General features: G+C 32.9%; 1 protein-coding gene across 1 annotated transcript; it reads left to right on the top strand.

The window, feature by feature from the left end:
• The first annotated feature begins 7,568 nt into the window (after positions 1–7,568).
• LOC110037466 (nucleolar complex protein 4 homolog) lies at positions 7,569–43,296 on the top strand. The gene is made up of 15 exons (XM_020742123.1): positions 7,569–8,480; positions 8,573–8,669; positions 16,778–16,850; positions 18,924–18,991; positions 19,120–19,177; positions 19,425–19,525; positions 20,683–20,756; positions 26,497–26,598; positions 27,127–27,185; positions 27,277–27,451; positions 40,186–40,359; positions 41,602–41,761; positions 42,482–42,539; positions 42,608–42,713; positions 42,794–43,296. Exons 1-15 carry the CDS (start codon positions 8,091–8,093, stop codon positions 42,998–43,000), a joined length of 1,902 nt encoding a protein of 633 aa, XP_020597782.1. The 5' UTR covers positions 7,569–8,090; the 3' UTR covers positions 43,001–43,296.
• The last annotated feature ends 22,152 nt before the right edge of the window (positions 43,297–65,448 follow it).

Genomic DNA, 65,448 nt, shown 5'->3' with positions numbered 1-65,448 from the left:
AACCCCACACCAAAAATAGTGCCGACAGAAATATTAAACGTAAATGTTTGATCATTGACACACATAATTAATTCTTTTTTCTACACATCTATCATTTCTCTTCCTGTAGCTAGGAAATGTCTCCCCAAAATGATAGGTACTTCTTATCTTTCTTCATATCTAGCACGATGAAATCAACAGGAAAGATAAATCAATCCACTTTCACTAAAACATCTTCTATAACTGCCTTAGAATATTTTATTGAACGATCTGCTAACTGCAGAGTTATAGTAGTAGAGTTATAGTAGTAGGGGAAGTAGTAGGGGATATTTCTCCTAATCCTAATTTTTTAAATATTGATAATGAGATAAGGTTAATGCTTGCACCTAAATCACATAAAGCTTTCCCATAAAATTTGTCTCCTATTGTTCATGGAATTGAGATGCTACGAGGATCTTTGAGTTTTTCAGGAAGCTTTTTCTGAATTATAGCACTGCACTCTATGTTAAATACAACAGTCTCGTTATCTTCAAACTTCCTTTTTTTGTTAAGAATATCCTTCATAAACTTCATATAGCTTGGCATTTGTTCGAAGGTTTCAGCAAATAAAATATTAATTGTAAGGTTTTTAAAGATTTCCAGAAATTTTGAAAATTGTTTATCCAACTTTTGTTGACAAAGTCACTAAGGAAATGGAGGTGGTGGTTTTTTCAAGTCAATTTTAAGTGGATAAATAAGTCTCTTTAAACCTTTTAGAGCGTCCTCTTTAGGCTCTTCAATTTCTTCTCTCTCTACTTCAATCTCTTTTTAAACTCTACTTTGTAACTCTCTTCTGCTTCTTAGTTAAACAACTTTTACTTACTTTTTTCTGGTCTTTTGGATTTACTTTTGTATTATGAGGAATTGTTCCTTGGAAACTATTACTAAATGAACTTGTTATTTGTCTCAATTGATTCTCAATATTTCTAATTATAGCTCCTTGACTTTGTAATTGATTTCCCATTTGTAATAACTCTTCTTCTATAAATAACTTTTCTCTTTGAATTGTGGATTACTGTTAGAATTTGGAGAATAAGTAGGTCTATAATTATTGATACCTTGGTTGTTCCAGTTTCCCAATGGATTTACTTGGTTATTCCCCCATTGCTGATTATTACCACCTGAAGTATTATTCCAGTTAAATTAGAGATGGTTTTTCCAACTTGGGCTATAATCATTTGAGTATGGGTTATTTAGCTTATTATTTAAGACATTCAAAGTTTTTAATGATGCCTGAGAATCTACCATTTAGCCTAATGAATTATCTTCAATCATTGGAATTGGTTCAGAAAAATTCATTCCAAATTGGTCTAACTTCCTTAAAATTGTAGCAACTTGATTTATTAATATTGCAAAAGCATCAAATTCATGAATAGTTGCCACTTTCTTAGGATTTACCCTCTCAGAAGGGCATTGAAAGTTATTAGTAGCCATCTCTTCAATTAAAGCATAAGTATCATGAAATAGTTTTGACATCAATGAATCATCAATAGCGGCATCGATAATAGTTCTAAGAGATCCGGCTAATCCATTGTAAAAGGTTTGAATTATTAACTAATCTAGTATATCATGATGTGGATACTTTCTCATGAGTTCTTTGAATCGTTCCCATGCTTCATAAATAGATTCTCCTTCAAACTGACAAAAAGATGTAACATCATTTTTAGATTTCACAGTTTTTTATGGTGAAAATTATTTAGCAAGGAATTTATGCGCTAAATCACCCCAAGTTCGGATAGATCCAGATACTAATGAATTTAACCATATCTTAACCTTATCCCTCAGTGAGAAAGAAAGAAGTCTAAGTCTAATAACATCATCTAAAACACCATCATATTTAAATGTAGACATAATTCTAGAAAATTGGCAAGATATAAATTTGGATCTTCAGTTGGTGCTCCCTCACTCATTATTTGATATCATTTGAATAATAGTAGGTTTAAGTTCAAATAAATTAGCCATTATAATAAGTTTTTGAATACTATAATAAAGTTCATCTACTGTAGGGTTTGCATAATCTCTTAAAGGTCTAAATTCTTGATTGATTTCAGCAATTTGATTATTTTGATTTGGCATTTCTTGAAATTTTTTATCTTTTTCTGTATTTTTTATTTTTTTGAATTTTATAATAGTTTTTTCTAATTCAAAATCATAGTACACTAGTCCTTTAGAAACTGAACTACACATACATTACTACAAAACAACATAAAATAAAATCACACATACTAAAATCACACAAATAAGAACCTTATATAAAAACAAAACTACAATATTCCTATAATAAATCTAAGAGTTTAAATAAGACTTTCTAAAAATAAAAATTTGCTTTCTTAAAATTCCTTCAAAAAATTTTTATTATCCCCGGCAACGGCGCCAAAACTTGATCCCGATCATATATGACAGTACTACGAAGTAAGCGATTATATTCTTAATTTTTTTTACTTATAATTCTTACTTTACAATAACGCCAAAAACTTGACTTTGAAGTAAATAAGGATACAATTATCATATTTAAATATTGAGATACTACCCAAGTATATGAATCGTTATCAAGTAATATAGGTTTTTTTATTAAGCCACGAATATTGAACCCACAGGGAGAATTACAATTTGTTAATAAGGAATTAGATAACAAACACGGTTCTGAAAAAATATTCTTACTCAAACTATAGATGCTATAATAAGAATGAAAGTTTCATTCTTTTTGGTAATTTTAGATAATTGAAAATAAAGTAAACAACTAACTAAATTTAACTAGATATTTGTAAGATGAAGACAATATAAATACAATATCTTTTTCCTTATCATGAATCAATAGTAAATATAGAAATTTTTTTATGAAATTATTCAAATTGTGTTGTGCCAAATAGGAGCAATTATTAGAGATGCTACAAAGAACATTGGCTAATTTAAAGTTTGAATAGTCTTGAAGACGGGCTAGTTAGGAAAGATGCTAGCTCACACTCTAGAGTTCTCTCTTCTCCCTCCACCTAAAGGCTAACATCTCGTATCAAAACCTAAAACAATAAGCCAAATTTGAGACTTTAGCCTGTCACTCTAAAGTCATCTAACTCTACACCTTTTAAAGTTTATTTCCCAATTTATTTGCACACAATAATATGAATTACATTCTCATCCATACAATCTTATGTGATTCTTACCATTAGTTGACTGAGACAATACCATCTTAGATCTTACATATTCTCACGGTAGATATTAACATCTTACTTGGCCAAACGAAGAAGTAAATGAGGTATAAAGTTTAAAATCATCACAACTTATCACAACTTATTAACAACTTATTACAACATTAAAGATTAATACTTCACACAACTTCCATCCAACACTTAATTACTTATCATTTTAAGGAAAAAAAAAAGTTACTCTAAATTCATGGAGAAAACACAAACACACTTAATTTTAAAAGTAAAAATCATGCAAACACACAAGAAGTCTCAATTAAAATAAAATGTAGTCACAAAGATAAAAACTTATCTCAATACTTATCTCAATTCTTATCTCAATTTCCTCTCCACCAAACTCTTGAAATTCATTTGAATCTCTTCTCTTCCTTTCTCTCACAATGCTATCTACTCACACACTACAACTCCTGTCCTTCTTCTCTTCAAAAGTATCCTAATTAATTTAAGAAGTCTTAAAGAGAAGGGGCGACGGTGGCGTCTAGAGGGGGGAGGGGAGCTTTTCATTCAGTCTAAGTCCTTCTTTTATAATTTTCCAAAAGGTGCTTTGGTGTTTCTTCAAAATATGTCCACATTCAATGAATCTTCCAAGAGTTGCTATCTTTCAAAAGTCATTTGAATGTATTTTTGTGTCCATTAACCATAACCCTCATTTTCACCAAGAGTTACTTCAAACACCTCTTCAAAAATTCATCCAAATTAATTGAATCATCAAGTAACTACCTCTGACATTTAAGCGCGAGGTATGTGGCGCTTAGGCATGACTCTCTAGATTTTTCTAGACTTAAACACCAGTTCTAAGCTCTTAGGCACCACATTTCATTTGCACACCTTTTTTTTTGCTCTAAATTTAATCCTTTTTCACTCCTTTCACCATTTTTCATTCATTTGATTGTACCTGAAAGAAAAACACACAAATACCTTCTATTAAAGTGCAATTTCCTAAAAAATAGGTATAAAAATGTGTACATGAATACTATATATTTTATGTGTATCACAAGCGATAGGATTTTGAGGTTATTTGCCTAAGTGAAGAATAATATATATAACAAACATAAAATTATGGTAAAATATAAATGTGAGCATAACTTTAAGGTCATAATTATAATAAATGATAGCTAAGTATTGTTCCTGTTCAGTTTGAATTTTGGCACGTTGAATATTCTCTTGCCTTTTATAGGGAAATGTTAAGCAATAGGCAAAAATAAGCATTATATCATTTATGTTTTTACACCACATTGCAATAATAAACATTATATCATTCATGTTCTACAAAAAAACACTATATTAAATCCAAGTAGTTACAATATTAATATAATAAAATAGAAGTTTAGTATAACTTTTTATTACATTCTAATATTGCTAATTCCAACCCACTTTGAAGTTCCTCTACAAAAATTTCTTTATAATGCCTCAACCATTAAGTAGTTTCATTTGTATAGAGCATGTGCATATATGTTTGCGATTAATTTTTGGTGATGATATGATCATTTCTAACATCTACTGCATATTCCTTAAATTTTCTACCAATCTCAACTTTATTCTACTTACAATTATAAGGCTTTGCATTATCATGTCACGTCCCATTTGATTTTTTTTTTTTAATTTGTTCACTCCTAGAAAGAAATTTACCATTTTGCAAGTCCATCTCATTTGATGCGCTTAAACAATGATCCACCAATGTGACAACATTTATTTGAAACCTTACGTAATATGTTGTAAGATAGGTAAATGATAAATAGTCTCAACAAACCTTTTTGCAAAAATATCCACCTAAACTATTATTTACGAGTAAAATCATCATGTGTGATTATAATTGTAATCAATCATGCTCTATGTCCAACAATGTCTCTAACATTGTTTGATCTTATTCACTAATTCATCTATATCAAATAAGCTATGAGTGATACCAAACACATTAGAAATGCTTAAAATTCAATTAATATGTTTATAATTTAGTTTTAATTGCGAATTATCCACCACTGACCATTTTCCTCTGCTTAATTGTATTTAATATTATTATATAATTTTAATAATAACCTCTATATTAACTACCATTAAAAATGACGTCCCTTATAGCAACATAGCTAATGCTTATTTATTTTTGGCAGAATTCTCTCATTCAATAATAAAATAAAACCTTTTTTATCCTCATTCCTCTAAATAACACCTTGCATTCGATAATTCTATTGCTAAAATGGATGTCATGGTTATGAGTTTGGGAGGTATCACCCTTTCAAGAAATTTTAAATTGGCTTTCCTCTGCATTACTATTGTTAGTGATAGACAACTACTAAAAAATCAAATCAATAAAACTAGAGTAAAAGTTTTGGTACTACAACTAAAGAAGTTATGAGAACAGAAAATAAAACTATACCCTAAACTGCCTGCGCGCGCGCGCACACATACACACACACACACAAATTGTTAGATGGTGATGCAAATTATTGGTTAAGGCAATCAAACATGACTATTAATAAACTAATTTGATGATAAAACATTGCTTTCAAAATAATAATTTAAAAATGCAAATACAATGTGTAATTGAAGAGATATAACAAATAATTATAATATAATATAACATAATTCAATTGAAAACAAACAAAATTATATTACAATAGATATAAATTAAGAAGCTGATTAAAACGATTTTTGCAAGTTTACATTTGTTCAGACATCTTTTATGCATTTGTGCTTGTTAAATATGGATTTTATGGCTGAAAAATGGAAGAAAATGGATTTCAGCCATAAATTCTATATTTATTAAATCAATGTAAATCGCTAGATTTAATAAATCTGAAACAAGTCAAAAGGAAGTGAGAAGAACATGCTCATATTCCTCAATGATTTTTGGAAGGAGCATAAAGATGAGAAAGACGAGTTTTGGCTGTCTTTGTATGCATATGCCGCGATGTGTTGTTGCCTTCCCTTCTAGCTCTTAATGTGACTGTATTGCAACGATTTGTTCACAAAGGCGATGGTTTTGGGCAAAAAAAGGAAGGGGAGGACATAAGTGAAGGTTTTTTTTGGCAAAAATAAGAAGTTTGGACAATGCTGGGTGAGGATTTAGGCGTGGTTTGGGCACATGGGATTAGAGGAAGATTGGTTTATCATTTTAATTTATTTTTATTTATTTAGTTTTATTTGTTTTGTTGATTAATAATTAATTAATATATTTTTAAATTAATTACAATAAAAATTTTTTATATGTAATTATTTAATAATTAACTAACGAATAAAAGTATGATTTAAAATTTAAATTATTTAATAAAAATTCTAAGTAAATTTATATTAATATCATTAATAATTGATTAATATTATATTATTTTTTAATGAGTAATTAATTTAATAAAAATGTATTAACAAATAAATAGTCTTGTGAATAATTAATTATTCATATGTATAATTAGAAATAAAATTTAGATTTAATTTAATTATAATTAAAGATTAGTTTTTATCATAATAATAAAATACTTAAAGTTTAATTATTACGTTTTTCTAACAAACATAACCACCTTTTAAATCTTAGGAGTAGTTGCCAAACATTAAAATGATTTAATGGATTTTACTAAATCTGTAATCGAACAATTTTAGGATTTAACCTTTTCAGAATTTACCAAATACGAATTTATTGGATTTACTAGAATCTTTCTTAGTTAGATCAAATATGTTGATTGGAAGAGAGACGTGTGAAGAAGATGAGTTTGTGTGAATTGCAATATTTTAAGTTAAATCTGTCCAATGCCTCGATCTACTAAATCCAAGATTTAAGGAAAAATGGAGGAAAATAAAAGATTTAATTGGATGAAAACATATTGAATTTAAATTAGTGGTATTTGAAATTTAGTATATGAAATAAGGGTTTAAGCCTCAAAAATTGTTGACAGCCTATTTAATAAATTCAATTAAATTCTGTCAAACTATTTAACAACTTAATCATGATTTTGAAAATTTGTTGTATTTGTTAGAAAAAAATTGAATCTATCAATTTATTACTACAATAAAAATTAATTATTAAATTTAATTAAATTCAATTTTTTTAGTTTTAATTATGCTAGTTAATAACTAATGATTCACTAAACAAATTAATTATTAATAAAAATATTAAATTAATAAATCATTAAATATAAATTTAACATTATTCATGCTTTAATTAGTCATTAATTATATTAATGAAGAATTACTTAATATTGAATTAACAATATAAATTTTATATATTTTTATTTATAAATTAACTATTAAATGATTATATCGAAATTTATTTAATTTTTTTAAGTAATAATTTAATAATTATTGCTCAATTAAAATAATAAAATTAGCTTAAAAAAAATCACAAACCTTTCTCTTCTTCCCCTCTCCTCTGTGCACGAAACCCCTCTGCCCGAATTCCTCGCCACTTCACCACCCCTCTCCCGCTTCCCGGTTTCGCTCAAAACCATCGCCTTCGTGACCGAACCCTCGCGATACTGTCGCGAACAGAGATACCCGGGAAGGCAACGGCGTAGATCCCATCTTTCTCCTCCTTCCGCCTCCTACCGGAAGTCCTTTTTGCGCGAAAGCCCTTCCAGATTTTGCCAAATCAACTGATTTAGTAATTCCGGGATTTAAGGCAGAAACAGTGAAATCCGGATTTCTCAAACCACGGCGTTATTTTGTCTAAAATGACCGTCTGGCAAGATTTAGGCAAAATCTAGGTTAAATCCTGCTCTAAATGTTGAAGATTGGCCGCACTAGGTTAAATCCGAGTCATCTTCGCCGTCTGGCAGGACTAGGTTAAACCCTACTCAATTCCTCCTACCAAACAGCTCCCAAATGTTGAAGCCATGACAACCTGATAATTCTTCTTCTCTGTAGCGTTAACTGCTGTAGCGTATGGCTTCTCCTCCAGAGAAGATGCAGAAGAAGCAACATACTAAGAAAAAGGATAACAAAAGAGGGGAAAACCTAACAGTAGAGGATCTTAAAATCCTAGGCCTCCAGCTCCTCTCATCCAGGGCTCACGTAAATAATCTTCCAATCCTCCTTTCTGTTCTCTCTCCACGATCTCCAGCTGACCTTCTGCTAGAATCCCTTATCTCCCTTCAATCTTTCTTCCTTCCTCTTCTCCCAGAACTTCCCTCGACTTCATTCATTTCCAAGCAAACTGGATCAGAGGAGGATCTGGATGCCATTTACAGTTCTTGGCTTCGGGTCAGTTTCGACACTTTGGTGAACACTCTGATAGAGATTGCGGTTTCATACACGTCTGTTGAGGCTATTAAAGTATGTATCTTGGCTTTTGTATTATTTTTCGTAGTGCTGTATTTTTTGAGTGGTTCCTAATGGCGGATTTTTGGATGATTAATTTTTTTCAGGATGTGGCACTTGATGCGATTATGGATTTTGTGAAGCAGGGAAAGGATGGAAGGTTTAATTCTGCAATTTACCACAAACTTCTTAAGAGCATAGTAAGTGGTCATAGTTCTGAATGACTAATACATATAACTATAGATTGGTGTAATTATTGAAGTTTTTCCTCCTGCCAATTAATGGAACTGTTCTTGTTGCCTTTCTTGCGTATTTTTGTAGGGATTTTAGATGAAGAAATACGAGGATTTTGGTTATTTGTGAACATGTTACTAAAGTAAAGATGCTCCATTCACCTTGAGATTTTGAGCATCAAATTTTTAATTTTAAAATTTAATAAATTTCCAAAGAAATAATATTAGTTGATATTAATAAATAAGTTATTTTAAATAAAATTAACTTAATATTAATTAACTAAAAACATTTATTAAAATTAGGAATTTTATATTGAGATTTAATTGAGCTTATTAGTGAGTTTGTCCATGAGCCTCAAAATTGTATTATTCTTGATCATAAATGAATCAAGCACCTAGTTGTTTAGGCTTGTTCATTAATCAAATAAGTATTTATAGATATTTTAAAGCTGATTTGACTTGAGTTAGTTTTAATTGAGCTATGCCACTAGTAATTTGGTAAGCGGATTGGTTTTTTTGCAACCCTAGCCAGTGGTCTTGTTCGACAAGGTGGACAAAGGGATTACATTTTGAAGTCTACTAGTGGGAGGGCTTTGTGAGGAGTGTTGAGTGGCATCATTTCTTATAATTGTCGACGAGATTCCCTATAAAGATGATAACGTGCGGTAAGCATGCCCAACAATTAAGTTGATTTGCCCCAATCCTTAGCAAGTGATTGAGATCATCATTGGAGTGATGCTTGCTTAAAGAGATTTTCAACTAAAGTGGTCATTGGTTGTTCGAGGGGTTTGCATTAGAGTGACAGAGTGATGATTTTCTTAAGCCTTTATTGTAATGTGGCTTTTGATTTATATAAGGATTTCTGAATAGAGGAATATTAAACAAGAAAGGAAATTATATTTTAAGGGTTAAATTAGTTCAGTTGGTTGGGGTCATGAACTTGTTGTAAAGTCTTGGGTTTAATTATTGTCTACATCATAATAATTTAAACCATGTGAACATTGAGGTGTAAAAGGAAATAAGGATACATATAAATTGTGTGGAAGGGCCCAAGCATGACACCCTTCCCCCACGATAACAATAACATACGAATGGTTCCAAAAAAGAAAAAATACGGAAAATTATAAGAGACCTAAAGAAAAAAATAAAAAATGCCAAAAAACGTAGTATCAGGTAGCTAGAAAGAGACCTAATTTTTCTTTACCTCTACCTCTAGTTCTAGGAAAGGAGCCAACTAATAAATTGGTAAGATGAGTGTCATTGTCAGTAGTGACCAAAGTATCATCCAATAAGTTTCCAAGCTCGAGTCGACCTCCAGTCTTCTTCCTCTTGGAATAGACCTGTCATTCCTCATCCTAAGATGGGCTCGCCTGATCAGTGGATTTGTCTAAAGTGTGTCGGACATGTGTATGATGTTGAACATTAGAAGTAATTGCTTGTTGTACCAGTTGATCTTTGATTGAATCAAAGAAGCACTCACGTGTGTCTTGGCATGTAAGTAAATCTTCTTCAATAACAGTGAGTGATATAAACACTTTTGGATCTGTACCTGTAGTATGATGTTCTTCATCAGGAACTACGATGTTGGGTAAAGGATCGGTTTGCACCTTCTCGGCAGGGATGGTAGGTGACTGATCTTTAGCGATATCCAAAATCTGTCCTGTGATAGCTTTCTCTCCAGATGGAACAGATATGTCCAGAGTAGTGAGATTAAATTTGATCTTTAGATTTAGATTTCAAATTAGGATGAAACTTATAATATTTATCAAGTGTATGCCCAAACATCTTACAATGAGAACAGTAAGGCAGTCTATGCTCCATGACAATTTGTTACCAATATCCATTATGAGTTGTGCTCGACCAGACTTCAGTAACATCATGTAAAGTAATATCTCTTTCCACAAGTATTCGGGGTATAGAAGGTCTGGTTAGGTTGAAAGTCAGTAGATCTAGCTTCATATGGTCCCTAAGTATGACCCCAATAGAGTAAAGAACCCGATGATAAAAAAGTGCAGCTTGAGACCTGGTAGACTGAATCATACCGGTACAGTAGGAGGTTTATGATTGAGGTCAAAATAAGGAGACCATTTGAGTAGCTTCATTGATTTACCAACAATGCTGAGATATTTTTTAAAGAAAATCTGAGTGTAGTCTTCAGCTACGATTAATTGAATCAAATCATGTCTTCCATCAATGAGCCCCACTTTTCACTTTGCTACTAATTTGAGATCATCAAAACTTTTCCTGATAACTTTCATAGATGGGTGCCCCCACTGAAATTTTCCAATAAGAGCAAACTTGAATTTGTCAGTCAGGGTTGAAATTTCTAACTCTGAGAAAAAGAGTGCTGCTTTCCCACTTTTTCTGCTTACATTCTTAATAAATGGGTGGTCACCTGTACCATCACGATATTCCTTATATATATTGGGATACTATTTTGTGCTGATTAAATAATAAGGGAGTTAGGAGAGGAGAGTGGTGTTATATAGAGAGAGAGAGTAGAAATGATATAGTGACTATCATTTTGTACACACATTTGAAACCAAAATAAATTTTATTTTTTTGTCTGTAGATGTGTGCAAGATGAACTCCAAGAGCCACTTAACTTTTGTAACCTTTTTTTTCTCCTTGTAGTTTTTTATCCCTACTCTTGGCATGCACAAAAACTTTTCTAAATCATCAACATTTGAGCTAAATGTTCGGTCCTAATGGAAAAGTGGTAGCAATGGTTGTTCAGGTTTTAAAATTGAGGATCATCCATCTCTCTTATAGATGAAGCTTATAACCATGAGTTAAGAAGATTGGGATCTTTTGGAGAGGAAGTTGTTGATAGTTGTTTGCCTAACACTTATGAAGAAGGTCATCCCTCATCTGATCACATTACTAGATTACAATTGGAGCGATGAGAGTAATGCTAGAAGTCATGCATGTTTGAGCAGCTTTGATAACATAGGAGGTATTTTAATGACAAGATCATAAGATTTCTTTACCTTTAGGATAGTAGTATATGCTTTTGCAAATAGAACATATTAACAATTTGAATTTGATCATAAGCTAATTAAGTTTGTGCGTTGAGCTTGTTGTCGTGACTTTCGAAGGGCTAGGGCGGAACTGCGATAGCCGTAAGCTAGCATTTTACACTTATGGAGATGTAGCTTATTTACATATATGCCATAATTTTAAGGGGAATTTACACACACAGTTCACAATTCTTATGTATTTACATATCTCACACCTAAACTTTCATATTAAAACACATTGCTCAAATCTTTAATATCACAGACATAGCACTATTGTCGTTTTTTAAAAGTGAAATACATTTTTTCATGCATATAGGCTTAAAGCACCAAAGTGCCATGAATGTAAATATGAGAATTTAGATGTAGGATGTAAATACATAAGAATTGTGTGCTACATTTGTAAATTTCTCTAATCTTAATTTCCGAGTGAGGGAATCCAAAGACTAAAATATGATGAAGCTATATTTACTTGCTTTGAACCATGAAAGTATAGGAGATATACAGGAAGGGGAAATGGTTAAAATCCATCTTATAGAAGAAGCTAGTCTATAGTTTGCAGCGACGCATGTTGGCAGTGTGGGAAATCCACAGGAAAAGAGATCATGCACGATAAAAAAAACTGAAAAAATTCAAATATGATGGAAGAATTTGTGAATTCTTTAATAAAAGAGATTTATAATGCAATAATTCTCATTTTTGATGGTTCCATAGAATTATAGTTATGGTTTTAGTCATTGATTTTGAACTCCACTTCACATAAAGAGCTCATGTCTAACTATTATGCATGAAATTATGTAAGTTTATCTTATGATGATTTTCAAATTAAACTGTGAATGAAAATATGTAGAGGTTTCCAATTGTGAATCTAATTGGAACTTTGAAATGGAGCTTAATCTTCATTGGGCTTTTGTATGAAGAAGATAATATCATTATCTTCTATGCTAATATTTAAAAGGTAACCGAGGGGTGTATAGTGATACCCATGGCAGTGAAGATGCTATAATACATATGACTTAAAATATTGAAATAATGTAAGAAATTATGAATCACGCACACAAGGTGTGAAGGTTGGGGCATACGATGAAAGCATCAGTATACTGCATTCAAATGATATGTTTCAAATTAAAGCCTTTGGATTCCAATTACTGCAAGGATTGTTTTTGGAAACATAAATGTTTTTTTCTCAAAGATTTGAATGGGATTGAACACTGTTTAGTGACTACGAATCATCACTAGTAGTATCCCTTGTTGGCTCACTGTGCATGTCATACTCATTTTATTTTTTGAGAAACAAATTTGATTTTTTTGCTTGTTTCAAAATTTGTAGTGGCCTTTTGGAGAATGAGCAGATTAAAAAAATCATGTGCTTGCGATTAGATGGTGGAGGATGGTGCGAGGATAAGTTTTTTAGTCAATTTTGTGACTAGCGAACGCCTATGGAGAAGATAGTTTTTGGAATACTTACGTCAAATGATTTAAGACTATTTTTAAGTTAGTTTGTCTGCCAATATGTTTAGTTGCCAATATCAATTCATAACAATGTAATCTAGTTTTCAGAGCTATATTCCTTGGATTGTTCATGTACAAATTAAAATCTACTCAAGTGTTGATTTCCTCTGTGTCAGAACGGGGAGAAGGTTTTAGTTACTAGGGTTGTTGAGACATTTTTTTATTTTAATTTTCATATTTATATAGTGGTTAGTTTCACTAATTAATAATATATTAACTTAATTAATAACTTTTTATAATTTAATTTGATTAAATAATAACATCTAATTAAATTTTTGAATTTTTAATCAACGATCACTTAGAATATTATATATACTAATTATGGTTAAATTCATGTAAATGTAATTGACAAAAATTAAATCACTTTATTGATTAATATTAATTGATTAAGATTGAAGTAAGTGCTTCCTTCTCCATTTCTGAAGCTTTTACTAAATATTAGGGCAGCAAGTCAGATGACCTGAATTTAATAAGATTGACCTGAATTTAATAAGATTTCCATAACTATCATGCAAAATAGTTTTTTGATTTAACCTATACATGATCTACCAAATTCGGATTTACAAGATTTTCTAAATCTTACTTGAGTTAAATTCTATATTTAGCCAAACAACCCCTTAAGGTATAGTGGTTTAGCTAGAATTTAACTAAGGTTTGAATTGAACGTTTTAATAAATATTTGGAATATTTAAATGTTTTAGAATAACTTAATTATGATGCAAATATGTAATGAAAAATAAAGAAAGTCACTGTATGAAATATATATTGTATACAAGAAATATATTTTATCATTTTATATTTAAGCAGTTTCTAATGTAAATAATTGACTCCATTTTTAGCCATATGCAAAATTATATATTTTTAATTTATTTAATAAATTTTGCTCTAAATTAGTTATAGCAAGATTTAGTTTTGGCCATAAACAAATTTTTATAATTTTATAATTTATCTAATAAATATAGGTTCTAAATTTTTTATATCTAGATTTAGTCTTAATTCATCTTAATTAATATAACTATTGGTAATTTGATCATAGCATGATTCGTGCGACTCCTATGAAATTGTGTGTAACTCACTGGTTTGTAGGTCCAACTGTTGATTATTTTTTATTCTAGTTTGTCTTTTTTTAACAAAAATTATATAATTATGGAGTGAACCAGTTAGGGCTACTATTCATAGTTTAGTTAGTTGGTTTAGTATGATATTCTTAACTATGGTAGTTACGTTAATGGTTACTTTGAATATCTGTTTTTTAACGGTGTCACTTGCTCTTAGGTTTCTTTTTTCATTTTAATGTCATATGATTTCTCTTATACGGTGGAATGGCTTTAGCTACGAGTATTCAGATTGCTATGGATAGAAGCTGTTGTTGCTTCCACTCAGGAATATTGGGAGTTGTATTATTGGTATCGCATTTTTTCTGTGCGTGAGCAATTCTTATAGTTGGGTTAGCTCACACAATTTTATGAAGTTGGGCTTGTGCAAGACTTCCAAATAGAGTTTCTGGTATATGAGCTGTATACACATTGAAGTCCTGCAATATTGAAGCTATTGTTAGCTATTTACAATGGCAGATTGAGGCATGTGATTTAAAATTAATGGCTAAGTGATTTGTTTAAGTTTTGCAATTAATTTTAAATTTAGATTAAACATATTCTATACTAACTGTTGGAATTTTAAAAATATTTTTTAGTATCTTCTATTTTAGTACTTTCTATATTTAGAATATAAAATTATTGATATGTTCTAATTCTTGTTTCCTTCCTTTATCATGTAGAGTTATGACTATTTTTTTTTGTATTTCATAATGTGGGAGCCATCCTCTTTTTTTCTTGTAATTATTTCATAAGAAATCGAAGAAGAGTAATCTTTTCTTCTTTTCCAAAAATCACACCAACCATATCTAGTAGCCTGAAGAACATAAATTATTGTTTAGAGGCATATAATTTGAAATTTTTTATTTGGTTTGAACAAAATTTCACCTTCTAATATTAATTTTGTGATTTTAAATTGGATGTGAGATTCCTTTGAATAATGCACAAGTGTGCTACTTACTTCAGAGAGAAGTCATCTCATTGTATCGACATGAAGGCTTAATTTTTTTTTAACTTTGGTATTTTTGTTCTGTGTTCCATTTTATCTATATAATTTGATATTGGCATGTTTAATATTCTTGATTTTGAGTAATAATTGTCTTATAGGAAGTATGTTTTTTGGAAATAAATTCAATATTATGTTGATTTTTTATTTCAATTTTGTTGTTGGATATTTTTGGCTATTTTGGTGATGTCCTTGTTAGTTGGAGTATTATTCTAATTTTATTTGATGCATTTAAAAAAAGTCAGTTACTGAATTAATTGGTGTTGTGTGATTTGTGAAATCCTCAATTTCTTTTGCATGAAATTATACTACACATTATATTAGTTGCATTAATAGATCTTAACCTATTTTTTTGCATCACAAGTGACAATATAACAATATTAACATATTAAACATGATGGTGGATAGTAGTAACTATTAGACATTGAGAAATTGTAAGATAACTGCATTTATTCCTTGATTTTTTGGTTGACCACAGTAGTAGCTGGTATTAGAAACACATTTTATATCTCTAATGTAGTACGCGACACTTAATTTTTTGACTAATCATGCTTTTAATCGTGGACCTTTACATTAACTCGAATCTGTTTTTAGTTGTTTTAAAGAAAGTTGAACATGACGGGACTTTGTTATCGGAGATTATGCGTTTAACAGTTGTGATGATCTTCTTTGCCACATTTTTTTTAAACTTGCAATTGGTAGAGGTCATGTTGGTTGAAGTTAGAAATATAATATGTTTTTTAAATGGAAAACTCTTTGAATTTTCATGATATTTTGAAGTGTTGAAGTGTTTTTATTGCTTATCTTCAAGTCCATCTGCGTTTAATTTTACTTTTTATAGAAGCAATACCATTAGATTGATTCAACACGTTGATCTCAATAATTTTCGTGTTGAAATAGTTTATTTGAATGAAAATCTTTTGAGGGAGGCATGAAAATTGATTGGCATAATTCATCTATTACGCATTGATATTATAAAACCACTTTAATTAGATTGATTCATAAAGAATCATGTTTAACTCAATATTATAAATCTTTAACAAATCATATAAATGAATGAATGAATGCATAAAAGATGTTTCCACACAAAAACAACCAATCAACCATACAGTTTGACTATTTATAATTGCATTTTGTATCAAAGTTGGATTTGGATTCAAATATCTTTAAACTTGGGATTCACCTTATTCGATTAAATCCAATCTGCTTACAAAAGCTATGCTCAAAATTTCAAATGATATCACCTTTTCATTGCTGTTTTAGGTTGGCAATTAAGATTCAAATTGATGTCTTTTATCTATAATAAAAAGTTACTTCTCAATTAATGGTCTTTTTTTTTTCAAATCAAGGGAATTTTTTGGAAAAATATCTTCTAACATGCTTTTCTACAATTGTTTTACTGTGTGGTGCTTGCTTGTGTAATTAAATGTATGATTCTTCACAAATGCAGGTACACAATGCAATTTCTGTGAACCGTTATTGAATTTGCTTTCAACAAAGTATTTCAAGTACATAGATATACGGTATATTTCAAGCACATAGATATACGATATATATTTGCTTTTGCATTATCTGTTTTTGTTGACTCATTTATTTTTGGTGCAAACATGAATTCCACTGGAAAATACTTTTAATAGAAATAGTTTTAGTGGGGCTATTGGTTTATCAGGGACATTATGTGTCAAACCTAACATGTGTATTGAATCTTGCAATGGTTACTAACTAAAAAGAAAACCTAAAAATAATCTACTTAGATGCTCTTTGGTTGGCAATGATCTCATCTCTTGTATTCTATTCACTTAATAGCTTGTTGACACGATGTAGTTGAAGAAAAAGCACACAAAGGTGATAGTTTTTATTTTGTCCTGGAATATAAAGAATTGTTTTCTGTCATATTTTTATTTATGGACTTTTTTAGTGGCCGTTTGGTTTGTTAAAACAGAAATGCAGTGTAATTGAAACATATTATAAAATTAGTGTGGCTATTGGTTTATCAGGGACATTATGTGTCAAACCTAACATGTGTATTGAATCTTGCAATGGTTACTAACTAAAAAGAAAACCTAAAAATAATCTACTTAGATGCTCTTTGGTTGGCAATGATCTAATCTCTTGTATTCTATTCACTTAATAGCTTGTTGACACGATGTAGTTGAAGAAAAAGCACACAAAGGTGATAGTTTTTATTTTGTCTTGGAATATAAAGAATTGTTTTCTGTCATATTTTTATTTATGGACTTTTTTAGTGGCCGTTTGGTTTGAAATGCAGTGTAATTGAAACATATTATAAAATTAGTGTGGCTATTGGTTTAGCAGGGACATTATGTGTTAAACCTAACATGTGTATTGAATCTTGCAATGGTTACTAACTAAAAAGAAAACCTAAAAATAATCTACTTAGATGCTCTTTGGTTGGCAATGATCTAATCTCTTGTATTCTATTCACTTAATAGCTTGTTGACACGATGTAGTTGAAGAAAAAGCACACAAAGGTGATAGTTTTTATTTTGTCTTGGAATATAAAGGAACCGATATTGAACTTGCTTTCAACAAAGTATTTCAAGTACATAGATATACGTTATATATTTGCTTTTGCATTATCTATTTTTTGTTGACTTATCTATTTTTGGTGCAAACATGAATTCCACTGGAATATACTTTTAATAGAAATTGTTCTAGTGGGGCTATTGGTTTATCAGGAACATTATGTGTCAAACCTAACACCAAACCTAACATGTGTATTGAATCTTGCAATGGTTACTAACTAAAAAGAAAACCTAAAAATAATCTACTTAGATGCTCTTTGGTTGGCAATGATCTAATCTCTTGTATTCTATTCACTTAATAGCTTGTTGACACGATGTAGTTGAAGAAAAAGCACACCAAGGTGATAGTTTTTATTTTGTCTTGGAATCTAAAGAATTGTTTTCTTTCATATTTTTATTGATGGACTTTTTTAGGGGCCGTTTGGTTTGTTAAAACAGAAATGCAGTGTAATTGAAGCATATTATAAAATTATTGTAGGAGTTTATGGTATTTTATTTGTTATGAAAAAAAATGAAATCAATTTAAAATGCAGTGGGTGGTGACGACAGTGATCACTGTTTGTAGTTATTTAAAAATCATCTAAATTTGATGAATTTAGATTGCACTTGAAATGAACTGAAGACTGCATTTTGATTTTCATTTCAATTTTATACTTCATTCCATTTCTCCAAGCCAGAAACCCAAATTTCCAAGTTTCCTGCATTTGTAATGCGTTACCCTCATTTTGCTTGCAATCAAACAACATCTTGGTTTTGCGCAAATGTGTTTTATGTGGTATATTTGTTGATACATTTAACGATAAAGGTTACTTACTTTGTTGTGCAATTTACTGAGTTTACTCAATGAAATCTGTTAAGCACTTTTGGAGGAAAGAAGTTGTTTGTTGTGCGTGTATTATACTTGGATTCTCCTCCTTCTTGGTGCCAAATTCTTTGCATTGTGTTTTGTTAGGATCTTGACACTTTTTTTGTATTTTATTATTTACACTCTTATTGTTTACCATTTTAGCCTTGTAGTTGTAAATGCCATTGTATGATTTACCTGTGCAGTTATTTCACTTACACTAGTTTGTACAAAATTTCGAAGGACTGCAACTCAACTACTACTACTACCACTGGTAATGATGTCTTATTTTTTTCATTTGAAAATTTATGATGGTTTTAAAATGATTGATGTCAAGTTATCCTTACATAACCTGTAATTGGCTGCACTCATTATATTAATAGTCTGATTTGTTTATTAAAGGTTTGACAGATGACAAAAAAAATAATTTGCAGAATCCTAGAGAGGAAACTGAATCACGGTATGTTTATAACTCCATGCTAAAAAATGTTTTGGACTGATGTATGTTAATGGATTTGAATCCTTTAGCTTTCTCGGAATAACTGCTAGTTATAATTATTATATTTTTATTAATTTTGGCATGCCCATTGATGCCGCAAAAATAACTTTTTGTGATGTGAAGGCACTTTTTTCCTCTATGGCAGATTTTCTTCTGTAGCATAGCCATTTTTATTTGCCATGGCTTAGGTTACACTAATTTTGAACAGGCTGGAGATTTCTATTCGCACAATCTACAATGTCTTATCATGCATACCGCCTTTGGAAAAATTGGACGAGCAACAAAGTCATGATACATGGAACCAGCTATGTGAGTATCCTATCCGGAGGAATCTTTCTTTTGATTTTCAGGAGTAATTCTATACCATTGAAAACGGTACCAGGCATATAAATTGATCTTTTCCCGCTATTAACCTTAAAAGTTCTTCTACCAATTCTTATGGGGTTGTTTGGTTGCAAGTAGGATTTAATAGAGCCTATAAATCCGGAATTAGTAAATCATGCACTGTTTAAACTTGAATACTTTTTGACAATTTATTTTAGGATTTGTCTTTTAGTTGAAATATAAATTAAATATTACATATTAATGATGTAATTATTAAAGCTAATGAAATTTAATTTAATTTTTTATTTCTAATTATGTTAATAAATAATTAACTATTTTCTAAACTAATTAATTCTTAATAAAAAATATAAAACTAATTATTTATCTAGCAAGCATTATTCATTGCTTAATCATTGATTAGTTTTTACTAGATTTATTAATAATTAATACAAATTTCGTGTAATTAATTAAATTAAATTTATATTAATTAATTATAAAATAGTTGCACATATTTTTATATAATTATAAATAGCTTGATAATATCCTTTTTGATTACTAATTTTTAATCAGTTTAATTATTCAGGAAGAAAAATATAATATTATATCCTTTTCGGTTTCTGGAAATATGCTCTAATATCATGCGAAAAAAGTTGATTCATTTTTTCCTTATAAAGGCAAGGTTAACATTACATATTTGTAAATTGTGGTGAGGTATGCTATGAAAGATTTGATATTCCGTTGAATCTCTTTAAATCTAAAAATTCCAGAGATATAGATTCATAAAGTAAGATGGAATTGATATGAAATTATATATTCCAGATTTAGCAATTCAAGTTGAGAAAAGCCTATTTACAAAATTCTGTTGGAGTAAATAACTTGAATCAATTAAAAGTTCATTATTAGTATTGAATGTATATTTTTGTAGTATCCATTCTGCCTTTTTTTTGGCTGACCGTCTGCCCCAATGTTTTTATGTTCTGCCTGGCAGTAGGTTGTTTACATTATAGTCCAACAGTTGAAGTCCATAACATGTCTTTTGCATGTTTTACTTTTTCTGTTTTTTTTCTTCCTTTTTTTCCAGCAAACTTCTCATTTTGAATATACAGTATACATGTACTGATGACATGTTAATCTATTTTTAGTCTTGTCACCAAAGGATGAGGACAAGAAGTTTTCCAACGCCGTTGATGCAGAGGCCAATCTTTTGGGATCAAAGGTAATGAAAATCAAAGCTATCTTTCTTCTTCTTTATCAGTGGAGGGACTATGGATTTGAAATAATCACTTCTCCATTATGAGATCGTTTTGTAACATGAGATTTTACTTTTATTCAGCAGTCTCATTTGTGGTGCTTTTATTCTGTGTTGTGCATGCTTTATTGTTTATTATTTTGTTTTATTGTATGCCCGTCATCTAGTATTTTTGTTTCCATAGTTGAATTAGATTTGGCCACGGTTGTTGGCAAATGTATTCTTCACTTGCCTTTATGTCCTTTTGGTTTTGTTTAATGTTCTTTTAATTGAAGTGCATATCAGTAACCCAAACCTTACAATTGAGAAAAGGTTGCTTGTTATTAAAGTATTAAATAAACCCTGCAATGATGGCAATATTAAGAGACAATAGATAAAAACCTAAATTATAGTGAGTGTTGAGATTTGGAATAAAGGAGCACAATGTTAGTGATAGGAGGGGTGTTTAACCTAATTACAATAGACATATTAAAGGAAAGAAATAAAAAATAATAAAACAACTAGGAAAGAAAATAAAACAAAATAAGAAATTCATAATGACGAAATAGGAGTAAATAATAAATAATAACAGCTAGAGATTGCCGTTATAATCTAATTCTCCCCCTTAAATTGAAGCATAGATGTCAGTCATGTTCAACTTGAATTTGAAGTCATTTGAAGTCATCATCAAACAAAGTGCGAGGAAGATTCTTGGTGAGGATGTCTGTTAGTTGATCGCTGGAGAATACATATGGAACACAAATCTCCCCTGACTCGATCTTTTTCTTAATGAAGTATCTGTCGATATGGATTTGAAATAATCACGTCTTCATTTTGAGATTGTTTTGTAAAATGAGATTTTACTTTTATTCAACTGTCTCATCTGCAGTGCTTTTATTTTGTGTTGTGCATGCTTTATTATTGATTTTTTAGTTTTGTTGTATGGTCGTCATCTAGTATTTTGTTTCCATAGTTGAATTAAATTTGGCCACGATTGTTTGCAAATGTATTGCTCACTTGCCTGTATGTCCTTTTGGTGATGTTTAATGTTCTTTTAATTATTGAAGTGCATATTAGTAACCTATACCTTACAATTGAGAAAAGATTGCTTGTTATTAAAGTATTAAATAAACTCTGCAATGATGGCAATATTAAGAGACAATAGATAAAAAAACTAAATTATAGTAAGTGTTGAGATTTGGAATAGAGCAGCACAATGTTATTGATAAAAGGAGGGGTGTTTAAACCCAATTACAATAGGCATAATAAAGGAAATGAATAAAAATAATAAAATAATCAGGAACGAAAATAAAACAAAATAAAACAAAATAGGAAATACATAATGATGAAATAAGAGTAAATAACAAATAATAACAGCTAGGGATTGCCATTATAGTCTAATTCTCCCCCTCAAATTGAAGCATAGATGTCAGTCATGTTTAACTTGGATTTGAAGTCATCAAACAAAGTGCGAGGAAGATTCTTGGTGAGGATGTCCGCTAGTTGATCACTGGAGAACACATATGGAACATAAATATCCTCTGACTCGATCTTTTCCTTAATGAAGTATTTGTCGATCTCAACATGTTTGATACAATCATGCTGGACTGAATTATGAGCAATGCTGATTGGGGCCTTATTATCATAGAATAGCTGCAGTGGGACAGAGGCTGACATACGTAGTTCGCAGAGCATGATGCATACCTAAAGAGATTCACAAATTCCTAAGGACATGGACTGGAATTCAGCTTCACCACGCTTCAGACAATCTTAGACAATTTCTTACTTTTTGGCATGACAAAATTACCCCATACAAATGGGCAATATCTTGAGCTGGAATATCGAGAATGAATAGATCCAACTCAATCAACATCTGTATAAATAAAAAAGGACAGATGTGACGGGAGAAAATCAAACTTGAGCCCAGTGTACCTTTCAAATAGTGGAGAATCCGAAGGACAACATGGAGATGGTGTTCGTTGGTCATGCATGCAAGGACTCACTATTCCAACCGTGTGGCATATGTCGGGGCGTTTATAAACGAAATAAATGGGTTTTCCCACAATGTGTTGGTAATGAGTCTTGTTGACTGGCACAATATTGGGAATGTCAGATAATTTTTCATTAGAATCCATGGAAACAACAACAGACTTGCATAGAAGAAGATTGTTCTCTGTCAAGAGATCAATCACATATTTGCACTAAGGCAGGTAAATTCCCCGAGATGACTAAGCCACTTCTATGCCTAAGAAGTACCAGAGAGATTCCAACTTTTTCATCTTAAAGAATGTAGCAAGATTCTCTTTTAAGGACTCTAATGCTGGGAGATCATTACTTATAAGAATAATATCATCAACATAAATAATAAGGATAGCTACTTAGCAATTGGAGTGATGCCGGAAGAAGTGGGTGCGATCCAATTGAGCCTGGGTAAATCCATGGCCCACGACCACCTTTGTGGACTGCTTTGACCCTTGGTGGGACTTTCGTAGCTTACATACTTGTCCCCTAGAGGTAGTAGAATCAAATCCCAGAGGGAGAGACATGCACACCTCTTCTGCAGCTCTCCATTCAAGAATGCATTCTTGACAACTAGTTGGAATAAAAACCAATCCAAATTCACCACAAGTGACAGTAGAACCCGAATAATGTTTAACTTAGCCACCGGAGCAAATGTCTCCTCATAGTCAACTTCGTTGGTTAGTGATTTTTCTTTTGCGACCAATCTTGTCTTGTTGTGTTAAAAGGACCCTTCAGAGTTGAACTTGGTGTTGGAAATCTATCGACATTCTACAGCTTTCTTACCGCGAGGAAGGTCCACTACGTCCCATGTATGGTTCCGCTAAAAAGCATTTATCTCCTTCATTACTGCCAGTTTTCAGGCTGGATCAACAAGAACAACCTCAATAGTAGCAGGGATCTGATGGTCCGTCGTGGCGGTGGCAAATGCTCTGTTAGTCGGCAATATAATGTGGAAAGATACTTATTTTTCCATAGAATAGAGGGAGCATGATTGATTGCATACTTTATTTGGAGGACTCACCGCCCCATATGGAGGAATCGTGCTGACTATGTCGCTCGAAGTGGGTCATGATCCTGTAAGGATGTAGTGGACTCCATCCATATTGCCCGGACTGCCCGAGAGTTCACTGATCTCCATTTGCCTTTTGCTTCTAGGAAAGATAGTCTAAAATTATGGATTGAGTTTCACGAATTTGCATTATGCTCCGCTCACTTATCTTGTGGAAAACTATAAAACATTTAGTAATGGTGAATGCCTTAATAGTACGACTTAATAAATTCTGCATGTGCTATATGTTTTACCTTTAGTCCTACTTTGTCCGGACGTAAATTTTTGGAAGTGGTTGGAATGAGATACTGAAAATTAGTTTTGATCAAGTAAATTTTAGTATATTCATTTGTTTCGTACGAAATTTTATTTTTTTTGTTTGATTGATCTATAATGAGTTTTAGTAAAAGTAGGCTAAACTAAAATTTTTATATTGTATTAATAAAATGATTTAACATCATGCTCACTAATTAGATTGCTAAATTAAATAATTAAACTAAAGAAAGTTATGTAAATTTAATATTCTACTAACTCCTTTGTACTAATTAAACAAATTACTCTATGAATAAAACATTTTATGAGCAATTAGGCAAATTTATTATTCCAATCATTAGTTGGATGTTTATTGATGTAATTTATCATGCTAGTTATTTAATTGATCATATTACTCCAGCTATACTCGTTAATTTTATAAATAATCACCGTATGTTGATTATGTAAATTTTTTATTTTTTTCATAAATTAATGAAATTCTCCACTAAAGTGAATCAAATATTATGATTTGATTATTTTATTATCTTAATTATTTGTTATTTTATAACTAATTTAAAATATCTGATTAATTATCTTCTTTTGACATCTAATTATTATGTAAACCCTAATCAGTTAATATATTCAATATCAGCCTTTTTTTTTCTTTTGATAAAAATTGGGAGACCCTTCTCGTTAATTAAAAATTGATTACACTTACAATTGAAAAGGAAAAGGAGAAACACACAAATAAGAATATTTATGAAAAAGCTCTCGAGTAGTAGGAAAGTGATTCACTTCCATGGAATTATAGATTTGTATCATCTTCTCCCCTTCTAGCATTGTGGATCTTAAAGCAAGCAAGATTGATAATATAAAAGAAGGGTTATCCTTTTTCCTTTTTTTTGAATACCATCTAGCTTTACTTTCATTTCAAATGATGTAATCAAACGGAGAAAAGATCACATCCCAAAACTCCCGAAAATCATTCCTAGCTTAGTTTATTATTAATAAGTCTGATTTATTATCACAATAATTTAATTAATATTTAATTAGCCAAAGTAATAATTTTTTAACTAATCCTCCCATCGATGATATGCTCTTTTGTTATAAGCAAAGTTCAAGGCGATTATGTATCTCTGATATTTGGTATTCTGCTACTTAGGTTAAGGCTAGAATGACCACTATATATCTTCTAGGTTGGAGCATGTTTCTATTAATTTTCTGTCGAACCAAGTGGGTAATTTATTTCAGATTAGAGATCCAACCACTTAAAGGAATCATTCAGATTAATTCCATTAAGATGATAAAATTTAGTATTAAGTTAGTAGTCTTTAAAAATTGCTCTGGCCATTATTTGTATTTTTTTTTTTATGGGGCTGCTTGATTCTTTGCAAAATACGGGCGGACCAAATTGTGCATTCAAATAATCTTTTGTGTGTTTGGTTTGGCATAAAGTTGGGTGCGAAGGGTTTATTTCTTTTTCTCTTTTTTGAAGATTTGGTTTGGCTTAAAGTTGTGTGCAAAGCGTTTATTTCTTTCTTTCTTTCTTTTTTTTTTCATATCTGGTTTGCTTGGAAAATGATTAAAACAAGAACAAGTCCCAAGGAATTTTTATATCTTTATATGGGTTTTAATATTTCGTTTATTTGCACTATTAATTCCATCCCATCACTTTGCAATAGAAGTTTATGTTTTGTGGGGCTGTAATCACTCTTGATTGAGATCACAGAGAAGAATGTTGACATATATTTTAAATGGAGAAAACTTTGAGGGTTCTATCTTGAAAGTTTGCATTTTGCATTAAATAAAAGCAAAACGGTACATGGTTTTGCAAACACAAAAGAGAAGCAAGAAGAGAGGAAAGTTCTCTTGTACAATAATCAAAACAAAACGAACAAGTAAAGCTCTAGTACATGCAATCGAGGTTTTTGTCCACCCTTATTGGATTTTACATTTTGTCCTCTGATTATATTGACGTGCTTTGATGCAACAGAAGGAATTTATTTCAAACATGCTATAAATTATATGCTCCATACAGGCATTTTGATACAATTTTATAAACTGGTACCGAACTGTAATAAAAATCTTATGCTTCTTAATCGAAGCAGTTTGATTCAAGCTCTTGGCGCTTAAGCTGATACAACTATCCTTTCTTATACTATCTTGTTGGCTGTAAAATAAAAAATGTTATATTCGATGATAATACTAAATTTCATCTGAAAAAATTGGCCGCCTGACATATTTCCCTTTACAAAAGAAGATATTTTGCTATCAAGTATATTTAATTTTTTAATTACTTAGCAATTTAACTTTTGCATGCAGAATTATACTTTGCTGGGTTAAGTTGAAAGTAATGCAGGAATAGCGATCACTTTTGTACATGTTTTGAACGATGTTTTTTTACAGATGTTGTCAACAATTCGTATCATCAAGAAATTCAAACTGAGGTTCACAAAAGCTTGGTTATCTTTTCTTGGGTTGCCACTTCCACTCGACATTTACAAGGAGGTAAATCCTGATGCCGTTTAAAACTATTTTTGGTTGATCATTTAATGATGGTTCAAGTACCTTTTTTCCTCATCCTTCTTTGCATGTGGATTTTGTTTTATCTTTTTTATCATAAAGCAATAAACTTGTTTTTTTAAGATCTGAGGTCATTTTTAACCATTATTTTTTTTAGTCTACGCCGGATATCACTCCTCTAAATTCTTTTCTTCTTTCTTAACCTACGAGCATTTTGAGGTTCATTACAATAATGTAAGTATATTCCATAAATTATAAGAACCTGTACTGCTGACTTAATAATTTTATCTCATTTTTTAAAGCTTGTTTTTTTCTATTTTTTATTGAAGTTGTATGTTAGCCCTGTTTTGGGAGAGGATAGTCTATGTAATGCTCATCATATTTTTCTTTGTGGGCAATTTGATCCAATTATTGTTTAGTCTTGATCCAATTTTCTTTGCTTCATTTGCTTTACTTATTTTCATGCTACCTTGTTTGTCTTGTGCTCATTAATGATTTGTTCTCAAACTTTAGGTTCTTGCTACTCTCCATCTAAATGTGATTCCTTATATGTCAAACCCGGCCATGTTATGGTGAGATTTACCATTTTTATTGGTTTTTCTCTGGACCTCTCTGTGACAGATTTGATGCAAGACTGAATGCTTTATTCTCATCTTTTTACAGTGATTTCTTAACGAGATCTTATGACATTGGCGGTGTCATCAGTGTCATGGGCCTTAGTGGTCTCTTTGTTCTGATGACACAACATGGTTTGGAGTATCCTAAGTTTTATGAGAAACTTTATGCATTATTAAAACCAGATGTTTTTATGGCCAAACATCGAGCTGGATTTTTCCAAGTAAGTATCATCATTTTTTTTCCAAATTGATGTTGTTTCTTGCTTTCTTTAGCAGTACAATAAAATTTGAGGTTGTCATCACGGAGTTGAATTTAGTTATATAACTTGATCACCATCGTTCCAAATAAATGTTTTCATATGGAATTTGTTCATGACTTGAGTAAAGTTTTACTTGCAATATTATTATTGTTTAATGATTTTGAGAATGATGGGATATAAGAAAAGGAAAGGTGAAATGAGAGAGGAAGGTGTTCAGGTTTGTGAGAGAGATAGAGAGAGTTTGAATGGGTCCGTCTCTTCTCTCTCCTCTCTATATATGTGTGTGTGTGTGTGTGTGTTTGTGTGTGTGTGTGTTGGGTGTTTTCTTTTGGGCCTACTCATACAACTTATCTGTATATTTTACTTTTTTAATATATTAGCCCTTGGGCTTTTTTTTTTTTATAAAATATATATATTTGATCCCTTGAATTTTTTTTGTGTGTAGATAACTACGTACAATTACATATATGCCTCTGTTTAAGATAAACTCTAAAACAATATAAATTGAATGCATTAAGAGGAAAGTTAAGAATATAAATTAAAATTTCCTTGGATACTTCAAGCAATATTAAAAAAATATATATGAAATGCATTTATTGGTACTGCATATAAATCTAGATTGGATGGCCGCTATTATTTTCCAAATGGTATAGCAAGCTCCTCTGAAGTGAGTTTTTGCTTACGTACCCATAAAAAGTATCAAGGAAATATGATAGAACTTATAATGTGACATCAATGAATCATCGGATGGAATTTAATGTTGCAATGAACAAATCAATGTTTCTTGTCTGAAAGACCCAATGTAGTTGTTTTAACATCTTATATAATTGAAGCTAGTATTTTAGTCGGAATTGGTGCTATTTGTTCAAACTTCACTTTCAAATATCTATAGGAAACTTAAGCGGCTATCTTCACGGCAACAAATTTTCAACTTTGGGTGTTAGATTAATCTCCATGTGTGCTTGCATACTAATCAATGGCATATGCATTTGTTCAAATCTTTCGAAATTATTAGCAAGGGCTTGAGACTTTGACGTAGTTTTTCTTGTTTACATTCTGTATTAAGCATTCTGGGCGAATATGATTTAATTCATGATTAAATTCATTTTGATCACATTTCTTTTGAGCATCTATTAGAGTTTGCAAACCCATTTATCTTAATGTTAGCATTTAATTTATACATGCATAATAAATTCTTCAATATAATCGATATATATGTATGTTGGGATTTATGGGCTTTATAGTTTGAGTTTGAACAGTGGACCTATTTAGAGGAGCACTTACTTGTGGATGCATTAATAGAACCATTATTAATACATTCAGTAATTGGTAAAAATAGAATGCATTTCTCTATGACCATTCTTGATAGGACATTGTAAGTTATTTTTCCCAATCTTTTATTAAAATCCATTCTCTATCCTTTCCGTTTGTAGATGAATGTCAATGAAAACTTCAATGGAGACCCCCAAAAGTTTTTATTGAAATTAATTTAAATAATGGGCAAACCTCAAGTCTCTGAGACATAATAAAAGCGGGAAGACGGTGTGGGAGAACAGTCTCATTGCGAAAGAAGTTTTGCTACATGGAAGCATTAACAACCATTGTGCAAAGTAAAAAATTAGTTATTTTAAAACCTATAACACACCACTGCTATATAAGTCATGCCCTTGAAAAGTCCCAAGTCATCCTAACAAGAAATTAAAGCTGATAGCTTGCAATGGTTATTCTGCATGGGTAAAGAAATCTAGTTTTCTTATACCATTGTTGATGTAGCACATCAAATGGATTAACCTATTATATCAATTAGAAGAGCAAGCGTAAATGCCCAAGCAAGCAGAATTCCAATAACAAAGGACCATAGCCAAGACCCATTTTATATCTATTTCAATGTAATTTTTCTTTTTTATGTATTTACATTTTTATTTTATCTTTGGGCCATGTTTGGCCGGTCAACTGAATGTATTTTGCATGGAATCTGGTTTGTATTAGATGTTTGTTAGAATCACTTCAAGCATTTAGTGGCAAAGACCCCTCCAAATGTGGTAGTGCAGGGTCTAGTAATGCCTGTAAATGTGGTTTGATATGTGTTGTAAATCTTTAGCTACGAATCAGAAATTTTAGTGGAGAAATTCTCTTTGGTTCTTTGTGGGTTTAAGATTGTGCCTATTTTTTTGAGATTATTTAGCTTTAAATGTTTCTCTTCTAGAGACCTTCAAACTTTCTTCATTGATTCCTCCACATTCCACGCATCTCAAAAGTCCAGCCATACATGATCTAAAAGACCTCCAAATCTGCTTTCTAACAATAGATTTTGTCGTTTATCCCCCTCCGAATGCCGTCAGCCTCTCATATTATTATTCCTTTGCTATTTTCCAACCACCTCCACTCTAAATCCGCTTCTCAAACACATTTTAGGAGCCCTCGAACTGTATCATATAGTATCAAAGCCTGACGAACCATAAATTTTTAGAGATTTGTTGTTCCTACGCCTACCCAAAAAATTCATAAAATCTAAATCGTCAATCAACTCGATACCTTAGCCCGTTCTACCATAATTTTTAGCCATAAACCTAAAATTTATAAAATTCAACCTTCCTACCTTCACAAAAAGTTCACCGTGATACCTACCATCAAAATTCTAAGCATTCAACCAATTTCTAACACTAACCACAACCCTAGCCCTAAGCTGCATTTCTCTTTTGCATCGAAACTTACATTGGAAGAATGTGTAACCGTGCCGCGAAGGAGAAACCTTCAAAAAATTGTTCACATCATTATGGAGGATATGCAATGAGAAATCCTCCAGCTGCAATAAAGACTTATCACCTTTAAAGAGAAATAACCTTGTGAGGTCATCCATCAATCACAACGATGATTTTTCAGATTGAAAGGAAGTGAATCTCATTCTCCATGTAGTTTCTATTGATGAAGTATTTAATACTTTGACGATTTGGCATATAATTTCAGATAAGTCATAATTTTGATGTGAAGATTGACTTGCCAGATTTTGATTGTCACATGAATCTAGGCAAATTTATCGAGTGGCTCTAAACAACGGAACATATTTTCAAGTATAAAAACGTTTCACCTGACAGTGTCAAGTTAGTTGCTTTTAAGTTTAAGGATGCTTCTTTACAATCTAAAAATTTGATGTGCTTATACCAGTATGAGCGAAAAAAATAAAATCACTATTTGGTCTAAAGAAGAAATGACAGAATCAATGAAAGTTCTTACCAACATATTACAGACAGGATGTGTTCTGGAGATTTCATCACTTACAACATACATATCTCTCAGTAGAGGACCACACAATTGAGTTTGAGTTGTTTATGTGGAAGTGTGAGCTAGAAGAGCCCAATGAGAATATCATAGCTAGATATTTGGTGGTATTAAAATCATTTTTTGGTAACATAGTACAATTATAACCATATTGGATATTACAGAATGTCTATAACCTATCCCTAAAGGTGGAGAGACAACGCGCCAATATCAGTTCCACATCATCCCTGAAATAGGGTTCAACCATCAAATCAGGTAGCAAGTGCACGATTAATGGAGCACCCAATCAACTTTGCCAGTGGAGAAACCTGTATAGAGTGGAGAGAAGGTGGAGATCGTCAGTACTCTTCAATCTATTCCTAGCCAAATATGAGAATTATGTCATTCGTTGAGCTGGAGACAACAGAAGAAGTCGATAGTAATACATGAGAGAATGAATAAGTCAAAACTACTAGCTTCTAGTTGATGAGAGAGAGAAACTAATAATCGGACTAGTCTTTCAGATTGAGCTCATGACAGAACAATTTGCCACAATTTTTTTTATACCCGTTGTACCATTTAGGAAAATGTGCGTAGTTTCATTATATATAAATATAGTTGTGAAAATAGGACATTTACAGAACTGGTGGTCAAATTGAGCCTCATTACTCTGAATTATTCTCAACCATATTTTATGACTTGGTTGAAGGGGCGGTAAGATCAGTGTCATAAGGGTCTTGTAGAATTTTCCATCAAAGATAAGTTTCTGGAGCAAGTGTGATGTGTTATGGTCCGTATAGATGTGTCATGTATTTCTTGGTCATCCTTGGCAGTATGATTGTTGCACATATTAGTATGGCCATAGGGACATTCTTTTTATTAAGATGAGAAGCACATTATACTTTTGCCTTGGAAGGAGTCCTAAGTATTTGAGGACGTGGTATCACAAACTCTCTTTTCGCAAGTGTTGAGAAAAGTACTATTGGGACTAGTATTGATTGTCCTAACAGGCGATGCGTTGGCGGAACTGATAACATATGTAGGGCAACCATCGTTGAGAGCGGTCCAGCATGTCATCGCTTTAGATAGAAGATAAATTTTTGAGCTATTTTTGGAGTACTGTATGGAAAAATTGAGTACTAAGTTTCAATTTAGTTCAACACCAAACTCACGAACAAATGACTAGACATGATCCAATTCCTTCTAGAGAAGAAGAAACCTCTCCTAACCCTGTAGAATGACACAAGAGCGATGGAAATTCCATTTTTTTATGGGATTGCATAATCCCGGATTCAGCGAGCTCACGAGATAGTCTTGCCTATCGTAGGACGGGGGTTTATTGGTTTACTATTTCAACATTTTTGTTCTTTTTCTTTTCCTTCATTTGTCTAATATTTATTCATATTTTGTTATTTCTAATTAGATTTCTTGCTATTAGGGACCTATTTATGAGTTTTTTTTGTTGAGATTTTTGACTTTATTTATGTATTTTGGAGATGTTTTCTCTGATTTTTATTTTAGGAGCGTTGCATCATCCTTTTTTTTTCAAGTGTCGTATTTATAACTTAGGAACATGTGGCGAACATCTTCATTGCACATATTGTGTTGTTCTTTCTGTTATTGGCCTCCTTTTTTTCCAGCAGGAACTACCACCGAACAACTTAGATCTACTGTCCAATAGCAGATTTCGTTGCTTATTCCTCCCAAATGCTGTCAAAATTGCATATTATCATTCCTTTGCTATTCGCCAACTAACCTTCACTCTTAATCTACTTCCCAAACACCTTTTAAGAGCACTAGAATTGTATTATGTATATATCAAAATGATCAAAATAAAATATATAATTTGATAAAATAATTTTGAGGATTTAAATGGAATACCAAAAATGGGGAATAATTCAAAATTCAGTTTTAATTTATCTTTTTAGTCATTTGGGGCATTACATGTTCTCTACATCACTGCATTTTCTAAAATGCCAACCAACTCAATCAACTCTTTCAAATCAAAAGCTCACATTCTAAGATAACTCTCCATCATCATTTCCAACCATTTACATGTTTCAAATCATTTTTCTAAAGTGATATTTGTACTAGATCTAGAAGGAAATTCAATTGAAAACGCAAAACAAACTTTAAATAATATAAAAATAAGATTACAAAACGACACAAACCGAAAAATAAATATAAACACAAACTAATCTTCGGCTAGGACTGGACGAGGAGATTCGTGGGCGTGATGATGTCGGCGAGGGGGAAAGGGGAAAGGGGAAAGGAGAATGGGTTGAGGGCTGTAGGGTAGTTTGGAAGGCTGGGGAGAGCGGGTGGATGGCGGAAGGCTGGACAGTAGGTACTTGGAGTCTGGGCAACAGGTTTGGGAGATTGGACAACGGGTTCGGGAGATTGGACAACAGGTTGGAAGGCTGGACATAGGTTGGGAGGCGGGACAACAGGCCTGAAGACTGGCCATCAACAGTATGCAACAGGGACAGGGTGGTAGGGACTGGAAAGTGAGCCAGGGAAGAAAGAGTGGCCAGCGGCTAAGGGGAGTGGTTGAGAAGGTCTGGGAAAGATGAAAAAGGAAGATGCATCACCACCTTAGAGTAAGATTTAACCGACCATCTCCACCTCCAAGGATACACCTCTACGAAAGGGAAAAGCATTCCATACAAGAAATCTGAAAGCAAACAGCCAAAAGTCCCCATAAACTCAGAAAACAACCCTATAAATAGACCTTGCTAGGCGGGACACAAGAAATGAAAGTGATGAGATAGGAAGGAGGAGAAAGAGGTTGGCGACATTGCGGACCTCTCTAAAAGCTTGCTCGATCTGAGCGGGAGCACAAAAGGAAAGCCGCAAGTGCCTACCTAAATGTTGCTCGATTCTTTTTAAAATTCCGGACTCTGCTCTCCTAGATTGGCCCCTAATCCAACCAATTCAGCTAGTTGGCTTGTTTCCTGCATTCGTGTGGGAAACTCCTACACCCTTGTCAGTCTCTCGGGATTGGGAAAGCTTTGACCTTATTTGTCAAAACTTCTAATTTTTTTTCTCTAATCTTGGCGGAACTTGGGTCCCACCGTTGACTACATTGCTAGCCAAAGCATTGAAGAGGTCGGCACTACTTGCGCACCCATGTCCCTATTATCCGCTCTCTTGAGACTGTAGGCCATGCTTGTACTGTTGGATCCTTCCAAGGTAACCCACGGTCGGTTCCGTCTTATGTGTCATGAGAGAAGCCTGAATCTTCTTGTCTGGTGGTCGAGCTGGTGGTATGACGTTGACTGTGAGGCCCTGATATCCTCTCGGATGTCATTGTTGTGTCTGGAACTGTTGTCTCTGTCCTCTCATTTTGTGTCGTCACTAGAACAGACATCACTGCTGCCGCTCTATATCGAAGGAAGTAGAATGATGTGTTTCCCCTTCTTGGTAAATGTAGGTGTTTCTGAATCCACCGTGGCCTCCAGCCCAACTGCCACGGTCTTCCAAAAAAAAAGTAACAGACATCCATAGGGATCATATCACAACACAACTGGTCCTGCAGTTGGCCCCTAATTGAAAACTCTACCAAGCATCTTCGGTCGATGCAACTCGTTTCTCCTTCAGTCTTGTCAGTAAATATGACTGGGAATGTCTTTTGCAACCAAATATGACTGGGAATGTCTTTGAGTTGCAAGTCTCAATTTCAATACCATCTATGTCGTTGCTATGTTTTTGCTGCTCTCACTGTCGATGATAAGATTACATACCTTTCATTTCACTGTGAAGTGGGTGTAGAAAATGTATTGGCGAAGCCACTGCGAATCCCTGGAGCCCTCATACTGCAGAATCCCTCGAATCACGAGCGCTTCTCCTTCATCTGGGTGAAGCTGATACACTTCACTTTATTCCTTAGCTTTCTCCATGTCGCTATTATCCTTCACAACTCCTTGACCTCTGAGCGTGATTACTCTACTCGTGGGACAACTGGAGGTTATGTGGCCATAAACGTGGCATCTATAACACTCATGACTGCTTCAGTGTTGGAAGAGCTATCTTTCTCCTGTTTCTTCCCGCTTTGATATGGAGTGTCACTCTCTTGCCCGACCTGAGTACTTTTGTCGGTCATTGTAACTGTAGGTGAGTACTTGCCTAAAGGTTACTGCCTGCAAGATGATTGTCGACTCTGCGTTTGCTGTCTTTTCACCTCACCTTCAGTGCTAGTTTCTGGACATCCCTCAGCATCCAGTACGGTTGTAGCTGCATCACATTGCTAATACTAAGCTTCATACCCCCAAGGTATCTGGCTGCTGTGTTCTCGTCCGGCTTCATCTAATCACACTTTATATGCAAGTGATCAAAATGCTTCGTGAGCTCTTCTACTGATAGATCCCTCTGCTGCAAATGATGGAGCCTCAGAAACATATCCTAGCCGTAATGGGTGGGAGGTATTTCTTTTGCATTGCTTTCTTTATCTTTTCACACCTGGTAATCTTATCGCCGCCCTCCCTTTTCCTCTGCCTCTGTAAGCTCTCTTACCATAGAGAAGCATTCTTCTTCAGCTTGATGACCGCTAATTTGATCTGTCTATCCTCTGACACATCTTTGTACTCGAAGATCCGCTCAACAGCTTGTAACCAATCAATGAATTCCTCAGGATCCATACCTCCTTTGAACTCTGGAAAATCTACCTTGATATCAAAGTCTCGATGTCCTCCAAATGATATCTCCTCTCTGTGAGTCTCTCTCTAAGGGGGATTCAAATATCTCTCTCTATACCTCCTTTGATACTGGATTCTGAAACGTCGTGGTCTATCTTCTTCATCGCTAAAATTATCCCTATGGAACGGATTCCTATCCTCATCTCTCTCCTCTCTGGCTCTCTAGATCTCGCTCGAAGGTAACTTATTGTTTTAATTCTTTAATCTCTGCAAACTTTTGCTGAAGGCGATGAAGCTCTTGCCTTATCTCGTCCCGGGTCTGCTCGCGCATGAATCTCCAAAGTGATATGGCTAGGGTTTAGGAATAGGAAGGAAAATTTGGTGGAGATTTCGGAAGAGGTTCTTGAGGGTAGGAATGAAAAATTTAGTTAGAGGAAGTGGATGCTAGAAAACCCTGGGATAAGATTTGGATTAGACTAGTTCTGATATCAAATGATACAAAAATTAGTAGAAAATTCAATTGAAAACGCAAAACAACCTTTAATTAATATAGAAATAGGATTACAACACGACATAAACTGGAAAACAATTACAAACACAAACTAATCTCCGACTAGGGTCGGAAGAGGAGATCCCATGGTGTGATGGTGTCGACATGGTGGCAAGGAGGAAAAGGGAAAAGGTTGAGGGATGTAGGGTAGTTTGAAAGGTTGGGGATGTGCGTGTGGATGTTGGAAAGGTTGTACAGTAGGTATTGGGCGCCTGGAAACCGGGTTCGGGAAATTGGGTAGTGGGTTTGAGGGATTGGATTGCCAGTTAGAATGTTGGACATAGGCTTGGAGGCGGGACAATAGGCCTGGAAGATTGGCCAACAAGAGTATGCAGCAAGGAAATGGTGGCAGAAACTGGAAAGTGGGATGGAGGTGGCTGGGAAAGGAATGGAGTGGTTGACGGCTAAGGGGAGTGGACGAGAAGGTTTAATGAAGATGAAAAGGAAAAATATATCACCACCTCGGAGTATGAAACAATCGAAACACCACCACCTCCTCAGATACAACCCTATAAAAGGGAAAAGAATTTCGCACAGAAAATCTGAAAGCAAACCAGCAAAAACTTCCCATGAACTCAGAAAACAAGCATATAAATTGACCTAGCTAGGTGGGACACAAGAAAGGAAAGATGATGGGACAGGAAGGTGGAGAAAAACGCTGGCAGCATTGTCGCCCTCTCCAAAAGCTGCTTGATCTAGATGGGAGACATGAAAGGAAAGCCGCTCTCTAGAAGCTGCTCGACCTGGGTGGGAGACATGAAAGGAAAACCGCTCTCCAAAAGCTGATCGAACTGGTGGGAGACAGTTAAGGAAAGCCGCCGCAGGTGCCACCCTAAATTTTGCTCAATTCGTTTGGAATCTTGGACCAGGCCTTCCTGGACTGGCCCCTATGCCAACCGGTTCAGCCGGCTGGCTTGTTTCTCGCATCCGTGAGGGAAACTCCCGCACCCGCGTCAGATATTCAATTAACCAAGCTGGTCTAATTTGAAATATTTTGGCATTTCTCCCACCATATATCCCTTTCCTTCACCCCCATAAACTTCAAACCATAACCTCACACGCTGCACTAAACATTTTTATCTGTTCAAGCCACCAATAGTGAATTGCGCACCACTGTAAAAGTCTTTTGAAGCTGTGCATTATTTAAAAACGGTGCATAATCTTAAAAAAATATGAATAATTTATTCATAATTAAATACTAAAGAGAGAAGTGCATTACACTATGCTATAGGCTATAATTTACAATATTATGCCCTATTTTACCCTTTGATGTACATTTCTAGATCACCTAAGTCTATTTTCAGCTATCTTATTTTTAATAAATTTTATTTGAGTTGTTCCTCAATATAATCATTTCAATTTATACGTTTTCATTTTCACACTCATCTTAATATTCACATTTACTTTAGTTTCAACTTCGCCATTGGAGTTTTTAATTCTACCTAAAAGGTCCATACAACTTAGTTGACTTTATCTGAATTTAAAAAATAATTAATTCTCCATGATATACGTTATCACTAGTTTTCCAGGCACTTTTCATTTATAAGCACCCGAAATGAAATCTAAAGTCACATCCTAGTTTGTTTTTTATTTTTCTATATGATAAATCGAAGATATTGTAACCGTTCAAACCTGGCTAAATATTAAACTTGCATCCAGTTGGTTGATTTTCCTTACCATCCTTGAGTGAAGCTAAAGCCAATTTTTATCTGTTTGTAAAAAGTTCCTCTTTGTTGACTGCTGAGGTCAACTTTTGGCAGTAGCACTGTCACGTTCCAATTTTTTATAAACTTCACGTTCCAATTTTTTATAAACTGGGTGCAAGGAAGATATCATAAATGTCATTTTATAAATTTTAATATGAATTAATATTCAAAGATAATTTTCAATATGTGCATGACTGGATGCAACCAGGTTTATGAACGGTATTTGGCTATTTGGTATACATTCCTACTATAAACGTGAACAGAAATATGATCAAAATGATATGCACTGTGACCAATCTTTTGTAGATTTAGGTATTGTTTTACATATCCGGATTAGGATGGAATGTGGATTAATTTGTTTCGAGTATATTTTCTGGTTTTAACATTTCTGAATAGAGTGAAATTTTTGACGTTGGATTTGAATATTTAACTAGATTTTAAATGATTGTGATAGAAGTTGAACTTTTTCTTTGAAAGCAATTTCTTTATTAGTCATGTCACTACTGATTTTCTTAATCAACTACTTTGTTTCCACAAAAATATGGTAAATCTTAAGATGCTATTACTGATAAAAGCAATATATGGTAAGTATATTCTTATTGCTTGGGCAAAATTATTGTATCCACTCATGGAGATATTCTTTCTTATCATGTTTTTTAGTTCTTATCTATTCAATTATATTTGTATGATATTTGTATTTTGACAGGAAAAAAATGCTGTACACCATGTTTGACGACAAAAAATCTAACTGTTTTCTTATTGTGCCACCCAATCTCATACTTTAGTCATGTAAATTGGTGGTTAGGCATGATTAGTGGTCAAACTGCCAATTTTTGTGCTGCGCAATTGTGAAATTCCGGATGTGAAAATGTCCGCCTTTCAATTATTTTGCATTCTAAAATGTTTCCCTCCTTTTTGTGATTCTCCCTTCACCAAATCATTGGTTGTCAAACTGCTAATTTTTCTGCTGTGCAATTGTGAAATTCGGGAGGTGAAAATGTCCTCCTTTCAATTATTTTACATTCTACTATGTTTGCTTCCCTCTTTGATTCTCTCTTCACCCAATCATTTGTGGCATGTAAACATGCATGAAATGCGTTTGTAAATAGGCCTTGCTTTTACTTATTTTAATTGGTTAAAAGAAATTATTACATTCTGTAAAGATATGTATGCTTTGATACAAGCTTGTTTTTCATACGAGTTTAGTCTTATTCTTTCATAAATGTTGCTATGCTTGTGTTTTTTTTTATCATGTCATGTCTCTAGACTTAAAAGGAAAATTTAATAAAATTGTGGTGAAACCTGCGATGCTTTATGGCGCTGAATGTTGGGCTGATTAAAGTGAAGCATAAAATTAAGGATATGTTTGTAACAGTTTTTTGCATGATTTGCTTTTCAGATCGAAACCACAATTCTATTTGGAGAAATTTTTTTTTGCATTTTTTTTAAAATTATGTGGTAGAAAATTATTTTTTTGTTGTTAAAGTGTGGTGGTTGTTAGAAAACTGTGGTCAAATTTTTTAAAAATTTGGTAGTAGCCACCGCAATTTTTTGAAGAACAGTTTTTTCTATAGTAGCTTCATAGCTGCTTCTTTAAATAGCTGGAGTTGCCCCATAGGGGCCCTAAGTTAAGTTTTGCTGAGATGAGAATTGCTTAGGTGGATGAATGACTTTGCACTTAGAGACAAATTGCAAAATGAATATATCTGTGAAATGGTTGTTGTAGCTCCAGTGGCAAACACGTTTAAAGAGAGTCGGTCGTCTTAGGTGGTTTGGTCACATTAAACGTCAATCATCTGATGCTCCGGTTAGGAGAGTAGATGTTTAGATTCGACTTATGTTAAGAAAGGTAGAGGTAGACCTAAAAAGACTTCGACATGTATAAAAATTATCTTAATTTATTAGAATTAATTGAAAATATGACACTCAGTAGGGCACGATGGAGAACGAAGGATTCATGTAGCTGACCACACCTAGTGGGATAAAGGCTTGTTGTTGTGGATGTCATGTATCTGGACAAAGATTTTTTTTATTTATGTTTTTGCTTGCATGCTGCTGTAGAGGATAAACTTTGCAACTTAATCTTTCTCAAATTTTTTATGATCTATTATTCTATAAAATTAAAGCATGGAAATAGACATTGCGCATAAAGTAGGTGCATTTTGAGAACTATTTTTAATGGTTCATTGAGCTCATAGCTTGTCAGCGATATTGTTTTGCTGATAACACGGGTTCATTGAGCTCATGAGCTCATAGCTCGTCAGCCACATTGTTTTTGCTGATAACAAGGGTTAATCTAGCAGATTTCTTTTTTAAGCCTGTACGATGCTTTGCTTAGCTAGAAAAAAGTTTTTAAAGTACTATGTGTGGATTAAGCAGGATTTATTTTCATCAGGCAGACTCCTTAACTGGTTTATATTTCGTATTTATTAATCTAATGAAAAATTTAGTAGTCTTCTTTGTTATCCATCTCAGTTCAATTATATCTTCTTTTATGGGCAATGTGATCTGGATAAATGTTGCTAATATTTCATGCATGTTTTGTAGCTCCTGGATACCTGTTTGAAATCTTCACATCTACCAGCTTATCTTGCTGCGGCTTTTGCCAAAAAACTAAGCAGATTGGCTTTATCAGCACCACCATCAGGAGAACTGATTATTATTGCTTTAACTCATAATCTCCTCCGGAGGCACCCTTCAATCAACTTTTTGGTGCATCAGGTATAGTTTCTCAACTGACTACTCTTAAATTGAACAAACTTAGCCAGAACAGCCCTTCCATCACATCTTACACCTTAATAGAAAAGTGTCAAATAGTCTCCCAACTCTTTGTAGGCATCTAATTTAGTCCAAAGTCCATAAAAAAGTGACAATTTAATCACCATACTCTTTAATGAGGGCTAAAATTGTCCTCCCTAAGGAGAAGAAATATTACATCAGTACACGCACGTAAAAATAACGAGCGTAGCCAATCAAAACACGTCACGACATCTCGCGTGGCAGATGCAAAACGAACGGCGCAGTAACACGGAGAATATTCTCTCCTGTGTTATTCATGTGTTATTGCGCGTTATTCATGTGTTATTGCATGTTATTCATGTGTTATTGATGTGTTATTGTGTTATTATAACACCAAGAATATTCTCAGGATACAATAACACATGAATAACACACAATAACACTTGAATAACACGGGAAATATTCCCGCCAGAGAAAAAAAACGGCGCAGTAACACGGGGGAATATTCTCTCCCGTTTTATTCTTGTGTTATTATGTCTTATTCATGTGTTATTCATGTGTTATTGTGTAATTATAACACCAGAAATATTCTCAGGATACAATAACACATGAATAACACATGAATAACACACAATAACACATTCACATTAATAACACGGGGGGGAATATTCCCCGTGTTACTGCGCCGTTTTTTTTTCTGCGTCGTGCGGGGTATCGTGGCGTGATTTCATTAGGTACGCATGTTACTCTACGTGCGTAGTACTGATGTAATATTTTTTCCCCTAAGGATTATTTCAACCCATATTAAAAGAGTTTGGGGAATATTAAAAGAGTTTGGGGATGAGTTTGGGGATTAATTTGACACTTTTATAGACTTTGGGACTAAAATAACCCTATGCAAATTGTCAGGGGACTATTTTGACACTTTCTCCAATTGAAAAAGAAGGGAAAAGTTGCACTGTTTCTTTTAGAACAGGTTAGATGTTAAGGAGATAATTTTGAAATGGATTTTAAATGATTATCTTCTGCGCTGCTCTTAAATTGCTTCAATTAACAAGTTTCCGTCTAAATTCTATTTACATTTAACCTGAGCTTCCATGTGTTTGACATAATTTTATCATGTTTAATCACTTTCTCATATTGCGTTTATTTTTATTCATCGACTGAATTCTTACATTCTTTGAGCGAAGTGCTGTATTTATGATTACTATTTCACCTTTCCAGGAAATTGATGATCATGTGAATGGAGATGCTTCTGTTGAAGGTGCTGACTCTAGAGAGATTCTAAGGAAGTCTGATGCTGATCCTGTTGCTCGAAGTGTAAAAAATGGTGTTGATCCGTTTGACAATGAGGAGCCAAACCCTCTTAAATCTAATGCAATGCGTAAGTTTCTTTACAAGGACTTTTGACTCTATTTGATTGGAAATCTTTTCTTTTCTTGTTGTTCTTATCAGATCTCTCTGGAGACCTGACTTCCTTTCAGTGTCCTACTTTTGCTCTTTTTTTTTTTTTTCTGTATTTTTTAACATTATTGATCTAAATGTAGCCCTAAGTTTTTCCTGAACAAACTCTCTCTTTGGAGTTGCATTTTTCTACATTGTCTTGGGTAAGGGGTGTAACTAAGTCTAGCTGCCACCTGAGCCAGCTTCTCAATAAGTGGCTCTTGAACTGAGCTCGATGAGCTAACAAGCCAAGTTCAAGCTAGCCCCAACTCGATTTGTTAGCTCGTGAGCTAGCTTGTTAAAAAAAATATTTATTAGAAAACATACTCAAAGTATATTTAAATTTAAGAATTTATCTTTAAATTATTAAAAATATTTTAAAAATAATATTTTACATTTTATGTTAAGTGATTTCTTATTAATTATTTTTTAAATGCCCATTCTATTTGTCATTTTAGCTTGAATTAATATTGTTCTGTTTCGTAATAAACACAAGCCTGCTCGAACTTCTAGAATCGAGTTTGTGCTCGAGCTCGAATTCGATTGATTAATCGAGCTCAAGCTGAAGCAGATGGTGGCTCGAGCTCGACTCAACTCATTTACATCCCCAGTCTTGGGTCATCCCTGTGTGATTTGCACTTTCAATTTGATCTTATCTCAGGAAGTTCTTTATGGGAAATTGGCACCCTCCTGCATCACTATTGTCCTGCTGTTTCGAGGTAAGAAAAAGCTCCATTTCTCCTTCTCTTCACCATTATTTTTCTTATTGACATCAATAGTGTAACAGATTTGTTGCTTCACTGGAGAGTGATCTGACAGTAAGGGCCAAAACATCTGAAATGTCTATTTCAGATTTTAGTTCTGGTTCTTATGCCACAATCTTTAGAGACGAGGTGAGCGTAGACCTCTGGCTCCATCTCCTCTATTATGGCGTTGGCAAAACTAACTGATCCATCTAAATATTGGCATACAGGTTCGGCGCCGAATTAAGCAATGCCCGGTTGCTTTTTACAGGGAAACGCCGACATCTCTATTTATTGAATCAGATTTTCCAGGTTGGTTGTTCCGGGATCAGCAAGAACATGGTGCTGAAAATGGAGACGAAGATGAGAGGTTGGGAAAAAGAACCGTGGAGAGTGAAGAACGGGATGTCAAGAGGTTGAGGGTAGAGGCTTATTGATTTTAATAATTAATTCTAAGTTTTTACATTTTTTTGGGTTTTGGGGGTTTTGTGCCATGAAGGGTCCTTGCTTCTTAGGAACCGGATTATTATGCGAATTTTAGCAGGGTATTTTGTTTATGCGATTGAATGGCTGGGAGTAAGGCTAGTGAATTCTGTTCTCTATCTAAGCGGTAGAATTTTGGAGGGTTGTAAACTTTTTTTTCCTCATGAGTTTGGTTGTTGTATTATGTTGAGCTTTGAGCAATTTGTTATATTATTCATGTGTAAAATTAGAGGAACTATTTGTAGAGGAATTATTTTGGTGCTTGTCTGTTGTGGTTTTTGGTTATTTATTCTTCTATTTGTGTAGAGGCTGAGGCGGTGATTACTGCTTTGAACCTTTGGGATAAAACTGTGATAGAAATGAATTCTCTGGAGCCGTAGAATTATTGTAATGTGAAAAAAGAGTATCATTGGCATTTGATTCCTTGTATGAAAAAAAGCGACTGGATAATATTAGTCAGGAATGAGTATGTAATATTTTGCCTCAGACAATAGTGGACCTAGTTTGTGCTTTGTTGTGTCGACATGTTATGTAGCAATCAAAGATGTGTTAATTTATGTTTAAAAGGTGCTCGAGATACGTATTTACAAGTTAAAGAGTAAAATGTGAATTAAACTTAAAAGATTAAATCATAAAAAGTAAAGTAAAATATAATGTTTGTAGAAATTCTATATTTCTTTGATGAGCAAACATTATAAATATATGATTTTTATTGTATCATTTTTTGAGACATTGGGAAATAACGACATGCATATTGTAGTATTTTCTTTGAGTTATTGTAATTTAGAAGAGTAATTGTTCCCTTGAGTTATTTTGAATAATTCATTATGTTATTTTAGTATTTTGCATATTTACTCTTTGAATAAAAGATAAATACTAGATAAAAAAATAGCTATAGAAGGCAAAGTTAGCAAATGGAAACGTAAAATTATAATTGGTTAATTGAATTACTTTATTTAGTGGCTAAATTTGGATTGTAATTTGTTATTAATAGAGAATGAAAATAGAAAAATTGAATCTCATCATTTGACCATTTGTACTAAATTGTGATAATTTATCACATAATATAGTGTATAAAAAAACATGTCTGCACAAATCTCAAGGAAAATGAACGGCTCGGGCGGAAGAAACGACCGATCAAACATGTTTGTTGACAAAGGACGAATTGAATGCTAAAGAAGAAGACATATAGATCGAGTGACTGGAAGAATGTGTCAAAAAATTTCCCACAAGATGACGGTCAATTCTCAGACCGGTTGGCAGATTACTCAACTTCAGATCAATTACCGATGGGTTTAAGGTGAGGCAAGCGACCCACGAACCTTTTACCGAGTGAATCAATCTGCCCTTCTTATTATATTCAAATGTCTTTGTTATTATTATAGTTCTCTCTTAGGGCTAACAATAAGAGAAATGGTCTGTAATTTTGTAAGACTTGGGCCTATTAATATAAATAGAGGGTCCATATCATGAATAAAAACTACACATTCTTATTGTGTTCTCACATATATTTCACTATAAAATGTTCAATACCTTGGGTGTGTTTCCCTGACACTCTTGGATTCAGCGTCCTTTAAGGTGTGGTGAGCGTAGAAACATGACGTCAAAAAAAAAAAAAAAAGAACTCAGCAATAATAGCAGGGAGAATCCATTCAGAGGAACATGGTAGAAGCAACATGCTCTAGAGAATTCATGGAGGAATTCATCCAGCAAGGCTTACAAGGCTTAAGGACCCAAATCAACAACCATATGTCAGAACAGTTCGTAGAGGTACTCAGAGCGGTCCTTGCCCTAACAATAGCTCCAGTTCCAGGAGAAGAAACCTGCCCAACAAGGGGCACTCAGCTCCCTTAAGGGGAACTGCCAACAAACAACGAGAGAGACATAATCCACCTGCAGAAGAAGTTTGATGATAGGTTATATCAGGATAATGTTGGATCAGCCTCCAAGAAGAGGAATTGATTGGTGCAGACCGAGGTACCACGATAGCCAGAGAACACATTCTTACTGCAAGTCACTAAACCTAAACACATAGAGAAGTTTAAGATGGTCGTCCCAGAGTCAAATAAAGGACGGTCGGGCACTAACAACCACCTCACGTTATTTGAATCCTCCATATGCCTAGTGAAAATATTTAATGCCCTTAAGTGCAAGCTATTCTTCACAACACTGAGGTCATCTGCACTAAGATGGTTTAACAGGTTACCTACGTGAGTGATCAACTATTTTGTAGAATTTAAGAAGCTCTTTTTATCCAAGTTTGCTAGCATTTTAAGACCCATGAAGAGTGCCCGAACCTTATGGCAACTAAAATAATAATTCGTCAAGAGCTTATGATCATTTATTACACGTTTTAGTGAGACATTGGATGTGAAACCTTAAAAACTGACACAGAGAGATTCCACTTCGACCTTGACCTCACGGAGACGTAGAGCCTGACCTAGCTGTTAGAGATGACTAATAAGTACATACTTGTCTATGAAAATGCCCTTGAACCTATCAAACAAAGACACAGAAACATACCTCTGTAGGAAAGCAGAAGGAAACAAAGACAAAACGAGCACACCTATGCTATCAAAACCACCACAAAAACCACTCGACCCATCGTCGTTAGGATCAGAGGAGACAAATGAAGGCTCAACACCATCGATCATCCCATTATCATGAGCAATCACATTAAAACAACGAAGTCCTTCACGAAACTCCACTACATCTGACCATGACAGAAATAGTGGATGTTATTCAAGACAAGGATATCTTCAAAATGGCACCACCAATGAGAACCAAAGAATTTCTCTGAGAAAATAAAAAATAATACAAGTATCACAGGGATTACAGACACGATACGGAAGAATGCAGGCGGCTCCAAAGCCAAATTAAAGAGCAAAAAAAAGAGGGAAAGCTAAAATAAATTGTTTTCTTTAGAGCTGTGACCCAGAGGCAGGGAAAAACTCCCATGGGGGGAACATTCAACGGACCCATCCACTCCAACGCCATCTTCATCATGGGATATGTGCTTGCATCTTTGAAGGAGGTGAACTAATAAGGAGTGTAAGCTAGAAGAGATAATAAACATGGAAACTCTATACCATAGCCTTTGCCTCAAAACTCAGAGGCCACCCGCTTATTTACTTCAGTGATGAGGATCTGCTGCCAAAGATAAATCCCTGTAATGATGTTATCGTGATAACAACTATAATCAATAATTAAAAAGTAGGAAGTGTCCTCATTGATGCATGGAGCTTAGTAAATGTGGCATTCAAGCATGTTTTTGACAAGTTAAGCCTCTTTGCAGATCAAATCAATACACCAATCAGACCACTATATGATTTCTTTGGCAAAAGGACAGAAACGTTGGAAATTATCGGACGGGGGGGGGGGGGGGGATGAGAGGTAGTTTACACTAACAAAAGATTTTATCTTGATGCTTGAACGCTCCTCAATGATTTCAGGGTTGTGGTCTCCACTTATCATGTCACTGTCAAATTTCCTAGAGATAGAGAAATCATCATAGTTAGGTGCGATCTGGCTTGTGAGCCATAAGCAATCTAGAACACATGCCTCTGGACATTTAGATTGTGAGGGAAGTTTCAAGATCAATGAGGCCACCCTTGAAGTCCTGGCTATCGAGGGTGAGCCAAGTAAATGTTTTCTAATAAGTGAAGCTTTTGATGCAGGACACAGGGAGATACCGATCCATACCCTCTAGGAATGACGAGATGTCTTCACATGGATGATCACTAAAATGCCATGCATGCTGATTGATGCTGCTTGTCACAGATTGAATGTTGAAACATCGATTGGACCCGTGAAGTAGAAGATAAGAAGCTCAGATACGCTGTTGGGATCTAATCGAGAGGAGGTGCAAAAGTTGGAGGAAGCATGTTACATTCGAGAAGCGCAGTCAAGACATGGATCTCCAACGTGGAGATGATACAGAAGGCTAACATAAAGGGAGGTTGTGCGTAGATTTTACCAACCTAAACTTAACCTGCCAAAAGGTTGCATGCTTGCTACCAAGGATTGATGCTCTAGTAGATTCAATGGTTGACCACTTGATGCACCCCTAGCGTGTGCTATTTTTCTGTGTGTTTTATATCAGTTTAAATCCTTGGTACAGTGCCAAAAATTTGACCTGTCCCAAAATTATGCAAAAATTTAGTTTTAAAAAATATGGCCAATAACTTGACCCAATTTATATTAAGTAGTTAATGTGCGTTAATGAAATGTTATAAAATATAGTAAATAGTTCACTCACTATGAGTTCTACGCAAGTGCACGTATCACTTCATACGCTACGCAAGTGCACGTATCGCTTCAAGTAATATAGAACTTTCTGATTTAGCCCCGAATATTAATCCCACAAGGAAGCGAGGAAAGATGTCCTTAGTTAAATTCCAGTCTACTACTATTAGTCCTTAGTTTGGAATGTCGATTAAAATGGTGTTTTATCTAGCAACTACTCCTAAATGCAAATGTTAAATGTAAGGATAGTAACTATTCCTAAATGTAATTATTAATTCTAAAGATAGCCCTTTCTGGATAAATTGATTTGGAGAATTTTAAGATGTTAAAAACTACTATTCTTATGTAATGAATTATATAATGTAAAGGAAAGAGATACATTAAATATTGTATGTGCCAAATAGGAGCAATTTTAATTATCTACCCTCAATCAAGTGTTATAGAGAATCGTTGGCTAATCTTATGTTTAGTATCTAAATCCATGGTTACACTGGGAGGATACTAGCTCTCACTTCAGAGCTCCCACTTCCCTTCCCCTGAAGGCTAACTCTCGCTTTAGTTCTTAAAGACTAAGACCAAATTGGGGATTTTAGTCTGTCACCCTAGAATCTCCAATTCTTCGCCCAGTAATATATATATTTCCCTATTTATTTGCACTTAACCCCCATGAACTTCACCATTCATGGAATTTGAATGTGGTTCCACTTTGTTGAAAATTGCACCGCCCTCTCGGGTCTTAATATAATTACAACAAATTTTAACACTACAACGGACCCTTATTGTAATGTAAATGAAGTGCAAGTAAAAACCATCAAATTTATAATTAAAACTTCTTCAATAATGCATCCTAAAATCCTAAACATGAATCCTACTCATTGCAAAATAATAGTAAAAAGAAAACAATGATATAATTCTCTCATGCCACTATTTCCTAATAAGAAGAAAGAGTAAGAAAAACATATCACAAAGCATGAAGAAAACACAATGGAAAATTTCATTTCATCAATGCAAATCCACTAGATAAGTGTTTAAAAAATCATAAGATAATGAAGAACATAATACTTAGTTTTTTCCCCTTAAGAGAAAGATGAAAATCTCTGCCACAAAGTCTCCCGCTGATCCATTCAATTCTAGAAAATTCCCTTACAGATTCTCTCAAAATCCCCTCACCAATCTCTCCAAAAAGGTAGAAATCTATATTTCTACTCCTATTATAAGATTTCTAAATATTCTCCTCATTTTTTCACTTACACAAACCACCTATTATGACATAAAAGTACTCTATTATAGTGCAGCGATGAATTTCCTAAGAGATGCCCAAGCAACCTTCCAAAAAGCGTCCAAATACAATGAATCTTCTAGAAATTTGCCCAACATCGCTTCCAAACTGTCTCAGGCGCTGTCAGCGCCATTTTGGGCGCCATAGTTGCCATTTTCAGGTCACTTTCTACACTCTGGCGTTGTCGGCGCCAACCCTGCGTAGCTCCACCATTTTGCTTCGTTTGGCTCCGTTTTAGCTCCGTTTCGCCTTGTTTTAGTTGTGTTGCATTACTAACAGATAGACCTAAAAAATAAGTATAAAAAATATTCCTTTAAAGTATAATTTCATTCAAAAATATTAATTTCTAAAGTATAATTTCATTCAAAAATATGTGAGAAGTATAAAAGAGATTAAACATAGAAAGTCATATCGAAATGTGTCAGAACAAAATTTTCTTTCTTGCTCGGTTTTGCTCCAAATTGCATCATTTTTGCTTCTTTTCTCCAAAACTCCATTTTCTGTATCTAAAACTAAAAACATACAAAATACATTCCCTTAAAGTACAATATCATTGAAAATCACCAAATATAGACATTAAAAATATATGAAAAATTGAGCATATTTTAGGCGTATCACCACTCGATTGTAAGCTCCTCAACACATTTTCCATGTATCATCAGATCAAAATGCATGTTGCAAATGCAGAAAAAAAATAAAATTTTATTGTTATATTCTAATGCTCTTTAGGCTTAAGAATGCAGGGGCGACCTACCAGTGCCTCATTAATGTAATTTTTGCTAATAAAAAGGGAAGAAACATTGAAGTGTATGTAAATGATGTGTTAGTTAAGAGTCGGTCGATCAAATAACACATCGAGGATTTAAAAGAGACCTTAAAAACACTCAAAAAATTTATTGAAATTAAACCTGCTGAAATGTATTATTGGAGCCATGACGGGCAAATTCTTTGAATACCTGCTAACACATGAAGGAATAAAAGCTAATCCATAAAAGCTTCAAGTGCTCCTCGACTTCCCTGACATGCCTAAAATATGTTACTTTTATTTGCACATTTAATGTTTATTTTTAATGATATTGCACTTTAATGAAAGGTTTTTTTGATGTTTTTGGTTGTAGGTACACTACATCAAGCAAGCGAAGAAAATGGAATGAAAATTGAGCAAGTTGGAGTCAAAAGAAGCAAAGTGACCAATGTTAACCTTGCGCCTAGGCGTCAGGATCTGACACCTAGGTGCCAGACAATAGAGAGCCAAGCGCCTAGAAGCCAGGATCTGACACCTAGGCGTCAGAGGCGGTTATCTAGAAGATTCAATGAACGTGGACAAATTTTGAAGGGGTTCTTGAAAAAAATCTTAAAGATTTTGAGAGATCTATTTAAAAATACTTCTGGAGATTCAAAAGGGGGGGTTCTTTTAGAGATAAATGAGAGTTATTTTAGAGAGAAGGGGAGTCTTCTTAGAGAGAATAAAGTCTTGCAGGTTTGCTAAGATTTGGAGGAGAAGAGGAGAAGTGAGAGATATCTTCTTCACCATAGTTATAAGTGAGATTGGAGTGGAATTGTAAGGAGAGTGAGTGATTCAAAGGAGCTAGAAGGATTGATTGGAAAGGAGTTTAATATAAGTTTTGTATTTTATTTATTTTACTTAGTCTTGTTTTGTAATCTTATATTTATCTATAAATCCATGTGTTGTTGTTTCTTCTCCATGAGATCTGAGTAGTTTTCTTTCTCCCTACAATGAGGATGCAGGAATAAAGTTTAGTAGGAATGCTTTTAATTCCATAAAGTGTGATGATTTAAACTTTATGCTTAATTTAGTTATCGATCTGAGCAATTGATTTGTTAAAATCTGTTGTGAAACATAGTGACCCGAAAATGGCTATGCTTTCTTCAATAAAGTAAGAATCACATTTAAGTCTCATGGATGAGAATATAGTCTATGAGTTTAAGTGCAAATAAATAAGGAAATGAGTTTTGATGGGTGTAGAAATGGAGGTTTTAGAGTGACAAACTAGAATTTCTAATTCGGTCCAGATGTTTGAAAATTAAAGCAAGATGTTAGCCTTTAGGTGAGGGTAAGTGGGAAATCTAGAGTGATAGCTAGTATCCTCCCAGCCTAACCACGGGTTTAGAGTATAAACTCTGAATTAGCTAATGTTTTTTATGCAGTCGAGAGAGGGTAAATAATGGGTATGCTCCTATTTGACACAATACATTAATTATATTTAAATTTATTTAATTCCTACACTGATTATAAACTCATTATCAGGGAAGAATGTTTTATATAAATTTGAACTATTTTATACATTGCTAGCTTAGAATTTCTTAGTGGTAACTTTACATTTTAGCCTTTTTAGATTGTGTTGCATTTATATTCTATATTTGCTTAGCATACCTAACATTCCTTCTAATTCTATAGGATTAGGTAATACACAAAAACTATTTATCATTTCCTATATAAGTTAACTATAGTTTAAAGAGGATTTTACTACAGTCATCTTATAAGAGTTTTGCCTATCCCTGTGGGATCGATACTCAGGATTCCATTAAAGCCCTATATTATTTGAAACAATATGTATACTTGCGTAGTACCCCTATTGTGTAAATAATTTTATCAACGTTATATAATATTTAATTTTACACACTATCCGCTAAATATAAATTGGGTCAAGTTTTTTGTCATCTTTTGGAAGGTAAATTATTGCGCAATTGCAGGTTGGGTCAAGTTTTTGGCGCCGTTACCGGGGATAGCAATGAAACCATTTGACTTAAAAATTCTTTATTTTAATTGTAAAATTAATATAGGAAAACTATAGTGTCATTTATATTTGTGCTTGTGTGTTTATTTAAAATAAAAAAAATATAAAAAGATATATATACATATTTACTATTTTATTTTGCGTGTTTTGTTTATTTTTATTATTTATCTTTACTATGGTATACATAGTACGAGATTTGAAGGATTAGTGCCTTACGATTCTGAGTTAGAGCAAACTATTACAAAAATTAGAAAACAAAAAGGACTTCACAATTTCCAAGAAATGATAAATACTTTACATAATAATTTAGAAACTCAAATTGATGAGAATGTACAAAAACCATTAAGGGATTATGCTAACCCTATGGTAGATGAAATTCATCGTAGTATACAAACTCTTGCCGTAGAAACCAACACATTTGAATTAATACCTGCTATCATTCAGATGGTATAAAATAATTAGTTTGGACATCTGAATATCCTAACTTACATCTTGCAAGTTTTCTAGAACTTTGTGCCACATTTCAGTATAATGGTTTCTCTAGCAATGCTGTTAAACTTAGCTTTTTTCCTTTTTCTTTAAGGGGTAAAGATAAAATGTGTTTGAACTCATTAGAACCTGGATTTATTAGAACTTGGAGTGAGCTAACACATAAATTCTTGACTATGTATTTTCCACCTTCAAAGACTGCTAAGCTTAGAAATGATATTACATCTTTTTTTCACTTTGAAGGGGAATCAATATACGAGGCTTAGGAATGCTTTAAAGAACTTCTTAGGAAGTTTCCACATTATTCTTTGCCTGATTGGTTAATAATTCAAACATTTTACAATGGGTTAGTAGGAGCTCTTAGATCTATTACTGATGTTGCTGTTGGTGGTTGGTTAATGTCAAAATATTTTGATTAAACATATTCTTTAATTGAAGAAATGATTACGAATAATTTTTAATGGCCTTCTGAATAGGTAAATCCAAAAAGAATAGTCAGTGTTCATGATTCTGATGTCATTTCTATGTTAACTTCTCAAGTAGTTACAATATAAATGAATATTGATCAATTTGGAGTGAATTTATCTCAAACACCTCCAGTAATTGAATAAAATTTTGTAAGACAAATGGTTGATACTAACATTCCTACATTTGAGACTTTAAATGTAATTAGAAATAAACTTAATAACCCTTATTCTAACTATTACAACTCAGCTTGGAAAAACCAACCTAACTTTAACTAGAATAACAATTATGGTGGTGCAAACCAGCAATGAGGGAACAATCAAGTGAACCCATTGAGAAACTGGAACAACCACTGTGGTACTAACTATAAAACAACTTATCCTTTAGGATTTAATAGTAACTAATAATTTAAGGAGAAGAAGTTGTCTATAAGAAAATGGTGTTACATATGGGTAATCAATTACAAATTCAATGAGCGACAATTAAAAATATTGAAAAATCAACTGGGACAAATTGCCAAATCCCTTGACAATAGGCCTCAAGGGATTCTTCCTAGTAATGTTGAAATCAATCCTAAAGACCAAAACAAAGAGTAAGTTAAAGCTGTCTAATTAGGAAGTGGAAGAGAATTGGAGATGAGATTTTAAGAAGAGATTGAAGTTGAGAAAGAGAAAATATAAAGTGAAAAGTTTGATGAAGATATTCCTCAAGACTTAGAAAAAGCTATTTCTCGAATGAAGATCAATTTAGAACGACCACCACCTCCATTTCCTTAGAGAATTTAACAACATAAGTTGGATAAACAATTTTCAAAGTTTCTGGAAATATTCAAGAAGTTAACTATTAATATACCACTTGTTGAAGCTCTAAAATAGATGCCGAGCTATGTAAAGTTTATGAATGATATTCATAACAAGAAAATGAAGTTTTTGGATAATGAAAGTGTTTCCCTTAGTGATGAGTGTAGCACAATAATTAAAAAAAACTTTCTAAAAAACTTAAAGATCATGTTAACTTTACTATTCCATGTACAATAGGAGATAAATTTTATGAGAAAGCTCTATGTGATTTCGGGGCTAGCTTTAACCTTACGTCTCTATCTATTTTCTGAAGTTTAGGCTTAGGAGATTCTGAATGTTTCAAAATGAAACTTATTAATCATCTAAGTAAAAACCACATCAAGGAATATTATGAAGATAAATGGAACAACAAGAACTAGAGTACGAAGAAGACACTGATATGAAAGATAAAATAATTGATATGATTAATTAGGATAAAAATTATGTTCCAAAAAAATTTGAGCTATTGGAAACTAGTGAAAATAATAAATCTTTCAGTCCTACAATTGAAAAACCTCCTAAACCAGAGATGAAGGTTCAACCTATGCATTTAAAGTATGTTATTCTAGGGAACTCATCTACATTACTTATTATAATATTCTCAAACCTATATGGATATCAAGAATAAAAATTATTGGAAATTTTAAAAAATTATAAGAAAGCTTTTGAATGGACGATAGCTGATATTAAAGGTATTCGTCCTTCCATTTGTATGCACCAAATTTTAATGAAAGAAAATCATAAGCCGAGGGCTGATCCTCAAAGGAGACTGAACCCAATAATGAAAGAAGTTATAAGAAAATAAGTTATAAAGTGGTTAGATGCTGAAATTATTTATTCTATCTCGGATAGTGCTTAGGTTAGTCTGATTCAATGTATTCCTAAGAAAGGGGGAGTGACTGTATCTGTTAATGAAAGGAATGAATTAATTTAAACTTGATAAGTCGCTGGGTGGTGAATCTACATTGATTATAGAAAATTAAATCTTATCACAAGGAAAGATCACCTTCCTTTACTTTTCTGGATCAAATGTTAGACAAGCTAATGGGGCACAAATATTTCTGCTTTTTGGATGGATATATCAGTTATCAACAAATTCCTATATCACTTGAGGATCGAGAAAAAACCACTTTCACTAGTCCTTACAGGACTTTTGCTTTTAGACGGATGACCTTTGGATTATGCAATGCACCTACAACTTTTCAAATTTACATGATGCCCATTTTTTGTGACTTAATCGAGAAAGGAATTGAAAATTTTATGGATGATTTTTTAGTGTTTGGTAGTACATTTGAGTCATGTTTAAATCATTTAGAAAAAAAGTACTAAAACGCTGTGAAGAAACAAATTTAGTTCTTAATTGAGAGAAATGCCAATTTATGGTTGTAGGAGGATATGTACTTGGACATAAAATTTTAGAAGATTACATCGATGTAGATCCAACAAAAATTCAAGTTATTGCTAAACTACCTTGCTACTATAGTGAGAGGAGTTATTTGTTTCTTAGGTCATGCTAGTTTCTAAAGGTGACACATTAAAGATTTTTAAAAAATCACTGAGTCTCTGTGAAAACTCTTAGAAAAAGATACTTTATTTGATTTTAATTAGGAGTGCTTAAATGCCTTTGAAATGTTAACAGAAAAATTAATCGCCGCTCCAATTATTGTTTCACCCGATTGGGGGAAAACATTTGAGTTAATGTGTGATGTGAGTGATTATGCAATTGAGGCTGTTTTGGGATAGAAATATGATAAAATTTTCAAAGTAATATACTATGCTAGTAAAACTCTTAATGAAACTCAACTTAATTATACTACCGTGGAAAAAGAGTTATATGCAGTAACATATGCCTTTGATAAAATTAGGCCTTATATTATAGGAACTAAACAAATTGTGCATACAAATCACTTTGCTATTAAATATCTGATGTTGAATAAAGATTCAAACCCAAGGTCAATCAGATGGGTCCTTTTGATGCAAGAATTTGATTTTGAAGTAGTATATAGGAAGCAAACTGATAATCAGATTGTTGATCATCTAATTAGGCTTGAATAGGAAAACTCAGTTAATCTTGAAAATGAAATCAATGAATATTTTCTTGATGAAAAATTATATACTGTAACTGAATGATGTGTTCCGTGGTATCCCGACATAGTTAATTTCATAGTTTGTAACATTTTACCCTATGGTTTGACATACACACAACAAAAGAAATTTATACATGATGGAAGATCTTCTGAGATGACCGATATTTATATAAACAATGTAGGAACCACATTATTCGAAGATGTATACCTATGGAAGAAACTCAGCAAATCATTCTAAAAATTCATGATTCTGATTTTGAGGGACATTTTGAGATTGATAGAACTGCATATATGATACACAACACCTAAAATATATAGTATTTTTAGACATATTTTTATACATATTTTTGAGATATTCTGTTTTAATGGAAAATTTGTGTGTTTTTATTTTAGGTACAAGTAAAAAGATGGAAAATGCTAAAAGGAGTAAAAAATGATCAAATTTAGAGCAAAAATGTGAAAATGGTGCAAAAGAGTTTTGGCGCCTAAGCATCAGATCCGACGCTTAAGCATCGGGGAAACAGAGAAAGCCGCGCCTAAGCACCGGAGGCCCCGCGCTTAAGCATCAGAGGTGGTTATTTGACGGTTTAAATCATTTTATCAAATTTTGAAGAGACATTTGAGGATATTTTTTAAAATTATTCAAACTTTAAATTAGCCAATGTTCTTTATAGCATCTCTAGTAGTTCTTTATAGCATCTCTAGTAATGGTAAATAATAATATTGCTTCTATTTGACACAACACATTTTACATACTTCCAAAACTGAAATCTTATACTTAATATTGATTCATGATAAGGAGAAATATATTTTCATATCAAGTACTTTTATTTTACATAAACTCAAGTTATTTTTAAAAGTTTTATTATTTTGTCAAAATATCAAAAATACCAAAAATATTTGAATTTTACCTACTGTGAAAATATCTATAGTTTAAGTAGTTGTATTTTTTAAAATAGAAAATTTGTTGATTAATAGTGCATATTGCAAAATTTCTTATGGGTTCGATTCTTGGGGCTTAATTAAAAGTCATATATTACTTAATAACGATATATATATATATATAAGTCAAAAAGTTAAATCCTTATTTTCTCTAAGATTAAGTTTTCTGTTGTAACGTAAGGAAGTATAAGTGAAAAATATCATCAATGACATTGTTATACTGTGCATATAAACAGTAAGTCAAGATCAAGTTTCTGGCGCCGTTGCGAGGGATTAAAATCTTCAAGTAGTGGTGTTAACTTCATAAATCCTTACATATAAAAAATATCGGGATCAATATTAAATTTTACTATTTGGATTTTATTGGCCTACAATATTTAAAGATGTTAATACTTATGTAAATACATGTGATTGATGTCTGCTGGTAGACAATATTTTTAAAAGAAATGCCCCTCAATTTTACTTTAGAGGTTAAAATTTTTGATGTTTGGGGTTTAGACTTATGGGTCAATTTATACCATCTTTTGAAAATGTATACATTTTAGTTGCAGTGGACTATATTTTAAGGTGGATAGAAGCGATTGCTTTCCCTCACTATGATGCTCAAAGCGTTGCTAAATTTTTAAAGAGAAATATTTTTATTAGATTTAGGATGGCGAGAGTAATAATTACAGATGGAGGAAGTTATTTCAGGAATAGAAAGATTGAAACATTAGTTAAAAAATACAGTATTAAACATAAGATTTCCATTACTTATCATTCTTAGACTAGTGGTCTAGTAGAATTATCCAACATGAAATTAAAAGAATTTTAGAGAAAACTATAAATATTAATAGGGTGGATTGGTCTAATAGACTGGATGGGGCATTATGGGCTTATAGAATGACATATAAAACTCTTATAGGAATGTCCCCATATAAACTCATATTTGGTAGTACTTTTCACTAACCAGTAGAATTGTAGTACAAATCTTATTGGGCTATGAAAGAATTTAATTATAATTTGAAAGATACTGGTGAGAAACGTCTATTGCAAATGAATGAGCTTGAAGAGACCATAAATGAATATTATGAAAATGTGAATATTGATAAAGAAAAGATGAAATTATGTCCTGATTAAAAGATTTTAAGAAAGGATTTAGAGCCTAGATAAGAAGATTTATTATACAATTATAGATTAAAATTATTTCATAGGAAACTGAAGTCCATGTGGATGGAGCCATTCATTGTGGTGAAAGTTTATCTGTATGGTGTTGTGGATATGAAGGATCCAAAAAATGATAGAATTTTCAAAGTAAATGGACATAGGTTGAAACATTACTTTGATGGAAGTAGACCTATATCAAATGAAATCCTAATGTTGGGTCAACCCGAGTAAGTAGTGGATACGTAGGGCTGACGACGTTAAACCAAGTGTTTTGTGAGAGGCAACCCATAGTTATTAGAGTGGAGTAATTTTAATTTGTTGAGATTTGATTGTTGGTATTTGGTTAATTGTATTTCATGTTTGAGAGTGGCACATGTGATGTTACAACTTAAAATTCTATAATTCATGACCTAAGGGAGGTTAGGAAGTGTATTTAGACCTAAGGCAGAATAATGTTTAAGTGTGCACCGGTGCCTAAAAACCAGCACATAGAGAACTTGGTGCCTAGGCGCCACAGTTATAGAATCATGATTGTTGTGGTTTTTTAGTTTTTTTGATGATTGTCTATGTTTGAAGTAAGTTAATACCTTTTACCCCTTTAAGGATCAAAGAGTTGTTCTTGGTGGATGACATACCAATTTGTGAATTTGCTAACTTCACTCTGATAAGAGATAATTTGACTGAGATCTTCAGATTCTTTATGGATAGTGAAGAACGTTGGAAATTGAAAAGTGTTTCCAAGGTTAATTTCCCTACTACAAGATTAAATTCATCATCTAAGCATTGGCGCTTTTTTATTTCTGCCAAATTGCTTCCCACCACGAACATAAAGGAAGTAATGAAAGAAAGTACGATCCTCAATTACTGTATTTAGATTGGAAGACATATTGATGTGAGGGTACTTATTTATAGATCCATCCTTAGAGTATCACTAAATGGATCTATGACTGGGCTTGTTCAGCCTGTGATTATTTTCTTAATTTGTAGTCAAGCTTGGGTCCCTTATGAAAGGTGCAAAAATGTACTTCTTTCTTAGAAGCACATGGATCAGTCTATCTTGTTGTGTGACAACATCGATCTTTTTGCGACACATGGAGGAAGTTCTTATATGGATCATTCTTCTCGCCCTTCCACATCATCACACCCTCGACGTGTAGATTGTTTGGCTAGTATCTTAGAGGAAATAAGGAAGATAAAAAAGGAGATATCAATGATTCACAACAGGATTAGTAACTTCACTGATCAATCTGATCATCTGGATTGACAGATGAAACAATAGTCAGACCATGATGTTGTACTCCTTGAGGCACATGTTCAAATGTACAAGAAGAGTTGTTGGATCAAGGAAGATTCTGAGGAATTTCCAAATTATCCCTTCTACAACTTGTACATGCATCAGCACTTTATGATATTAAAGAAGTGGATAGTGAAATTGATGATAATATGTAGTGGATTTTTTGTAAGAACTTTGATGTGTGCTTATAAGTTGTTGATTTTGTAGATTATTAGCTTTGATGTGTGCTTTGTTCCCAAAAAAAATATAGTTGTGCAAAATTTATAAAGCTGACTCCGCTTTACAACAGTGCCAAAAACATGATGTGGTATCTTATGAATAATAACTTTAAGCACTTAATGTTGGGATTCTACATAAGTATACATATCGTTCTCAAGTAATATAAGACTTTCTATTTAAGTCCCAAATATCGATCCCACGAGGAAGGTTTAAATTTGAAATGATAAATTAATTAAGAAATTCATAGAAACAAAACAAAATTACTGTCACTAATTTTGAATGTTTGAGATACTATCAAAACTAAATTATTAACTAATAACAAATTATAAATGCAAAGTTTAAAACAGTAACTACTAAACTATGTTTATGTGATGAAATTTCCTAATATAAAAAAGCAATTTTCCCACTACAATGAGTTTTTGGTGAAATGAGGTGAAATAATTTATATAAATTTGTATTATGCCAAATAGAAGTAATTTTAATTCTCTGCCCTGATTCAGTGTTATAGAAAATTATTGGCTAATCTTAGGTTTAGTCCCTATATCCGTGGCTAGGCTAGGAGGATACTGGCTCCCACTTCCCTTTCCCTAAAGGCTAACTCTCGCTTTAGTTCTTAAACACTAAGATAGAATTGAGGATTTTAGTCTATCACCCTAAAAATCTCCAATTCTACACCCAATAATGTGTATTTCCCTATTTATTTGCACTTAATTCGATGAACGAATTACTCCTTCATGGACTTAAATGTGATTCTCACTCCGTTGTAGAACTTATACTCCATTTTCAGGATCATTTGTTTCACAAAATATTTTAAAAATTCAATTGGCCAGATCAAAAAGTAAATTAAGAGCGGAGTTGAAAAACCATCATAATTTATTTTATATTTTAACATTGACACATTCAAATTATCTCTTCATTTCATCATATCTCAGAGTATGAAGAAAGATAAAGGAAACTACTAATACTTCATGAGAAAGATACAACAAAACATAAATTTCATATATAAAAGAAAGTTCATACAACAATAATAAACAAACAATACTTATCTGAAACTCTTTCTCAAAGAAAAGCCCTTGTAGCCTCTCTTAGGAAATGTAGGAAGAAGAAATTTCTCACTTCTCTCTCTCTCCAACACTTTTAGAGAAGAATTCACATTTTTAAACTCACCACAAAACTCAAAACTATATAGAAAATAAATGACTAATGGTGTGTAATGACGTGGAAGGATGCAAAGTGGCACGAAGGGGACGAAGAGATGCGAAGAAAGACCAAGAGCAAGCAGAGCAGTGCAAAGAGAGTCTTTTCTGATCAATTTTGGCTCTAAATAGAGCCTAAGGTCGGTTTTCCAATAGGTGCATCTAAAAACTCTTCAAAAAGCGTCAAAATTTGTCTAATCTTCTAGAAACAGGGGTTGCACCGACACTGGCGCCGTTGACGCCCATTCTGGCATTGTCTGCACCAGTGGCTATTTAATTAAATCCATGTTCTCTCTCAAACGACACTGTCGGCGATGCCCAGTCTGGCACCATCGGTGCTGAACAATTTTTTGAAAAACTCCATTTTGACTTCAAATTCCATCTTTTTTGCTTCATTTTTGCTCTAAGTCATAAAAATCAATATCCTGCAATAAAACATGAAAAATACATTCCTTTAAAGTGCAATATCACCAAAAATGAGTACAAAATATTGGTCTAAAAATGCATATATTTTTGGTGTATCAAAATCCCCCAAACGTAAATGTTACTTGTCCTCAAGTAACTCTTCTACTACATAAAAATATGACTTACGGAAAAGATTTTAACTTCTAGATTTCTATATTTTAGTCCACTAAATACAATAGTATAACTTAAGAAAAATGTAAAATAACTCCTTTTAATACTAAAGATATAAGAATATTTAGCAGTCAAGTTCAAGATTTCTGATTCTCTATTATTTTGCAAATTATTCCTATTAAAGCCACTTAAAATATCCATATGAAAAAGAACATCATGAAACTTTACTATTAAATATGCTAATACTGAAATATAAGTTTAGAAAATGTAGTCAAGCCTTCTTCTTTAAGTTGATTCAAGTGAAGCTAATTTTTAATTAGACATTTTCTCAAGCTTCTCCTCACATCTTTTTTTTTCTTTCTTTTTTTATTTATTTTTCTTTTATTTTTTTTTATTTATTTTCTTTTTCTTTTCTTTTTCAAGATCATTTTTAATCCTTTTTTCTTTTTTTTTTCATGCGAGGATTACTATATCTGGATAGCCTTTAATGATTTTGAACTTCACTATCTTCTTCTTAAAGTTAAAAAATTTTCACATTCCTTCACTTTATAAATTTATACTAGCTTTAAAGATTTTTCATAAAGTTTTATTCTTTTCTTCTTACATGAATCCCAAAGATTTTTAATACTTCAAAAATACAAATTCCTTTGCTTACAATAGAAAAACATAGTCTTATTCTATCCTACGAAATATCTTAATCTCTAAAATTAACCTTTATTATTAAAAATTTTTACTTAAGCTTACTATATATTTAGAAACACAAATATAGTTATCTAAAGTTACCCTCTAATACCAAAGGTCATGTTAAATTTTAAAATATTTTGAAAATATAACTAATTGAGGAAAAATAAAATTAAGTTTCTTTTCTTTGAAAAGGAATTTTTCTTTTCCCCCAAAACTTAAAATTTTAAAAGATTTAGCATGAAGAACTGAAAAATAAAGGGTGAAAGAAAACATTTAATACATAAAGGAAAGACTTACGAGTTGAAGGTTCTGATTTGAAACTTAACTCTGAAATATTGCAGGTGCTAATATGAAAAGCTACAAGACTTAAAATATTAAATAACACATAATACATATAAAAATTTGCTCAGAAAGAGTTAACTACAAATACATTCAACAAAGTACTAAAAACTAACAACAAAACTAAAATGGTTCCCAATGTAAAAACAGTCTCACAAATCTATAGTTCACAACACAACATAACATTTGAGATAAATTGTTACACTCTAAAAACAAACAGTCTCAACAATAAAGTACAACCAAACATAAACTAAACAAAAATATAACTAAACATCACCAATCATCATCATCTTCTTCTTCTTCTTCCACATCCAAATTTTGCTACTGATATGGGGTAAAAATAGTGTAAGCAGGAAACTGAACTGGGTAATCACCCCTCATGTATCTGACCATCGCATCATCATAAACAACATCGTATTCAAACTTCTGTCTTATTAAATCATCATTCTGTGCCTTTCTGGCCTCCATATTTTCCATTCTACTTTCCATTCTCAAGATATCTCTCTATTGAATCATCATCTGCTCCATAAGTTCTTGGATAGTAAAGGTACTAGAAGCAGTAATTGAAGTAAAAGGAATATCCCTGGTCCTACTTCTAGATCTCCATCCAACATAAGATTCATATGTCTTTATATTCGCAAACCCAATAGGTTTTAGAGGTACAATACTCTCCTCATCCATTCTAAAATCAATTCTTTCCATTCACATTGTGTGAAGATCAGGGCAGGGTGTGCTAAACTATCAGTAGTCCCTCCCAAAGCAATAGATCGAGTGTTTTTATAAATAATAGAGCCTACATCTATCCTTCGCATATGCTGGATACAGGAGTTCAAGATAGCTCTATCCTTTGTAACCTCACTATGAAGATTTGTTGGTATCATTCTACCAGAAATAAAGTAGTGTCAGACCTTAGATACTACATTTAACATAGAAAGAGGAAAGTTTACCTTAACACTATTATGCACCTTCCATGCTCCTCTTCCATCAGTAAGAAAAGAAATAACTTTATCTAAGGCCTTATTCATAGCATAAAATGATTTGTACTGGTAGCTATACACATCTTCTAACTAATAAAATTCATTAATTTTCTTTGGAGTAAACTCCACCATTTTCTCTCGAACAAACGCATAGTCTTCAGAAGTCTCCTTAAAATTGGCGTAGAACTCCATCACTACACCAATAATAGCCTCGACGGTAAAGTAACACAAATTCTACCACTACCAAACATTGATTTTTTTTCGATTAATCTCTCGACTTCTCCTCCCGGATTTTTAAATCCTTGATCTGGAATCACTATTTTAGTTGTAAGTAAACTATTAAAGCAAATGTTGGCCTTATAGTTGACAAACCATTGATCATCAAAATCCACCTTTCTCTTTCCTTTGCTCATTCTAGGTGTCATGGTAAATCTAAGAAAATTTGATAAAAATTTGATAAAATCCAAATAAATTTCAAAAAATTCTGAAAATCACAATGTGGAACGTTTTAAACTTAAATCTACTAAGTAAGAGTTCTTCACTAAAGGATTTTCTCAAAATCTTCCAAAAAAATTTTCAAAATTTTCGATCCCGGCAATGTAAGATAAATCCTTGGTGAAAATAAAAAATTTTGAGTTCAAAGTGTAGCTCTTACCTAGAGAAGATGAAATTCAAGCTTCGTTTGCCTTAAAATTGCCTCAAATCCGAGCAATAGCAAGCCCTAGGTGCAAAAACTGGAGGTTGAAGGCGACTTAAAGGTAAAAATGGCATTTTACTATGCAAATCATGAATTTTTAAGGTAAAAATGGCATTTAATTTTTCGATTATTCTATTTTGCTTGGGTGGTTTTCGAGTCGAGGGCGCTGTCGGTGCCCATGCCGGCGCCGTCAGCGCCAGTGGCCAAAAAATTCATTTTTCTGTTTTTCGCAAATTTTAATTTTCTTTAAATTTACTTCAAAGTCTATTTATTCTTTTTGAACACTAATTTTCATCTTTAAATAATTCATAAACAAGTATTTTCACAAACACCACCAAACTAATTTTTATATATGAAAATACACTTTTTACAAATAAATTTTTCTAATCGCACTTCATGCAAACTAAATTATAATTCTGCGTCAAAATCAAGCCACAACACTATAATGCTGACACAAAACTATATACACAATCAAAGTCAATAGAGTTCTAAATCAAAAGCAAGGTAAAGTAAATCAAATCCACACAATAACATTAAATACATAATTACTTTAAAGTATTAGAGAGTTCAACTTCTTCAATTATTCTACTTCATCTTCAGTACTTCTCCTCCTCTAATATCTCCCACATACTGGTAATGTACGTAAAAATTGTGACGTACAAATTGTAGGTACAAATTGTAGAAGGGTCGGTACTGGAATTGATCAGTCAAATTTTCATTGCTCCATCCATTTTCCTTGAACATCTGAACCAATCCTGCTTCAATTGTTCCAGTATGATCAAAGTTCTCCTTCATCCTCTAATCTAGGTGATCATAATGGTAGTAGAGATTTCCTATTGCATTCGTAATACTCTGAAGTTCTCTTTCTATTTTCTTCATTTTCTTCTCCAGAGCTATTAAACTTCCAACTGTTTGTGGCATTAATAATGTTGAAGCATGTGATGAATGATCCAAAAAATAGCTAATGCTTCATTCCCATTCCCAATATAATTTTCATCAATAGGAATCATGGGCTCCCATGGTAATAATATGTTCTCCCAACTTTCATATGGCACTTAAGATTGATTGCAAAGAAAGAAAATTGTGGAAGGATGCCTGACCAGCGACTTTATATATGCTCAAAAGTATAAGTTAAATATAGACGTAATAAATATTCAATAATTGTTAAGTCACACTTATCAACACAAGAATACGTATCTCTCAAGTAATATAGGGCTCTAATGGAGTCCTAGATATCGATCCCACAGGGGATGGTTTAGAATTACGAACTAAGACTTTAGAAAATCAATACTTTAATCACAACAATGAAGTTCAATTTGCTTATCTGTTACTAATAGGCAATTGAAATAAATATATAGATTTAATAACTATTAAATAACTAATGGTACTAATGAGAGTTTGAATGTGATATTCAATATATAAGAAAGCATCCTTCTCCTTGTCAAGAAATTATAGTGAATTGATAAAGTGAATTAGTTTAATTTATATTGTGCCAAATAGGAGCATATCAGATTGAAAGTAAATTAAGATTGAAGTGAAAAGATCATCACAATTTCTTAAACATTTTCATGGCTTCACCAATTCAAATCAACATTTCACAAATCTTAAGACAAGGAGAAAGACAGATAAAACTACTCAAATCTTATGGGGAAAACACAACAAAACTCGAAATTCATATAAAAAATCAAAGTCATACAAACTACAAGTAAAAAACTTCTCTCTAATTTCTCCCCAAGAACACTCTTCGAAGTTCCTCTGAATCTCTTCCTTTCTTTACAGCACACAGAATTCCTCTTCGAAGTAGCAAGGAGGAAGAAATCTCTCACTTTCCCTCCACTCTTACAATCTCTCAAAGAATTCCTCACAATTTAGACTCTCTACACTTGTTTCACACTTCAATTTGGAGTCTCTCCTCCTTCAAGGACCTCTCTAACAACCAGGGCCTTTGTACTTTTCGGCCAAAATATTCTTTTAAAGTTGTGGATGAGCTTTCCCAAGAGTTGCCTAAGCATCCCTTCAAAATTTGGTCTTATCCAAAGCTTGAGTAGGCATAACCGTTGGCGGCATTGAGAGCGCTGTCGGCGGACTTCTGAGAATTTTGTTCTGTAGTTTCAGGAAAAACTCGTCGTCGGCGGGGTCGAGGGCGTCGTCGACGGCCTAGTTCAAATC

This window comes from Phalaenopsis equestris, unplaced genomic scaffold (genome assembly GCF_001263595.1).
Source record: "Phalaenopsis equestris unplaced genomic scaffold, ASM126359v1 Scaffold219808, whole genome shotgun sequence".
NCBI classification, from domain to species: domain Eukaryota; kingdom Viridiplantae; phylum Streptophyta; class Magnoliopsida; order Asparagales; family Orchidaceae; genus Phalaenopsis; species Phalaenopsis equestris.
The sequence above is the reverse complement of the archived record's forward strand: the minus strand, read 5'-3'. Positions and strand labels throughout refer to the sequence as shown.

Bases quoted from the DNA above. Each gene is read 5' to 3' on its own strand.
- LOC110037466 (XM_020742123.1), top strand. From the start codon at position 8,091: ATGGCTTCTCCTCCAGAGAAGATGCAGAAGAAGCAACATACTAAGAAA. The intron at 8,670-16,777 runs GTGGTCATAGTT...TCACAAATGCAG, and splicing joins ACTTCTTAAGAGCATAGTAA to GTACACAATGCAATTTCTGT. The intron at 19,178-19,424 runs GTATGTTTATAA...AATTTTGAACAG, and splicing joins AGAGAGGAAACTGAATCACG to GCTGGAGATTTCTATTCGCA.